Source organism: Eptesicus fuscus, chromosome 12 (genome assembly GCF_027574615.1).
Source record: "Eptesicus fuscus isolate TK198812 chromosome 12, DD_ASM_mEF_20220401, whole genome shotgun sequence".
NCBI lineage: Eukaryota > Metazoa > Chordata > Mammalia > Chiroptera > Vespertilionidae > Eptesicus > Eptesicus fuscus.
The window spans coordinates 33,089,379-33,150,326 of record NC_072484.1 but is presented as its reverse complement, the minus strand read 5'-3'; the positions used below and the strand labels follow the sequence as shown (position 1 = coordinate 33,150,326).

Genomic DNA, 60,948 nt, shown 5'->3' with positions numbered 1-60,948 from the left:
CCTCCTGTGTGTCAGGCTGTGTTCTACACAACGCCGGAGGACTAGCCACCCCGGGGTCATTTTAGGGATAGTGAAACGGGGGTTCAGCAAGGCCGAGCTGCGCCCGGGGAGGGGGGGTCCCCCAGCGGGAGAGCCGGTAGGGAATCCCTTGTCTGACCGCTGGTTCCTCAGGGACATCCACGGGCGCAGCGGCCACCCAGGCGCCCCGCCCCCGGGGTCTGCGCGTGTCCGCGGGGGCGCCCCGCCCCACGCCCCGCAGTCCGCGCGTGTCCGGGGGAGGAGCGAGGCGGCGGGGGCCGTGGCGAAAGTGCGGCTGCGGAAGCGCGGCGAGGAGGCAGCGGGCGAGGAGGAAGCGGGGGGAGGCGGCGGGAGCTGCGAGTCCGCGGGCCGGGAGGACGCCATGGGCCGCCTGCACTGCACGCAGGGCCCGGTGCCGGAGGCTGTGGGCGGCGACATGCAGCAGCTGAACCAGCTGGGCGCGCAGGTGGGCCCGGCGGGCGGGCGGGCGGGGGCCTGCGGGGCGGCCCGAGGGGGCGCCGGCAGGGCTGAGGGCCGCCTGGCGTCGAGGAGCGTTTGGGGGAACCAGACCGAGCCGCGTCCGGTGTGCGTTGTGGCGACTCCGGGAGGGGCTGAGCGGAATGGGGGTCTGCGGCGCGCTCGGGGGGCCGAGGGTTGTCGGGAGGCCTGAGGGCCCGCCGAGGGGCTCGGGTGGAGGTGGGGTCGGGCACTTCCGGGACGAGCTGAGCGTGAGGGGTCCCAGAAGAGGGACTGAGGGGCGCCCTGACGAGGCTGACGGGAGTTTGGGGAAGGAAGGACTAGACCGAGGGCGCTGGGAGGCGGAGGGGCTCCGGGGAGCGGAGGGGTCCCAGCTTCCCGAGGGGAGGGGGCGGGGAGCGGGAGGCTGGGCTCGGACGTGGCGGCCGGAGTAGCCGGCGGCCTGGGCTGCGGGCCTGAGGGCTGCGGGCGGGGCCGGGCCGGGCCGGGCCGAGGCTGGTGAGGACGGGCACCGCCCGCCCCCCCAGCTGAGGAGCCGCCCGGGGGTCCCGAAGGGAGAACCCGCGTACTGTCCCTCCACAGCGCGGGGCCCGGCCCGGGAGGGTGGAGCTGGCACAGCCGTCTGTCCCTGCCCGGCCTCGGGTGCCAGCCCGCCCGCCTTGGAGGCTTCCGGTGCCTGTGCCGGCCGGGATGATGCCCCTTTGATGCCACCAAGGCGGCTAAGTGAAAAGGTTAAGTGACACCTCTCACCACCACTGCAGAGGGACAGCTCTCCCTCACCTGGCCCCTCTTTCATCTCCGCACCCCCACACAACTCACTATTTTCTCATAAAGTAATGCTGAGTAATTATAATGCCAGGCATGTTCTCAGGCGGTGGTGTCTGATAGAAATAAATGGCAAGCCCGGCCGGTGTGGCCCAGTGGTTGGCCGTTGACCTATGAACCAGGGGGTCACAATTCGAGTCTGGGGTCAGGGCACATGCCGGGTGGTAGGCTCCATCCCCAGTGGGGGTTGTGCAGGAGGCTTCTGGCCTGTGGTTCTCTCATCATTCGTGTGTCTCTCTCTCCCTCTCCCTCCTCTCTGAAATAAAAAAAATATATACATTTTTTTAATAAAAAGAAATAAATTGCAAGCCACATGTCTAATTTTACATTTTCTAACAGCCACATTTAAAAATTAAAAAGAAACAGGGAATTAATCTTCATGTTTTTTTTTTTAAATCCACTATGTCAAAATATTATTTCAACGTGTAATCCTCATAAAAATATCAATCAGATATTTTACTTTTTGGTACTGAGTTTTCTGATTCTGGTATGTATTTCCATTTATAGCATGTCTCAAATTAGACCAGCCCTTTTAAGTCCTTTATAGCTATATGTGGCTTGTGGTTACTGTACTGCACAGCATAGGACTAAGTGCTTTTATGTATATTAACTCATCGAGTCCTTGCAACCACCCTCTCAGGTAGCTACTATTATAAATCCCATTTTACAGATGAGGAAGCAGAGCCACGGAACAGTTAAAATACCTGTCATTGACTGAGCCAAGCACCGTTTCAGGTGCTTTATGTCTTAACCGTAAAAGTCAGTTACTAGCTTTATTCCAGTTTTACAGATAAGAAAAATGGTTCAGGGAAATAAAGGGACCAGTTTTTATTTGTGTGTTTTGTAATATTTTTTTTTCTTTTTGTTTTTTATTGATTTGTAGAGAGAGAGGAAAGTAGAGAGAGCAAGAAACATCCATCAGTTGCCTCCCACATGCACACACCCTTAACGAGGATGGAGCCCAAAACCTAGGCATGTGCCCTGACCTTGGGGTGCACTGGAAGACACTCAACCAACTGAGCCACATCCGGCAGGGCTAAAATGACCAGTTTAAAGTCAGGCAGCTCGGAAGTGATGGAGTCAGTAATTCAGGACCAGACATCTGATTTAAGATCCTGGGGAATTAAACACACTGGAACAGAGCTTTGTAGATGAACTCCCAAACTAAGTAACTTAGCTGTTATTTATATGTAGGTGTTTTCTGGAAGACTTCCATTTGGAGAATAAAATAGATTCTGCATCCAAAAAACTTTAAGCATCCACCTGAAGCTAATATAATATTGTGTACCAACTGTACTTTAATAAAAAAAACACCCACAAAACTTTAAGCTACTGGATTATATGATCCCTAAGGTCACCTCCAACTTGGCAGTTATGGAAAATACAAACCATTTCCTTTAAGACCAGGGCTTGACACATTCTCTAACTTTGAAACATACTCTACACCTTTACCTTCGTTTTTAATACAGAAAGCTTTTTCCTGATAAGCAACTTACCAACTTTGGGCCATTTTTTCTTCTTTTGTTGAGTGATCAGACATTTTCTAGTACCCACTCTATTATCTGAATTTGTTTTGAAGTCCATGGCCTAGGGCTAAAGGAGAAAAGGAATCATTTTATTAATATTGGCATCACCATTTATTGTTCATTCAGTGGATATTGATCTGAACGCTTACTGCATACCAGCTAGCCACTAAACCCAGTGAGGTTTACAAAGGCTTAGTGGATGCAACCTATTGTGCTGGGGCAGTTGTGATCTGAGAGAGCAGCTCAAAAATGGAGATGCAATATAGTACTAAGTGTATCTGCATGTGCTCTCTAATGCCTATAATCAGTTCTGGGTAATGTGGAGCCTTGAAAGTAGGTGGGATTAAAAAAAATACTCATTTTTAGAGTGGTTATGAGAGAGGAAATTTAGAAAAATATAAAGAAGAAAATAAATGGCCTGCAAGCCTCTCACCTACCTATAAACGAAAGCAATACACACACATTAGAAAATTCAAACAGTATCTGAAGGTATAAAATAAAAAACAAAACACCTATTTATCTTGTCCCCAGAAATAGTCATTTTAATAGTTTCTTGTGTACCTATGGAGGAAAAATGTCTGCATCTGTCACCACATGTAGGTATCCTTAAAAAAATTTTTTTTTGGTATTAAAGGGATTGTGTGATATTCCTTTAAATGGATCTACCATAATTTATTTAGCCTGTCCCCTATTTGACACTTACGTTGTTTTCAGTTTTTATGAACAATGCTGTCAAAGAACTGCTTTGTGTAAATGTGTCTGGGATTACTTTTTGAACATATCTGAAGGATGTACTTACAATGAAATTACTAGGTCAAGGGGCATGGTCATTTAAAAATTAGATGCAGCCCTAGCTAGGTAGCTCCACTGGTTAAGAATTTTGTCCTGCCGAGACCGGTTTGGCTCAGTGGATAGAGCGTCGGCCTGCGGACTGAAGGGTCCCGGGTTCGATTCCGGTCAGGGGCATGTGCATTGGTTGCGGGCACATCCCCGGTGGGGGGTGTGCAGGAGGCAGCTGGTCGATGTTTCTCTCTCATCGATGTTTCTGGCTCTCTGTCCCTCTCCCTTCCTCTCTGTGAAAAATCAATAAAATATATTTTTTAAAAAAAGAATTTTGTCCTGGCCCTAGCTGGTTTGGCTCAATGGATAGAGCTTCAGCCTGCGGAATGAAGGGTCCTGGATTCGATTCCGGCCAAGGGCACATGCCTGGGTTACGGGCTTGATACCCATTAGGGGGCATGCAGGAGGCAGCCAATCAATGATTCTCTCTCATCATTGATGTTTCTCTCTCTCTCTCCCTCTCTCTTCCTCTCTAAAAATCAATAAAATATATTTTTTTTAAAAAGAGAATTTTGTCCTGATATGCCAAGATTGTAGGTTCGATCCAGTCAGGGCACATGCAAAAATCAACCAATTAATTCATAAATAAGTGGAACAACAAATTGATATCTCTTTCCTTCCCTCCCATTTCTCATAAATAAATAAATAAATAAATAAATAAACTTTAAAAATTAGATGCAGATTGCCAAATTGCCCTCCAGAAATGTTGCTCTATCTTATCCTCTCATCAGCAGTGTGTGAACATGTGTATTTCCTTGCACTTCGACCAGAACTGATGTCATCAAACTTTTATTATTTTTAACTTTTATTTTTGAAGATCTCATAAGTGAAAACAACAATCATATTTCCATGTTTTACTAATTTGCATTTCTTTAATCTGGAATGATCTTGAGCATCTTTTCATATGTTTACTGGTGAGAATAGTTAAGATATTGATTTAGTGAATAGTCACAGGCAGGTGAGCATTCCAGGGAGAGGTAGCTATGCAGGTACAAAGGCAAAGAATGGGGGAAAGTATTCAAAGATTTATTCTATAAATACTCACTGTGCCCTTACAATGGTTAAGGTGCTGTGACCATACAAAGCCATACAAGGAATCTCTGGAAGACTTGTTCTTGTTCCTTATCTGGATTGAAAATTCTAAGTTCCCCCAGGTAAAGTTCCAAGGGGGAGCCTCAGAGATTAAGAATCTGGATAGGTCCCTTTCTTATTGGGAGTGTCCTGGTATCTTGTCCTAGGTTTTGAAGGACAAAGAGGGTTTGGGCAAATAAAGATAGGGATGGGGGTCTGTAACAACTGACAGACCAGATTAGCTTGAGGCCCCTCTTGAGAAGTGGGGGATGAGACCTCACAAGGGGATTGAGCCTGACTGCTAGGCTGAGGCCTGGAAATGGAAAAGCAGTTGGAGGGCTTCTCAGCTGCCCTATTTTTTGTTTATTTTTAAGGCCCTGGGTATCAGGAAATACAGTTGGCCAAAGATCTGATAGTTCCACAGATTTGCAGCACAAATGTAAAGAAATAAAAACTCATGAATAGTTTGAGGACACATTCTCCAGCCCATCCTGTTGTGTTTACTTTATAGAATCAGCAGTTAAGCAAGGCTACTACCCAATATCATAAATACTAGAGAAAGACAATGCCTGGATCAATATTGGTTAACATGTTTCCAGGGTATATTAAAATTTCAAGACAATAGACACTTCCAGGAGTGTAAATCTGTACAACTTCTTTGCAAAGCAGTTTGGCAAAATTTTCTCAGAATTTAAAAAATGCATATATCCTCTGACCTAGGATATGTTTTAAGAATTTATCTATATACTCTATAATAAAAGAGTAATATGCAAATAGACTGAACGGCAGAACAACCGAACAACCAATCACAGCGTAATATCCTAATGATATGCTAAGGCTGCTCAACCGCTTGCTGTGATGTGCACTGACCACCAGGGGCAGATGCTCTAACCAGTAGGTTACTTGCTGCTAGGGTCCGGCCGATCGGGACTGAGCAAGACGAGCTGGACATGCCCTGGAGCCCTCCCATGATCCCTCCCTGGCTGGCCAACCTCCCGTGTCCCTCCCCGGCCCCAAATGTGCACTGGTGGGATCCCTCGGCCTGGCCTGTGCCCTCTCGCAATCCAGGCTGAGGGCCCCCCACACCCCAGTGCACAAATTTTGTGCACTGGGCCTCTAGTTGTTTAATAATACCAACAAGATACACACATACACACACACACACACACACACACACACACACACACACTAATGTGCCTCTTTAGGAAGCTAACTTATGTTGAATGCCATGCAGTTGTTAAAAGAGTTGGGTACATTTATATCTGCTGACATGATTGATCTCAATGATAAAATTGAGTGAAAAAAGGCATGGTGCTGGGAGTCAGTTTGTATTTAAAATAAATGAAAATAAAACGATGGGAAAGCCACAGAGGTGTTAGCAGTAACTACTTGTGGGGAGTGGGACGGAGGTGTGGGCAGGGAGAAAGAGAAATGTTTATAATCTTTTATACTAGTTGGGTCTTTTCAAAACCTTGCACATATATTGGTCTTATATTTTCAAAAGGCTAGTGTGGTGGTTTTTTTTTTTTTTTTAAAAATATATTTTATTGATTTTTTACAGAGAGGAAGGGAGAGGGATAGAGAGTTAGAAACATCGATGAGAGAGAAACATCGACCAGCTGCCTCCTGCACACCCCCTACTGGGGATGTACCCGCAACCAAGGTACATGCCCTTGACCGGAATTGAACCTGGGACCTTTCAGTCCGCAGGCCGACGCTCTATCCACTGAGCCAAACCAGCTTTGGCGGTTTTTGTTTGTTTTTGATTAATTTAGAGAGAGAGAAAGAGAAAGAAAAACATTGATTTGTTGTTCCACTTATTTGTGCATTCTGACTGGGGGTCAACCCTAGAACCTTGGTATATTGGGACAATGCTTTAACTTAGCTACCTGGCCAGGGCCTCAAAGACTAGTTTTTAAACAGAATACATTTTAGAAGAAAATAATACAGAGCTATACCAGGGATTTGTGTGGAATTTAGTGGCTCATAGCAAAAGGGTTAGGTGCATTTGATAATCATATTACATGTACAGCTTTAGGGACTTTGAGCTGAAGTTTCTGCATATAATTTTGTTTAAGTTGTATTGCTTTAGGAAGGTGGATCAAGTGGTATAGTGACTCTAATTATCCTACCTAATAATAGACAAATATGCAAATTGACCATACCTCCGACACACCCACAAGCCACGCCCACCATCCAATCAGAGCAAGCATGCAAATTAACCGAAACCAAGATGGCTACAGCCACAGAGAGCAAGGTTTCCTAGGTAACAGAGGAAGCCAAGCTTTCCGCCTGCCGTTGCCAGGCCTAAGCTTCCACTCAAGCTACAAAGTTTCAATTATAGAAGGTAAACAAATTCAAACAAATGGCGGCAGAATGGAGCTTGAGAGAGCAGGCCAGGGTTGCCGCCGGCAACAGGGGAAGCAAAGCTTTCCGCACACCCTGGCCAGGCCCACCCGCTTAAGGCAACAAAGTTTCAATTATAACCCCAACAGAAATGGCTGCTGCCGTGGAGGGAGCCCCAGGCTTGGCTCCGCTCCAGGCTACAGTTTCAATTGTAGAAGGAAAATAAATTCCAGATACCAGGGCCTCCGCTTGGGTTGCCAGGGGGTGTGGCCGGCCTGCAAACCACCACAGGCCCCTCGCTCAGGCCGCCCCACGCCCCAAGGGAACCCCCACCTGATCTGGGACACCCTTCAGGGCAAACCAGCTGGCCCCCACCCCTGTACCAGGCCTCTATCCTATCTAATAAAAGAGTAATATACAGATTGATCATCACTGCAACACACAATATAGCTGCCCCCATGTGGTCAAAGATCCTGCCCTCATGTGGACACAAGATGGCCACCACAAGATGGCCAGCAGGAGAGGGCAGTTGGGAGGCACCCAGCCTGCAAGGGAGGGCAGTTGAGAGGGACCAGGCCTGCAAGGGAGGGCAGTTGGAGGTGATCAACCCTGCAGAAGAGGGCAGTTAGGGGTGACCAGGCCGGCAGAGGAGGGAAGTTGGGGGCAAACAGGCTGGCAGCAGAGTGGTTAGGGGGTGATCAGGCTGGCAGGCAGAAGCAGTTAGGGGCAATTCAGGAAGGCAGGCAGGCAAGCAGTTGGGAGCCAGCAGTCCTGGATTGTGAGAGGGATGTCCGACTGCCTGTTTAGGCCCGATCCCGCCTAAACGGGCAGTCGGACATCCCTTGAGGGGTCCCATATTGGAGAGGGTACAGGCTGGGCTGAGGGAACAACCCCCTCTGTGCACGAATTTCGTGCACCGGGCTTCTAGTGGCTATTATAATTGCTACTGTTTGTTTAGCCTCTAGCTTGGCACTGTGCTGGAGGCTTTGCATATGCCACTTTTAGTATGTTCTGGAAGCTATGTATTATTACCTTTGTTTTCCCTCTGGGGACTGAGACACAGAGAGGCTAAGTGACTTGCCCAGAAGCACATGGTGGGGTAAGTAGCAAAACACTGATTCACATCTGGGTCTTTTAAACTCTTTCCCACACTGTGCACACACTGTCCATTGGGAGAGAACATGGTAAAGTTATGGTAAATGTGTCAGTCTGCTTGGGCTGCTATAACAGAATACCGCAGACTGGATGGCTTTAACAACAGAAATTTATTTCTCACAGTTCTGGGGGATGTTAAATCCAAGATCAAGGTGCGAACAGATTTAGTTCCTGGTGAGAGCCCTCTTCCTGGCTTGCAGATGGCTGCCTTCTCATGTGTCTTAGAGAGAGCGAGCTCTGGTGTCTCTTCCTCTTCCAAGGAATTTAGGGCCCTACCTTTATGACCTCTTTTAACCTTCTTTACCTCTTCACAGGCTCTATCTCCAAATACAGTAATAAATTCATTATATGAATTTTGTGGGACACAAACATTCAGTCCTTAAAAGTACAATACCAATAAAGAGAAGATTTACATGCACAAAATAATAAGAGACTGGTCTAAGACAATGTAAAATAAAGTGTTAAACTTTACTGTTTTATTATATATATTACAAATAATATATATATCACACACACACACACACACACACACACACACACACACGATCTTTCTATGGGGTAAGCCCCCAGAAAGATAGATAGACAAAACAGAAGAAAATAAAAATTACTCCAAATCTCACCGCACAAAAGTAACTGCTTTTGAAAAGGTACAGAAAAAGTTTATAGGGTATATTATCTTTTTTTTTGGGGGGGGGGGAGAATTTGTATATTTGGGTTGGCTTATGTTTGAATAAGTATGTGTAAGTATAAACAAACAAACAGAAGTAACTGCTATTAATGTTCCAGTGAACTTTCCTTTTAGGCTGTGTGTGTGGGGGGTGGGGGAAGAGTGTTCATTTTTCGTATATTTGGGCCCTTGAGATGTATGTGTGCACCTGTGCACACACACTCACACTCTCTCAATATATACCTCCCAGGTATCCCAATAAAATATACAAGTTTTTCAGAGAATATAGTGACACATATATTGACACTGGTGGTGGATATTGTAAATATTTTTTAACTCGAAGATGATCAAAACCTGCATGTTATTCTTTCTCTCTTAATGGTCTATGGTTGGATGGAATGTGGGAACACTGACCAGGGGTAGAATTTTACTGATGTTCTGTGTTATTCTCTTCACAGCAGTTCTCAGCCCTGACAGAAGTGCTTTTTCACTTCCTAACTGAGCCTAAAGAGGTAAAGTATTTTGTGATAAGGGGAGTTTCTGGGTGTGGGTCTACAGTCCTGAGATGCTTAGAAAGTGACAGCCTCATTTGTGCCGTTCCCTTTCTGCAGGTGGAAAGGTTTCTGGCTCAGCTCTCTGAATTTGCCACCATCAATCAGATCAGTGTTGGCCCCCTCAGAAGCATCGTGAAAAGCTTCCTTCTGGTTCCAAATGGTGAGTAGCCTCTGTCAGCAGCTGAGGTCAGAGACATTACTTGAACATTCCTTCAGTCCACAGAGTAGGCAAGCGTGCTCTGGGCACTGAGCCAGAGCATTCAGTAGTAAACTAGACATGGGCGGGAATCACAGACACGGGAGGGAAGCCAGGTCGATAGATAACCCTGGTAGAGTATAATAGAGTTGCAGTTCAAAGTGTAGTCTGCATCCCGGCTTCAGTCCCCAAAATGTTATCTAGTCCTCTATACAGTAAACATTTAGAAACTTTTGAGAGTAAGCATTTAGAAACTTTTAAAGCAATTTGACAAAGTCTCTTAAGTCTAATACAGTTTTTTAAAATGGTGCTTGGTGGGTTTTTTTTAAATGTGGTAAAATATATGTAACAAACTTTATTATTTTAATCATATGGGGCTTGTATGTTTGCTTTCTTTCTTTTTTTAATCCTTACCAGAGGATATTTTTTCCATTGATTCTTTTTTTTTTTAAGTTTATTGGAGTACATTGGTCAGCATGATCATATAGGTTTAAGGTGTGGGTTTCTATGTCCATTGGTTCTTAGAGTGGGAAGGAGGGAAAGGCGGCGGGCCGGGGGAAAGGGGGGGAGTGCGGGGGGGGGGGAGAGAGAGAGAGAAAGAGAGAAACATCAATGTGAGAGACATATCGATTGGTTGCCTCCCCAACTCGCCTGACCAGGGCCGGGGATTGAACCAAAGCCCATGTATGTGCCCAGAACCCGAGGCCCTACTATCAAGGCCTGATGCTCTAATCACTTAGCCAAACTGGCAAGGGCTCATTTCCTATTTCTAGGAATTAATTTTTGTTGTATTTTACAAAAATATTGATCTGCGATAGATTGAAAACAAAAAAGGTGCAGGTAGTTTGATAAGCAAAGTTTGCCTAGGCCAGTCGGGAAGTTTCTAGCCAGGAGGGAGGAGTTGAGAAAGGTGTGGCTGCAGGGATGTCCATTGTAGCACTGTATATGATAGAGAGAAATTAGAAACCATTAAGTTGGCAACTGGAGATTGGTGTAAGGAGTTGTGGTCTATTTTTACCAGGGGACATTATGGTGGTCAAGAATTCACAGTTCTGAGTTAGATGGACCTGGGTGTGAATCCCAGCCCCTACCAACATTCCCCCCACCCCAAGCTAAGGCTTTTTTTTTTGGTGTGTATTGGGGGGTGGGGGGGTGGGCGGGGACGGGAGGCTTGCTTTGAAGATTGAGATCGTGTAAATAAAATACTTAGCACAGTACCTCAGTAAAAGTTGCTCTTATTTTTCAAATTATGTAGTAATTTAAAAAGATGCTCTTGAGGAAAATGTAATGATTTGGAAAACCTTTCACAATATACTGTTTAAAGTAGTAGTTTACAAAACTTTCTACCACAGTGGTATTTTTTGTAAAGGAAGGGAGGAAGGATGAAAGGAAGGAAGTGAATGTTAACTGTGGCTATATCTAGGCGGTAGGACTGTAGGTGGTTTTGTTTATTTTTGCCTATGTACTGTCTAAAAATTTGCTAGAATTAAATTGGTTATTTAAAGAGAGGTAACATTTGAGCCCAGTCTGAAAGAACCAATAAATGTTGACAAGACTGAAAGGAGTAAAACAGCATCCCTTGTTTGCGTTTGCACAGTTTAAAAATCATGAATAAACTGATCTTCCCAGGATTCAGCCAAATGGTGCGCTAAAAGTTGGGGGCTTAAATTTGTTTGTTCCTTTTGGGTGTCTTCCCGTATCTTAGTGCACATCCCTTTCCTTTGCCTGTCTTGTGCTCCAGAAGTTCTGGAGGCTTGAATCAAAACATCCCTGAGGTTTTCAACTGTGAGATTTTATGAACCTTTGTTTGTGTGATTCTTACATTCTTTTTTTATTTTTTTATTTTATCTTTATAAATGTTGAAAGTATTACAGATTTCTCCTTTTCCTCCCCAATACCCTCATGGAAGGTTAAAGGCTTGTGAACCACAAGGCTGGATGGGAACTTGCAGTCTTTTAAACACAGGACTAAATTTTCATTGCAAACTTAAAACAGTGCAGAGCTATGGAGAGTCAAAAGTGAAAATTCCCTTTTACTGTCATCCCACTCTTGTCTCTAGAAATAATCACAATATAATTTTGATGTATGTCCTTTTGTATTTTTACGTACACTGACAAACTTACATGCAGTGATGGTAGCAAACCATAGAATAGATATGCAGCTTGCATTTTTTTCATACCTATCATGGAGATATCTCCACATCAACTGCATTCTTCTGATAACTGTAATACCTTGGACTAAAAGTCTCATTTTTTAGTGAATCCATTTCCTATTGCTGGACTTTGAGTTGTTCTAACTTCTCACTCTTAGAAACAAGGCCAGTGAACGTTTGTGTGCTCACCGTGTGTGAGCATTTCTGTAGGGCAGGTGCCCAGAGTGCAGAACCAGCACTTTGCTGTCATTGTCAAGTCTATACCCATGGAAATGGGTTGGTCTGCAGGTGGAGACCTGTTTATACAGTAACTGTTATGGACACTGATTTTCTGGAGACCTCTGTCTGGTGTCCCTGCCTCCATTCTTTCCTGTCTTTTTTCTCATCTCTGCTCCCTACTCCACTCCATCCTGTCAAACTGCCTCCAGTCCTTCCCAGCCTCTGGGCTCCAGCCCCTGCACTGTCTCCTTCAGAAAGCCTTCCTCAGTCTGCAGTGACCTTTGTTCCGCTCAGCAACAGATCTGGGTGGTGTTGTTGTTTTCTTGCATCTCTCATTTTGAACATAATCATTTACTTTTCTATTGTTCATACTGCTTTGTATGTATTTGTCTCGTGGCTCTCGCAGATAGCTAATTCCTTGAAGTCGGGCTGATCTTGTACTACTTTCTGAACTCAGGGTTACAATTTAATGACATAGAACAAGTGCTTAGTACATGCTGGGTGAGTTGAACTGAATTTGAGATATCCTGTGGCTGGGTGTCTTTTAAGCAGGAATGATTATAGAAGGTCATTTTCTATAGATGTAGAGAACACTGAAGAACTCATAGCATGTCAGTCCAGACCTGGGCTTTGGAGGCTCACTGGATTTGACTGTTGTTCATATCACCTAATGCAATTATTTGACCTTGGACAAACCAGCCTCTTGGAGGCTCAGTTTCTTATCTGAAAAAATGAAGTAATAAGAGCAGATTATGGCAGTGGCATTAGGAATAAGTGGGTTAATATGTGTAAAGCACTTAATACAGTACTTGCTAAATTTTAGTTTTATTTGTTGATAGTTCAGTTAGTTTCAGCCCCATGCCTCAATATCAGGTTATGCAATAAAATTTTCCTTCACCTAATGGAGAGAACCTGAATTCCCTTCTTGTCTGTTGATGCTCCAAAGCTTTCAAGCTTTTTAAATTTTAGTACTGAAGTCTCAGGTTTGCTGTACTTCTCAGCTCTCAACAGATTTTTTTACTGTTCTTTTTGTTCCCATGCAATCTGACTTTTGTCTTCTTGCAGAGTTTTCCTACTTGAATTCTCCGTTTCTTCTAGAGTGACTCCTAATCATTTGCTATTGTAGCTTGTAAGTCTCTTGGCCTCTTCCTCAGATCTTGGTCTTGTGTGTCATTTTCTTTCCAGTCCCAGAGTCTGCCATCCCAGAGCAAGGTCTTGGCCCTTTGTACCTTATTGTGGCAGTAACAGCTTCACTTCCATTCTCCCATCCCAGATTCCAGTTTGCCCTGGAGCACGCTTATACCGTACAACTCGGAACATGCTGCTCCTCTCAACTATTTACTTTACATAATGAAGTCTGCAGTCCTTAATTTGGTATTCAAGGCCTTTTTAAATCTGAAATGTAAGACCCTCATCCTCTTCCACTTCCCTCATCCTCTTTCTGCCTGTGCAGTTAGACCTCACTGTAGAATCATAGCTTATTAGAGCTGAAGGGGCCTCAAGGACCCTCCAGATCAGTCTTCCCCAAATTTGTGTTTTCTTTTCTTTTCTTTGTTTTGTTAATCCTCAGCTGAGGATATTTTTTCCATTGATTTTTAGAGATAGTGGGAGGGAGGAAGAGAGAGAGAGAAATATCAATGTGAGAGAGAGAGAGAGAGAGATTTTTTTGAAATATATTTTTTTATTGATTTCAGAGAGGAAGGGAGAGGGAGAGAGAGATAGAAACATCAATATTGAGAGAGAGTTATTGATCGGCTGCCTCCTGCACGCCCCCTACTGGGGATCGAGTCTCAACCCAGGCATGTGCCCTTGACCGGAATTAAACCCTTGACCCTTCCGTCTGCAGATCGATGCTCTTTACTGATCCAAACCGGCCTGGGCGAGAGAGACACATTGATTGGTTTCCTCCCACACACGCTCTACCAGGGCCAGGGATCAAACCTGCAACCCAAGTACGTGCCCTTGACTGAAAATCAAACCTGCGACCCTTCAGTGCATGGGCCAATGCTCTAACCACTGTGAAACACTGGCCAGGGTCCAAAGTTTTTATTTTCATTCAGAAAAGGTTTCAGCAGCCAGACAGTCTGAAGATACTGTCTCTCCACCTCTGCAGCCTTGGGACCTGCTTAACCAGTATCTGTAAAACAGTTAATCATGGAACTCGTTTTTTGTTTTGTCAGGATGGGGGTCAAGTAAAAGCTTTATAAAGTGCTAATCTAGTCTAGTCTTGGTCTTGGATATAAAGAAACAGAGTCCTAACAGAAGGAAAGCAACTTGATTTAAGATCTTGTAGTGCAAAAACTGGAGCTAGAACCTCCCTTGATTGAGTTAAAGTCTAGTGGAATTTTTTAATGTTTATCTTACACTATTTAGTATGTAATTCTAAAAACCCTGACTTCAGTTACTCAACTCATGTCCAAATTGTTTCATCTGTATCCCACCCACTTCACCTGCTGCTCTATAAACTGGATTATTTTAAAGCAAATCTAAATCTCTCAGACATCATATCATGATGAATGAATTCCTAAATACCTAGTTTTGTATCTCTGAAAGGACTTTTTCAAACCCTTATCAACTACAATGCCATTATCATATCTAAAACTAGAGGCCTGGTGCATGAAATTCGTGCATGGGGTGCGGGGGAGAGGGGAGCTCAGCCAAGCCTGCTCCCTTTCACAGTTCGGGAGCCCTCAGGGGATGTCTGACTACATTTTTTAAAAATCACCCTGTACTTAATTTTCTTACTAACTCCCCTCACTCTCACATTCTGTTTCTTCTTTTTATTGAACTATTTTCCTGGCCTCACCCCATTTTAGTATCCTTCTCTTTCCTGCTTTCTTTCCCTCCCTCCCTTTGAACCTCCTGTGGCCCCTCTCTCCCTTCATTTTCCATGTCTGTCTCCTTCTTACTCCTCCCACCGTCCCCTTTCCATTCGCCTTTCCCTTGTGAGCCTGAACCCTGCCTCCTTTCCTCCTTCCCTATTGTGGGTACTCACTAACTGATTTTTTATATTTTGTTTTGTTTTGTTTTTTAAAGAAAAGGTGTTAACTCCCTTTTCCAACTCCCAAAGAAATTATTTCTCTGTGTGTGTTTGGGAGGAACAATCAGCATTGAAAAATAGCTACAAATAGTATTTAATCAACTGTTGAACAAAGTTCCCCAGGATTTCCATTTTTAAAAAATATATATTTTATTGATTTTTTACAGAGAGGAAGGGAGAGGGATAGAGAGTTAGAAACATCAATCAGTTGCCTCCTGCACACCCCACACTGGGGATGTGCCTGTAACCAAGGTACATGCCCTTGACCAGAATCGAACCTGGGACCATTCAGTCTGCAGGCAGACGCTCTATCCACTGAGCCAAACCAATTAGGGCAGGATTTCCATTCTTAACCTACTCTATTACTTTGCTCTGTGGCACTTTTCATCTTATACATGGCTTACTTATTTGTTATAGTTATGGTTTTCTCCTTCCAATAGAATGTAGACCTAATGAGGCCTAAGAGTTGTTGTCTGTTTGGTGCATTGATGTTTCCCAGTGTCCAGCACAGTGCTGGCAATAGCAGGTGCTCAGTAAATCCAGATACTGTTCCCTCACGAGCCTTGTAGGGGTGGATTCAGTTGGTCAACCTTCAGGGTCTATAATCACTGAATGAATACAGCTCACCATCCTCTCTCATATCCCTCCAGGAATTTTCACCAAGGCTTAGTTCTGTTCCTTGGGCTTTTCTTATTACACTGAATAAGCTTACATAGATTTTTTGGTTAGAAGAACAATGTTTGCTCATTTTCCAATTGTTCCCTGGCAAAACTGAAATTCTCACCCTCACATACATCTCTGTCTTGTCCACCATACTGTATAATGGCAATGAAATTTTGCCATTCCAGTGGAAATTTGTGTTCAAGGAATTTATAAACTATCCCAGATGGTTATCTGTGTTTAAAGGACATTCTTGCTCAGTGATTGACCATTGACCCATGATCCAGGAGATCTCAGTTCGATTCCTGGTCAGGGCACATGCCTGGGTTGTGGCCTTGATCCTCAGTAGGGGGATGCAGGAGGCAGTCGATCAATGATTCTCTCTCATCATTGATATTTCTATCTCTCTTTCCCTGTCCCTTCCTATCTGAAATCAGTAAAAATATATTCTAAAAAAAGGACATTCTCAATTTCCACCAATTAACATGTTCTGGTGATTCCAGCTCTGGAATTCACAGTTTTCTATCTGGTACAGGATCTAGGCTGCAGGCCTGTCTTGTGCTTAGGGCAAAGGAGTCACCAAAGGAAAAAGCTGAAAAGGAAGTTAAGAGTTATAGCCAACTATACTATATTATGAATTCTAAAATTGCTGAGAAACTAGATCTTAAATGTTCTCACCACAAAAATGAAATGATAATTATGTGACCTGATAGAAGTGTTGGCTGATGTTATAGTGGTAACCATATTGCAATATATAAGTGTGTCAAATTAACACCTTAAAATTACAATGCCATATGTCAATTAGATCTCACAAATGAAGGAATGGAAGGAAGAGATGGGTTAAGGGTTTAAGGCTAGCACGATGCAAATATATTTTTTAAGAAAGATGGAGGGAGGAACTGGAGGAGGAAAGAAATTAGTTAAGGACTTAGGCCTAGTGTGATGCATATATATTTGTGTTGTTAATCTCACCCAAGGATATTTTTTTCATTGATTTTTAGAGAGAGCACAAGGGAGGAAGAAAGAGAGAGAAATATCAATGTAAGGGAGAGACATCGATTGATTGCCTCCTGTATACACCCTGGAGGGGGCCAGGGATCAAACTTGCAACTCAGTCAATCAATTAAAAAAATGTCCTTGACAGGGAATTAAATCCACGACCCTTCAGTACAAGGGCCGACACTCTACCCACTGAGAAACTTTTTAAGTTTGCCTGGCAGAGGTAATACAGGATGGAAAACTAGCCCTTTGGTCCCTGCAGTTGGGAGCTTTCGTGGTCACTGTCAAGGTATTGCTTCACCGGGACAGCATCTCAGAATGACGATGTGGAAAGAGCCAAAAGCTAATTGTCTCTGCCATTTGCCAGCTGTTGTGGTCCTGGACAATTCATTTAATTGCTTTAAAAAAATTCTTTGGGGCTTCAGACCTCAGATGCCTCCACCTGGGCCGTGGGCCCGCAGGCGTAGGCTCGGAGCACATGAGGGCGCGGGCGCGTGATGTAGTAATGCGATGGCGCCAGGGGTCTGGAGCCGGCGCGGCCTGAGGCGGGAGCCATGGCCGGGGCGCGGGCGGGCGTGGCGGGCAGCGGCGCCCGCCGGCGGCGGATGCGGGCAAGAAGGCTTTGGCCGACCAAGTGTGTACCTTGCTGCAATTATAATCTTCCTTGAATTCTTTGCTTGGGTCCTGTTGGAAATTCCAATGCTAACTAGAGGAAGAGAGAAGGAGAAGAGATGGAAACATCAATGATGAGAGAGAATCATTGATCGGCTGCCTCCTGCATGCCCCCCCGATAGGGATGGAGCCCACAACCCGGGCAGGAAAAGCGCTATAGCAACATCAATGATAAGAGAGAATCATTGATTGGCTGCCTTCTGCAGGTCCCCTACAGGGGGTTGAGTCTGCAACCCAGGCATGTGCCCTTGACCGGAATCAAACCCGGGACCCTTCAGTCTGAAGGCCAACGCTCTATTCACTGAGCCAAACCGGCTAGGGCTGCCTACTTACTCTTAGATGGGGATATAATTAAAGCTATAAATAAGGGAGAGGGAGAGAGAGATAGAAACATTAATGGTGAGAGAGAGAATCATTGATCAGCTGCCTCCTGCAAGCCTACTGCTAGGGATTGAGCATGCAACCCGGGCATGTGCCCTTGACCAGAATCAAACCCGGGACCCTTCAGTACACAGGCCAACGCTCTATTCACTGAGCCAAGCCGGCTAGGGCCTCCGGATACTTTTGGAGTGAACCGGTTGGGTGAATTCTTGGCAGTGCAATTGTTGACTATGTACATTTTATAAATTTTCTCCCCCAAAAGCTTGCTATTTATGTTCCTGATAAAGGTTTCAATAATGCCCACTTCAGAGTATTTGGGATAATCAAGCGGAATGTGGGTTTTAACTGGATGAATATGAAGGAGTTGTACATGTGATAGTTTGAGTTCATTGGATTGGCTAGGAAGTGACCCCCTGCTTGGAAGGTCTTTATGGCCACAGTTTCCTCAGGTCTTGCCTTATTTTATTTCCCTGTGGCTTCCTTGCTCCGACTGATTTTGGAGATAAAAGATTTCCTCCCTTTGTTTACATGGTTTATTTTTCAGGCACAACAGCCTTTAGGATTGTTTTTCTGGAGTGAGATGAGGGTGGGGTGGGGACTTGGTGTTAGGGAATTACTTCAGAGCCCTCCTTATTCTTTATTCATCTTCTGGAAGACTAAGAAGTGGAAATTTTTAGACCGGTTGCCAAATTGTGACTCTAGGCTGTAGCCTGCAGGTTAAACATTGAGACATTCAGATTGCTGGCAATACTTAGTTTTCAGGAATTGGAGCTTGTGGGCAGAAAGAACAAAGCAGCCCCCACTGGGGAGTGTTCCAGAATTTCTGAGGGGAAGGTTTGATACGCCTCTTGGAAGGGACTTGTGAATTCTAAAGGCCAAATATTGAGCCCATCTGGGTGTACTTCCTGAAAGCTGGTTTTCTAGGGCAGTACTGTCCAATAGAACTTTGTTTTGTTTGTGTGTGTTTTAATATTTTTATTGATTTCAGAGAGGAAGGGAGAGGGAGAGAGAGATGGAAACATCAATGATGAGAGAGAATCATTGATCAGCTGCCTCCTGCGCACCCCACACTGGGGATTGAACCCGCAACCCCGGCATGTGTCTTGACCAGAATCAAACTGCGACCTCCTGGTTCATAGGTCAAAGCTCAACTACTGAGCCACGCTGGCCAGGCTAGAACTTTGTTTATAGATGGAAATGGTCTGTAATCTGCACTTTCCAGTATGTATTATGGCCACTGGAGCCATATGGCTATTAAGCATTTGAAATAGCTAGTGGGGCCAAGGAACAGAATTTAAAATTTTATTTAATTTTAATAAAAATTTTCAATGTATTTTATTGATTTTTTACAGAGAGAAAGGGAGAGGGATAGAGAGTTAGAAACATTGATGTGAGAGAAACATCGATCAGCTGCCTCCTGCACACTCTCTACTGAAGATGTGCCTGCAACCAAGGTACATGCCCTTGACCGGAATCGAACCTGGGACGTTTCAGTCCGCAGGCTGACGCTCTATCCACTGAGCCAACCCGGTTAGGGCTAATTTTAATAAATTTAACCACACGTGTTTAGTGGTTATGTACGGCACAGTACAGTTCTAGGTTGTTGCCCCTGTACCCAGCCCAGCATTGAGCTTCCTCCACTTTGCTCCAGGAATCTGTGGCCTTCTTCTTTCCTCAGATCAGATACCCTACCCCTAAGTTCACAAAACCCTTTCTTCTGTCTCTAATGTCTTCTATACTTTCGGGGAAGGTGGGAGGTAAACACTTGTGTTGTACAATAAACAAAATAGTCTGTCTTGTTCTCCACTTGTCTCAATGTGACTTTTTTCCCCAGTTGAATTGAGATCTTCATGGAGCAACTGAGTTTTGCCTATTCCTTGTGTCATCTGTGTTGTATAAGTTGTGCCCAATAAATACTATTAACTGATTAATTGATTTGTCCTTTGTAACTGATTTCTCCCCTTTTTTCCAGGTGCCTTGAAGAAGAGTCTCACAGCTGAGCAGGTCCGGGCTGATTTCATAACTCTGGGTAGGTCATTACCAAGGTTCCTCAGAGTGATAGGCCTTGCAACTCTTTCATATATTAATGTCTCCCTATGTTCTCTCATAGGTCTTAGTGAAGAGAAAGCCACTTACTTTTCTGAAAAGGTATCATAATTCCTCTTAATCAAGGTTAATTAAGATCACTTGCTTTTATTTCATGAAAAGAAACAAATGGAAAATGCCAACTAAGGAAAAGTCATCAATCATTATGTGTCATTTCCCCAGCTTAATGTTTTTTATTTGGTTTCATGCAAATGACATACATCCAGCTTTTAAATTGCACTATTTAACACATTTGTATTTTTTGTGCATTTTTTAGTGCACCCCATTGATCTGATTAAATATTAATGTCATACTGTTGTTCCAACATAGATTAAATCTGAGAATGAAAGAAAAAATTTATATTAACTTCTGCGCCCTCTACACTCCCCCACCACCCAGATCTGTGTATATAGACCAGCCCTTGGTTCTGCTTTCTTCTCACTGTCAGTATAAATAACTAAACATTGCTGTGGGGGGTGGAATGAAGAGGGAGAATTTTTCCCATTGTTATGACTTTGGCTTTTTGTTTTTGTTTCAGTGGAAGCAGAATGCCCCCACCCTTGCTCGATGGGCCATAGGTCAGACTCTGATGATTAACCAGCTTATAGATATGGAGTGGAAATTTGGAGGTAACTAGTTAGAGCCAGTCTCGGGTCCTTTGGGTGATGTAGGGTTGGGTTGCAGAAGCTTTTAGATCAGGCGTCCTCAAACTACGGCCCGCGGGCCACATGTGGGTGTTTTTGCCGTTTTGTTTTTTTACTTCAAAATAAGATAGTGCAGTGTGCATAGGAATTTGTTCATAGTTTTTTTTTAAACTATAGTCCGGCCCTCCAATGGTCTGAGGGACAGTGAACTGGCCCCCTGTTTAAAAAGTTTGAGGACCCCTGATTTAGATAGCTTCTATGGGGAAGAGGTGCCCTCCATCCTCAAACACCGTTGGGGCCAGCACCTGCCTCTCGGTATTGCCGTCCATATTCAGCAGCTGTTTCTACCCACGGCTGTTGATATGTTGACTTCCTGAAAAACACATTTTGCTGTCCTCATACTCACCCCCATGTGGCTTCTGCTGCACAACCTGCAGGATGGGGGTCTTCAGAGTGGGTCCTCAACCAGCCGCTTACTAGTTTTTTCTTTGTATCATAGTGACTTCTGGGAGCAGTGAACTGGAAAAAGTGGGAAGTATTTTTTTACAAGTAAGTCTTCTCTTGATTGTTGAAAATGGGTAGATTTTTGACCTGGTTAAAAATTATTAAACCTACATTGGATTTCTTTAAATATCCAGTTAAATGGATGTTCCACTGAAGTGCCTCAGAGCAATGTGGTCAGCCAAAGACATGGTCATCAACATGTTTACTTTCAGATTAATAGGATCCAGGTATTATTTTTAAAAGCTTGATTGCTCCTGTAATCATGGGACTTTTTAGAAGTTTTGGTGGACAATCCAGACTGCTCTTGTAAGCCCTCAAGTTAGAAACTGGATGCTTTGATGTTTAAGTGAAAGTTCAGGTTTCAAAAATTTCTTTGCCCAGTTGTCATTTTAATTTAAATTTTTATATTTCTTCTTTTTAATCAGTTAAAGTTGGTGCTTAAGAAAGGAAATCAGACTGAAAATTTATATATAGGTGAGTTCAAATTCCCATTTGAACCTTTCCCCTTTTTCTCTGTTCTCTTCACTCAATGGGCTCATGTAGAAAAAGTCATTACTAAGTTGTATTATAACCACTGCCTTTCCTCTCATAAAAGATGGTACAAAGATACTTAATAAGCCGCCGGCAAGTTGGAGACCCCAGAGTTGAAGAACCTTTCTGCAAAAGGGGGGAAGGAATGGCAAAGATCGAAGAGCAAGAGGCTCTTCTAGTAGAAGTCATTGTACATCCTACTAATGCCCTTTCATCTCTATGCCCTGGAGTTGGGCCTTTTTAAACCTCCTTCCTTTTTTAATGGGGCTGAGAACTTCCCTATATTCAAGGCTCTCAGTTTTTTATTATGATCAATTACCCATCAAAAGCTGCCTGGTTGTACTAAGCCAAAAAAGAAAAAAATTTTTCTCTGGGGGGAAATTAATTTTCTTGGATGATTCTGTGGAGTTGGAAACATTTACCTGAAGCTGACTTTTCTTCCCCCAGAGTTAACCTTGCCTCAGTTCTACAGCTTCCTGCATGAGATGGAGCGAGTCAGAACCAGCATGGAGTGTTTCAGCTGATTTCTGTCCCCCTGCATCTCCACCTTTGCCCTCCCCTGCTGCCTCTGCTTCTGTGGGTGACTGCTCTGAGAAGCACCTCACTCACAGGCTGGTGGGGCACTGATTTGGCCCTCCTTGCTTCTTGGGAGCCCAGGTGCAAAGGCTTCTGAAAAACAACAGGATTAAGTACTTAAAGAGCCCTACACAATTGTTCTGTAAACTCTTTGTTAAGGGAACCTCCACCACCTATCACCCAGGACACTTGTTTGATATTCAAACAGGCTAGCATCTCAGATTCAGGGAGGAAATAAGTGAGTTCCCTCCCCATCAAAGTTCCAGAGTAAACAAATGGTGCCATCACTGAAGATACAGGCTGATCATCCTGTATTTCTATTCTTTCTCCCTAAAAAAGCAAGGGCTTGTTTATAGCTGAGGAAGAGGCTGGCTCTGAGAATGACACGTTAGGAATCCCCAACAGGATTTTTACACACTGTGGTTTTGGTGATGGTGCACTGCTAATCCGTTTTTTGGTGTGTTTTTTTCTTTATTGTTGGAAGTATTACATATGTTGCTAATCAGTTTTAATAGGGCAACTATGTACAGATACATGTTTGGCCTACTCTGAAAAGAACGGAGGCTAGACTGTCTTCATTTCTGGTTTTGCCCTATTGTGTTGTAATGAAGCAGGCCTTTTTTGAGGCTGTTACAGCTGACCACTTTTGGTTCAAGCTGACCACCTTTGTTGGTTAGATGATTAATAAAAAAGGTTCCAAAGAAAGAGTCTGCATCCAGTTGTCTTTGTGTGTGGAGTAAAGAGTCCTCTGCCTTGCAGAGAGTTACTGATCTGATCTTCAAAAATTACTTCCCTGGTTTTGGTGAAGGCCCTGGGTCTTCAGTGAAATTAGCTGTGGTTCGAGGTTGGAATTTGTAAGAGCAGTTCAGGGGAAACTTGGGTTAAAAACATGAAAAGCGGAGCATATCACTGCTTTGTGTTGAGATGACCTTAGCCACCACTCTAGCATGTGACTTCCTCCTACCTCTCCCCTCAGAAATTAAAAAAAAAATTTTTTTTAATTTTATTTATTTATTGATTTTTAAAAAATATATTTTATTGATTTTTTACAGAGAGGAAGGGAGAGGGATAGAGAGTTAGAAACATCGATCAGCTGCCTCCTGCACACCCCCTACTGGGGATGTGCCCGCAACCAAGGTACATGCCCTTTGACCGGAATCGAACCCGGGACCTCTCAGTCCGAAGGCTGACGCTCTATCCACGGAGCCAAACCGGTTTCGGCGTTACTGATTGAATTTAGGAGAGAGAGGAACAATCAATTTATTGTTCTACTTATTCATGCATTAATTGGTTGATTCTTGTATGTGCCCTAACCAGGTATTGAACCCACAGCCTTGGCATAGCAGAATGACACTCTAATCAACTGAGCTACCCTGCCAGGCCAACATTTTTTGAATAGATAATATATACCCATGACTCAAGAGATACAGTGTAAAGTAATTCCTTCTTACCCTCATTTCCCAGTTACCTAGTTCCCCTCCCCAGCGGCAACTACTGTTATTAGTTTATTCTGTGTATTTCTGTAATGTCATGCATTTGCAAAAATATATGCATAGAGTTTGACTTTTCCTCCCACACAAATGATATTGTACTATATGCATACCTTGCTTTTTTCCACTTAACTTGGAAATCATTCCACATCAGAACAGAGAGAGCAGCCTCATTCCTTATAACAAATGTACCATGTTTCTTCAAATGAATGGTTTATTTAACCAGTTTCCTACTGATGGGTGTTAAAGTTATTTCTATTCTTTTTCTCTTATAAGCAATGCTGCAACTGAATATTTTTGTATATGTATCATTTTGCATGTGTGGAAGTACATTTATAAGATAAATATGTGAATGTGGAATTGCTGAGCCAAAGAATACATGCGCCTTTTTATTTTATTTTTTAGAGAGGAAGGGGAGCGGGGGGGGGGGTTGGGTGGGGGGGGGGAAGTGCGGGGAGAGAGAGACATCAATGTGAGAAACATCTATCAGTTTTGCCTCCTGCACCCGACCTGACCAGGGATTGAACTCACAACCTGGACATGTGCCCTTACTGGGAATTGAACATGCCATCTTTCGGTGTACAGGACAACACTTCAACCAACTGAGCCACATTGGGCTAAGCTAAATATGTGTTTATCAAAGAGTTTTAAAAGGAGTAAAGCAAAAAGGTCTCCCTTCCTTGTTTCCCATTTACTGGGCTCCCCTACTGCCCTCCAACAGGTAACCCTGCTATTAGTTTCTTAGGTGCCCTTCTACAGGGTTTTCCCCCACATATAAGCAGTAGGAATTTAAATTTTACTCTTTTTTGTTACTGTTTACACAGATGATTGTATACTATACATACTATTTTTTAAAATACTTTTTTAAAAAAAATTGTTTTTATTGATTTCAGAGAGAAAGGGAGAGGGAGAGAGAGAGATAGAAACATCAGTGATGGCCCAGCCAGCGTGGCTCAGTGGTTGAGTGTCGACCTATGAACCAGGAGGTCATGGTTCAATTTTCAGTTAGGGCACATGCCTGGGTTGTGGCCTCAATCCCCGGTGGGGGGCATGCAGGAGTCTCAGCTGATCAATGATTCTCTCTTACCACTGATGTTTCTATCTCTTTCCCTCTCCCTTTCCTCTCTCTTAAATCAATAAAAATATGTAAAAAAAAAAAAAAAAAAAAGGAAATACCAATGATGGAAGAGAATCATTGATCAGGTGCTTCCTGCACACCCCCCACCGGGGATCAAGCCCACAGCTTGAGCATGTGCCCTGACAGGGAATCAAACTGGCATCCTTTTGATTTGTGGGTCGATGTTCAATCACTGAGCCATACCAGCCGGGCTATTCACACTATTTTTAATACGTTTTGGAGATCTTTCCTTCAGTACATCGAGTCTACACCCTTTTCTGTGGTTGCAGCATATTCTCATATGTGAATGGGTCATAACTAGCACTTGCAATTTTGCTAAATAGAGCCAGTATTAGGGCTCTCTAGAGAACAGAGCCAACAGTGTGTGTGTGTGTGTGTGTGTGTGTGTGTGTGTGTGTGTGTGTGTAGAGAGAGAGAGATTTATCTTTTAATTTATTGATTGATTTTAGAGAGAGGGGAGAGAGAAACATCGATCTCTTGAGAGAGCCATCCATCTGTGGTTCCACTTATTTATGCATTCATTCGTTGAGTCTTTTTGTTTGTCTTGTTAATCCTCACCCAAGGATATTTTTCCATTGATTTTTAGAGATAGTGGAAGGAAGGGGGAAAGACACAGAGTGAGAAACATTGATGTGAGAGAGACACATCCATTGGTTGCTTCCTGCACCCACCCTTACCAGGGCTGGGGATGGAGCCTGCAACCGAGCTTTGTGCCCTTGGCCGGAATCAAACCCAGGACCCTTCAGTTTGCAGGCCAATGCTCTACGCTCTATCCACTGAGCCAAACTAGCTATGGCTCATTGGTTGATTCTTATATGTGCCCTCACCTGGGATGGAACCCACAACCTTGGTGCATCAGGATGACACTCCAACCAACTGAGCTGCCCGGCCAGTGCAAGGTTTATTTATTTTAAAGTATTGGTTCACATGCTTTTGGAGGCTTCAGAAGTCCAAAATCTGCAGGAAGGCTGGCCAACTAACGACCCAGGGAAGTGTTACAGATCCAGTCCAAAGCAGTCAGCTGGCAGAATTCCTTCTTGCTGTGGAAGACGGAACGGTTAGTATTTGTTTTAGTAAGACCTTCAACTGATTAGAGGAGGCCCACCCCACTATGAAGGGGAATTTGCTTTACTCTGATTGAAAAGTCTACCAATTTAAATGTTAATCTCATCCACAAAGTACCAGGACTGACCTGCAGACCCTGAGCTATGGATGAATGGATTACTCTGACACGTTTCTGTGAAAGAGAGAGCTAAGGGACTGCTTGGCTATAGCAACCAAAACAGCCCCGTTTGCCTACCTCCTTAGACTTTTATTGTAACAACAGCTTGAACTAGTATTAACTATTAGATACTATCAGCAGGGTAAGCATCCTTGAGAAAACAAATGTATCTGTAGTGTCTTTAAAACAAGGACATTTTGAAGTCTAAATATAAAGATTCTAGTGAAACACCCAAGGGCTTAGACTTGTTTGGAAAAGTCAAGGCAGGCTCTGCTGCCTTTGGCAAGGTTCACCTAGAGGCCCCCGACCTTTTGGAGATTCCTCCTTACAGACTTTCCAACCAAGTCCCATGCTTCCTCCCCACAACAGAGCACTTTCACAGAAACATCCAGAATAATATTTGACCAAACATCTGGGTATAGTAGCCTGCCCAAGTTAATACACAAAATTAACCATCCCAATGCCAAACTGACCTCTACAGAGATTATTCCAATTTATGTAAGATTCCTGTCCACAAGTACCAAAGAAGAACAAATTGGTGTCTTTAGACAGAGTATCCCAAGAATGCCCATGAGGTTTCTGAGGGTCTCATGTGCCTGAGATCACTAGAATCTACTGTAAAAAGAATTCATAGAATGTCAGGACAGGAAGGCACCTAAAATACAATCTAGTTAAATTCACTCATATTATAGACTAGAGGCCCGATGCATGAAATTTGTGCAAGAGTTGGTCTTCCTCCCCCAGCTGCCAGCACCGGCTTCCCTCTGGCACCTGGGACCCGGGCTTCCCTTGCAGCCCTGGCTTCATCTGGAAGGTTGTCAGGAAGGATGGCTGGTCTAATTAGCATATTATGCTTTTATTATTATAGATGGGGAACCGTAATGCGGTCGCTGGCCAATGCTCAGTGTGCCCATGACCTGTGGGGTCCTGCTTGGTTCGGAAATGGGACCCTGAATGCCCTGGCGGGGACTCAGCCTGGCAAACATCAGGCTCCCATCAGGGTTCTCTGTAAGAGCTGCACCTAGTTGGCCACTGGACAGATTCTGACCAAGGAGCTCCTTGTGCTGCTCAGTTCAGGTCCTCCCGCCCTGTCTGCCTTCCCGTGCTCTTCAGTCTTCGGCCTCACAGCCTCTACAATCTGGCTTACTTCCTGCATGAGCATTCTTACGGAAAAATTTCATGTCAGCTGTCATTCAAACGCTCATGACTGCATTATGTCCAGGGTAAAATCCAAACTCAGTACACCAAGTCCCACTGTGTGGCCCTGCCTACATCTTCGACCACTGCCATTTCCACTGCCTCCTAACAGGTGTCCTGTGCTAGAATATCCAGTCTACCAGATGCTGACAACCAGCACGCCATGAAGCCATATGCCTCTTCTACCCTTGGGCCTACAGTGCTTCCCCACACTGCAAGTGTCCAGGGCACTTCTGAGGCCCACCTGATAGTTCTGCGCCATAACAAATTTCAAGGGTCTCCTCCAGACCTCTGCCGCAGGGGCCAGGCGTGGAGGCTCTAGAGTCAGACTGCTTGGGTTCCAGTTCTGGGCCCTGTGCTACCAACCCTGTGACCTCGGGCAAACTCCTAACCTCTCAGAACTTCAGTTTCCCCTTTTGTAAACCAGGTATAGTTCTTGTCTTACATGGTTATTGGGCAGCTGTTCAACCAAAGCTGAACTCATCATTATCAGATTTTTGTAATTCTTTTTTTCAAGATTCTTTTTTTTTTTAAATATATTTTATTGATTTTTCACAGAGAGGAAGAGAGAGGGATAGAGAGTTAGAAACATCAATGATAGAGAAACATCGATCAGCTGCCCCTTGCACAACCCCCACTGGGGATGCGCCCGCAACCAAGGTACATGCCCTTGACCGGAATCGAACCCGGGACCTTTCAGTCCGCAGGCCGACGCTCTATCCACTGAGCCAAACCGGTTTCGGCTCAAGATTCTTTTTTCCACAGCTCAGGAACCCCAACACTTAGCATCAGTCAGTTCCACTCCTCCCCACCCCCACCTGGTAATAGACCCTATTGTTAGTTGAAATGAAATGAGGCTGTGGGTAGACCCGCCATGGCAGGACTATTAACAAGCAAACCTGCCTGGCTTTAGAAGAATAAGTCTGGGGAAGTTGGTTTGATGGTTGCTCTGTTTTAACATAGATCATAGATGAGTCTTTAGTGTAAGGCAGCCAGGCTGGGAACCCATCTTCCAAAGGACACCTTCCAAGAGCAATGGAACACCTGCTACCTGACTCAAACATTCTTGGAGCACCTACTTTGGGCAGGGCTCTATTGGGCCCTGGGAGTAGGGTGATAAGCTGAGGACAGAGATAACCAACAGTTTGATTTTTATCAAGAGGAGATTATATCCTTACTCCCATTTGCTATATAGTTCAGATCCCATTATGAACTCCGGGAACTATTCCAGCCCCTTTGTTGTATTGGAATGTCGTCACAGTTATAACCTATTGAATAAGGAGCATTGATCAGGGCCCAAGAGTGTTAGGCAAGGATTTTGCTGCAATGCTGGGGGATTTGAGGTAGGTTCCTTCTTACCATTAGCACTTTGTCTTTGCATCAATTCACTCTTGCTACTATTTTGCTTAGAAATCTGTCTGTTAATCTGGTCTTTAGCTGTAGGTTATTATTTTATATTTTACTTACTTTTGGAGCATAGTGTTCCTTAAGATGGCAGTGGTCAGGCCAAGAGAGGATATTCTCTCCCTGGAGGAAAAAGGACTGTCTGGCTGGGGTTGGGGAAAATGTTCAGTTCTGATACTGTTGTTTCTGTTTACTCTGGTGATTATTTTTAAATGTAGGTTATGACAAGGAAATTCTAATAGTCCAAATGGCCAGTTGATCCCAAAGGGGACCTAATACATGAACATTTGCTGGACTGTAGAAATGGACTTTTCAAACACAGATAACCCAACAACAAATACTTTCCTAAGCATATTTGGTCTCTTTTAGATTGTATTTTTTTATTTTTTGTAAATACCTCACACCAGGTCTATGCAGCACTGGAAAGAGCAGTGACTTGTGAGCCATACTCTGTACTCATCATTTTCTTTCTTTTTTTTAAAATATATTTTTATTGACTTCAGAGAGGAAGGGAGACGGAGAGATAGACACATCAATGGTGTAAGAGAATCACCGATCGGCTGCCTCCTGCATGCCCCCCACTGGGGATCGAGCCCACAACCCGGGCATGTGCCCCTGACTGGAATTGAACCTGGGACCCTTCAGTCTGCAGGCTGATGCTCTATCCATGGAACCAAACCAGCTAGGGCTGGATTGTATTTATTTTTGCAAATGTCATATTTCACAGAGGTATTTCAGAATTTCTATGAAAAGTGCTACTGATAATGTACCTTGTAATTTGGGCAGCACTATATTTTTATAGTGAGTCATGTTTATTGAAGCATATTTTACATAGAGCAAAATTCACCCTTTTTAAGTATACAGTTCAATGAGTTTTGATAAATGAGTAGTTATATACTACTATCACAATTTATATATATAAAAGGCTAATATGCAGTGTCCCCACAGGAGTTCGACCGGGAGACTGGGAGTGCTATCGCTCGCTATGATGTGCGCTGACCACCAGGGGGTGGCACAGGACGAAGGAAGGCCCCAGCTGGCAGCCGGAAGGCCCCAATTGGCCCTGATCGCCAGCCAGGCCTAGGGACCCTACACATGCATTCATTTCGTGCACCGGGCCTCTAGTCAAGATATATAATATCCACCCTAACCAGTTTGGCTCAGTGGCTAGAGCGTCGGCCTGTGGACTGAAGGGTCTCAGGTTTGATTCCAGTCAAGGGCATGTACCTTGGTTGCGGGCACATCCCCAGTAGGGGGTGTGCAGGAGACAGCTGATCAATATTTCTCTCTCATCAATGTTTCTCTCTATTCCTCTCCCATCCTCTCTGTAAAAAAATCAATAAAATATATTTTTTTAAAAAGATATAAAATATCCATCACCCCAAAAAAGATCCCTCATAAGACTTTAGAGTTAGCTCCTTCCCCTCGTCCCCAGTCGTAGCAACCACTGACCTGATTTCTAGTCCCACAATTGGCCTTTTCAGAATGTTGTATAAATGGAATAATTCATCATGTAGTCTTGTGTGCTTAGCTTCTGCCACAAAGCATATTGTTTTTTGGTGTGGTTTTTTTTTTTTTTTGCTTTAATCCTCACCTGAGGACATGTTTATTGATTTTTAGAGAGAGGGTAGGGACTGGGAAGAGAGAAAGAGAAACATGAATGTGAGAGAGAAACATTGATCGATTGCACCATTCGGGAATCAAACCATGACCTTTCAGTGTACGGGACAACACTCCAACCAACTGAGCCACACTGACCAGGGCAGCATAATGTTTTTTAGATCCATCTATGTTATTGACATATCAGTAGTTTGTGTTTTTTTTTTTTTTTTTCCTTTTTAAGCCTGGCTTGTATTTCATAGAATGGCTACATCCCAGTTTTGTTTTTTTGTTTATTTACCTGTGACCAGTGGACTGGGTTGTTTCTTGCTTTGGTGATTATGAATAAAAAACAACTAGTTTCCGGCATTTGTTTCATCATATACATAATTTTTTTCCAAATATGTTTTTATTGATTTTAGAGAGGGAAAAAGGGAGAGGTGGGGAGGGAGAGAGAAAAAAAGAAACTTCTATGTGAGTAACATTGATTGGCTGCCTCCTGCATGCCCCCTACTAGGGACTGAGCCAACAAGCCAGGCATGTGCCTTGACCGAGAATCTAACCTGCAACAATTTGGTGCATGGTACGATGCTCAACCAATTTAGTCACACTGGCTGGGCCATGTACATAATCTTGTTTGAAGATCAGGACCCCCTGAGAGTTGGTGTCTGAGAAAAAGGACACACAGGGCGTTACACTTATGTGAGGTCACATGACAGTAATGGGAATTTTGGTCTTCTAACTCCCAATTGGAAAGGATATTGTTTGTTTTTTTACTTAGATGTAATCCACATTCCATAAAATTCCAATTGGAAAGGTTTTAACAGAATTTACATAAATTCAGAAGTATTACAAAATCAAACCCCCACTGAAACATCCCCAAGAATATTTTATTTCTCACCTGGTGGGATCAGGCCTAAACGGGCAGTCGGACATCCCTCTTAAAGCAGGAGGAATCTTAAAATATCATCTCTTGATTCAAATGGGGCTCTTTTGAACCATGGGTAACCCTATAATGAATCAAATGCACTAGTCCATAATAAACTAAAATTTATATTAGCAAACAATTGAAAACAATATCAGGCAATGGAGGTTTAGTTATATACTTTATGGTGTAGGTATATAATGGAATAGCATGTAGCCATTGAAACTAATATTGAAGAAAACAGTATTAGGAAAAGGATCATGATCATAATGTGAGGCTAAAAAAAACAGTAAGAACAAGGTAAACCTACTCTTATAAAAAAAATGTTTACATAGAAATAACTAAATGGATAGAGTGGATATAAAGGAAAACATTATCGGTAGCTATTTCTGTGCCATGGAATTACAGGTTTTTAATATTTCTTTTTGCTAATCTGTAGTTTCCAACTTGTTCAACATAAGCAAAAATCAGTGTGTTCTGTTTATAGAGATAATACCTGAAAGGTGCACAATAAAACATTCAAACTGAACTGAAAAAAAGATAAAAAGTTAAAAAACTCTTCCCTGCCCCTCAAATTGCTAAGAACATCTATTATTTTTGTAAAAGAATTTTTTTTCCGAACAAAGCAACTGAACTTCCTCCATACCAACCACCTGAATGCCTTGTTTCTAGGGCTGATCTGGGCCCACACCTGGGAGTCTTCAGTGTCCCACTTCTCAAGGTCCCTCTGGAACCAGCTCATTACCATTTCTTTTCATTGTCTCTCCCATCTTGACAGTCAACACTAGGTACAGAAAAGCTTTAGTCATATCACTACTTTCATAAAATCCAGAAGTAAGGAAAAGAGGCAGAGGAGAAAGAAAGGGAAAGGAAGGGGAGGGGAAGAGAGGATGGAAGGAAAGGAAAAAAGAAAGGGAGAGAAGGAGGGAAGAAGAAAGGGTGACCCAGGGAAGGAGGGTGGGAGGAAGGAAGGAAGGAAGGAAGGAAGGAAGGAAGGAAGGAAGGAAGGAAGGAAGGAAGATGGGAAGGAGGGAGGAGGAAGAAAGGAAGGAGGAAAGGAAGGAAGAAGGGAAGGAGGGTGGGAGGAAGGGAAGGAAGGAGGGAAGAAAGAAGGAAGGAAGGAAGGAAGGAAGAAGGAAGGAAGGAAGAAGGGAAGGAAGGAAGGAAGGAAGAAGGGAAGGAAGGAAGGGAAGGAAGGAAGGAAGGAAGGAAGGAAGGAAGGAAGGAAGGAGCTTTAATTCTTTCCTTCCCAGAACTTAGCTTCCTGCTAAGGTAGAATGAGTTGAGCTTTAAAGTCAGACTCTAGTTCAAATCTACCTCTTACCATCCGTGCTCACGAATGTACTCATTCATTGAGAGTATTGGCCACCCACTGTGTACCCGCTCCAGAGCTAAGCTGTGTGTACCTTGAGGTTTGCTTCACTTCTCTGCACTTTTGAGGTTCATCTATAAAATGCAGAAAGTATCCATCTCACAGGATAATTGTGAAGATTGAATGATGTGGTCTCTGTAAGGCACCAAGCCCAGTGCCTACTTCAGAGTGGTGCACCATCAACACTATCACCTATCTTTGGGTCATTAGTTTTAAACCACAGTATTTGGAGAAAAAGTAAAATGAAACATAATGAAATTTTCACCTCAGGACTAAATGAATGGCTAGACCAGTGGTTTTCAAAGTGTGGTCTCTACACCAAGCATGTCAAACTCAAAGGCTAGCAAGGTTTAAGTTTATGTGGGCTGCAAAAAAAACAAAAGCTTCAATTTTTATAAAAATGTAGGTTTAGCCCTAACCGGTTTGGCTTAGTGGATAGAGCGTTGGCCTGCGGACTGAGAGGTCCCAGGTTCGATTTCGGTCAAGGGCATGTACCTTGGTTGCGGGCACATCCCCAGTAGGAGGTGTGCAGGAGGCAGCTGATCGATGTTTCTCTCTCATCGATGTTTCTAGCTCTCTATCCCTCTCCCTTCCTCTCTGTAAAAGTCAATAAAATATATTTAAAAAATGTAGGTTTATTTCGATAGAGATGCTGAATACAAAGGGCTGAAATATGTAATAATTAACAAAGGAATAGAACATTTTAATAAAAATTAATATTGTTCTTGAACATTAACTTACCAGACACTGAATAACTGAACAAATTAATAAGCGTAACGCAAATCTATTTTTCTTGTTCTCCGAAAGTGAAATATTTCCTGTTGCGCACACCAAACAAGTCAGTCCAAGACTAATGACGTGGCAATCAGCTGCTAAAATATTTGCTGCTAGTATTAGTGGAGAGAAATGGTGCGCCTGCACGTAAGGCGCGTAAGGGAAATGAATGCAACACGATTATAGTAATCAGTCATTAGCGAACTAATTATTAATAATTATGTATAACAGGATATTGTAAAAATTAAGTTATGAAATTTTTATTAAATTGTTTCTTACATACAGTTATATTGGCTGGGCTACAAACATATTTGTTGTAGGCAGCGAGTTTGACATGCTTGCTCTAGACCAGTGGTCGGCAAACCGTGGCTCGCGAGCCACATGCGGCTCTTTGGCCCCTTGAGTGTGGCTCTTCCACAAAATACCACGTGCGGGCGCGCACGTACAGTGCGATTGAAACTTCGTGGCCCATGCGCAGAAGTCGGTTTTCGGCCTGGGCGAGTCTATTTTGAAGAAGTAGTTCTAACGCCGAGCCACACTCAAGGGGCCAAAGAGCTGCATGTGGCTCGAGAGCCTCGGTTTGTCGACCACTGCTCTAGACCAACAACATCAGATTACCTGGGAACTTGTTAGAAATGGAAATTCTTGGGCCCCACTCTAGATCTGAGTCAGACACTCTGGATGACACCCAGTGATCCGTGTTTTTAACTAACCCTTAAAGGATGATTCTGATGCATACTCCAATTTGAGAACCACTCAACTATACACTCCATTTCCTGCCTTAGACCCCTGAATAGGTCTTTAATAAATACAGACTATGACCAGCCTACTGGGAACCCTGCCAAGATTCTACCTCTAACCGATGCCGCTGGATCGTGGGTTGTGCTGCCTTGAAATCAACCCAAAGTTGGGGACATCCCTGAAAACACCCTGCTTTCCCCAGGAGCTTGTTATGACTCAAGTCACACTTGAATTTAGTCAAGAGTTTTATTTACTCTTTTGAATTGGGGGTTCTTCACTTTTTTCATCATCTTGCTTAATAAACGGCACATTTGAGACTTCCTGGGGTGCTTTGTCAGGGTAGCAGAGGGAAGGGGAGATTCTTCCCTTTACGCCTGGTACATTCAATTCAACCAGTAGTGCTATGAGCCGCTCACAACTAGTGTACGGCAGCCCAATTTCAAATATTTTGCGCCCTTGTCCCTTTGAGAACCCTTATACTGGTTAGATCTTTTTCATGGGTTTTTGATTTGGAAATAATGGTCCCTGTAACTTTGTGCAAGGCATGGTGTCAGGGTTGTGGGGGCCCAGTGCATTCGGAGACTTGGTCTCATCCTTGAGGAACTTGAAGTCAACTTCGAGAAACTCAAGCAACACACAGGAAATCGTAAATCCCTGTGGACAGGCTGTAAATGGCTGACGAGGAGGACTCCGGGTTATGGTGCCTGGTGAGGAGAGGGAGTGAGTGGTTGGGGAGACCTCACTGCAGGCCCTGACAGGCCCGAAGAGGGGGTGTCTTAGGGCGCACTTCCCTTTCACGTGGCCCATGTGTTGAGGGAGATCAAGAAGCTGTCTCTGGCCTCTTCTGAGAGGCCCGTTTACCCACTGTTGACTAAATAGAGGCTTAGAGAGGCTTATGGAATAAGGCGGCTTTCACATCAAAGGACTCTTACAAAGCAGCCTGGTGATGAGTTAAGTACAAATGAATCAGAAACAGATGGGCTCAATTTCCTAGAAAATACCCCTGGGCTTCCACAAGAAGAGGGAAAGTGCTCAGCCAAAGGCATTGTGGGTTTTTGCTGATCCTAAAATATGCTCAGCGATTTTGCCTGAAACAGAGCTGAGATGTTGGGACTCCACGTCATTAGAAACTCCAGGCTGGAATCCTGCCAGCCCATCACCTGACTCCTGGCAGCCCCTCACCAGCTCTCAGTGGCCCTGCTTTGGGTTTCCAAGCCTGGACAGAAGTGCCAGTGAGACCTGCCTATGTTCTGCGTTGGTTCCCTGGCTATAAAATCCAGGAGTAATTTAATGGTTTCTTAAGGCCTTTTCAGCACAGGTGTTTCATAAGTAATAATAATTGCCGACATTTACTGAGTGATTCCCTATGCTAGGCACTGTTTTAAGTGCTTTATGTACATTAGCTTGCTTTACTGCCTTTAGCAACTCTGAGTTAAAACTATACTTATCGCTGTTATACAGATGAGGAAACTGAGGTGCAGATAAGTTAAATACCTTGCCTAAAGGCCCACATCTGGTGTACAGTAGATTTTAACCAAGTGATAAGGCATCCCTTGGTAATTTCTAGCCTGTCAATTCCTGGATTTGCATTCTGTGGCAACTTTCTAGTCCTTGGGTTGGTACCAAACTCTGACTGCCCTGCTTGAGGTTCTTGTTCTCTAAAAAAATCTTTTCTTAAAATTGATGTTACAGAGAGAGGAAGGGAGAGAGAGAGAAACATTGATTTGTTGTTCCACTTATTTATGTAATCATTAGGGGCCCAGTGCACAAATTCGTGCACCTTGAAAGGAATTGTGGGCCGCAAGACTGCGGTGGGCACAGGGGCAGGTCTCGGCCCCTCCCGCCACCGTCTTCATCCCCTGTCTGCCTGCAACCCCGCTACTGCTGCCACTGCTCCCACACACTGACAGCACCAGCTCAGCTTGCACCCGCTGAAGGCACAGAGCTATTGGGGCCGGCGCCATCAGCAGGTGCGAGCAGTGGCTGCTGCCCCGATCACCCCTCAGGAGCAGGGGGAGGTGGAGAAACCCTCAGGGGCACCTGCTGATGGCACCGAGCATTCGGGCCCAGCACCGGGTGCTGGCAGCGGGTGTAAGCAGTGTCTCTAGCACTGGCAGCAGGTGCAAGTGCCTGGCGGGACTGCAGCACATGGGAGCAAAGAATTTTCAGTAACCACCAGAGGCTCGCCCCAATGACAGCAACCAGTGCTCTACCCTGGCCTGGCGCCCCCGCTCACCTGTTCCACCATCCCACCATGGCCACGGCAGATGCCCGGCTTGTTCCGCGCTCTGCCACCTGCTGCCAACGCCCGCTATGTTCCGCATACGCCCCCTGGGTGGTCAGCGCATGTCACAGCGACCGATTGGTTGGTTGGTTGGTTGTTTTGCTGTTCAGTCTATTTGCATATTAAGGTTTGGTTTTATATATATAGATTGGTTGCTTCTTGTATGTGCCCTGATTGGGAATCAAACCCCAAACTTTGGCGTATTGAGACAATGCTCTAACAAACTGAGCTACCCAGCCAGGGGCCTAAAGTATTTTGCACCTGGCCAAAATTACTTGAAAGCACAACTTACCCTTGCTTACCCTCTGCTCCCCCAGATTCCTATGTGCCTGTGTATATGCCTATGTTTAGATGCTGGGAACACACAGCCTTGCCCTCAGGGAGGTGGACGTCAACTCCAAGGCAGTGTGACAGATGCCCACTGGAGGAGGTGTGTGGCACACAACCTAGGAGCCCAGAAGGAACGTGTCTGATTGACTGGGGCAAGGCACCAGCATGAGTGAGGCAAGCAGGCAAGATGGGTGATGGTGCTGCTATGGGGGAAAGTGTTGCCTTGTAGGGAGGTGGGAAGGGGCATGGCGCTTATGAAAGAACTAGACATAGATTAAGATGACACAGGCTGCCTGGGGTGAGTGTTGAGGAAAATGCCAGGAGAAGAGTCCAGGGAGACAGTCGGGGGCCAGAATGTGCCAGGCGAGCCTTAGGACTTGGCCCTAAAAGGAACCATGGACAGGCATTAAGCAGAAGAGTAACAGAACACCCGTGTCCTGCCCTCTGGTCTTGCCTTCTCCTAGCTGTCTCCCAGCTGCAGTGGAAGTGAAGGCATTAAGGGCAGGGGGTGTGCCCAGCACAGCCATAAGAAGAGTTCAGGCAGGGTTCACTAACAGTGCTGGCAGTGGCAGTCAGGTGGCCTTGACCCTAAACATCCACCTCCCACAAGATGACCCAGGTCCTCTGACTTGGGGCAACTAGAATAGTCTAGAAAGCAAGGATCTGGCACAGGATCTCTGGTAGAAGAGGGGCCTGGCATCCGTGTTTTCAGAAGCTCCTCAGGTAGTTCCAGTGCATGGCCAAGGTTTAGAATCACTGACAACATTTGCTGTGTGTCAGGGTCTTCCTGGTCATTTGCCTTACCCCAGCTCAGACCTATGAACTCAGCATGGAGTGAAATGGGAGGGATCAGGGCAGCTGTGTTTTTAACATGCTCCCCAGGTGATTTTAGTGTACATACACAATTGAGAACCCTTTAGTCCTATCATCTATACTAATAAAAGGGTAATATGCTAATTAGACCAGGAGACCTTCCTGGAGACCTTCCGGACGTCCTTCCAGACAAAGCCATGGTGGTGGGGCCAAAGCAGAGGCCATTAGGGGCGAGCAGGCCAGCAGCGGGGGCTGTTGGGGGCGAGCAGGCTGGTGAAAGGGGCAGTTGGGGGCGAGCAGGCTGGTGAAAGGGGCAGTTGGGGGTGAGCAGGCTGGTGGGGGGGGGGCAGTTGGGAGTGATCAGGCCATCAGGTAGAGTAGTTAGGGCTGATCAGGACGGCAGGCAGGTGAGTCGTTAGGAGCCAGCAGTCCCAGATTGTGAGAGGGATGTCTGAGGGGTCCCAGATTGGAAAGGTTGCAGGCTGGGCTGAGGGACACCCCGCTCCCCTGTACACGAATTTTGTGCACCAGGCCACTAGTTTGAGAATATTTGCCTTGGCTTCTAATGTAGTCCTGGTGGGTACTTGGTAAATGCTGATTAGAGATAGATCAGAAGGGTGACCCAGACGCAACTTGAAACCCTTCTCATGAAGCAGCAAGTGTTTGATGACTCTGCTACTACTGGTGGTGCAGAGAATAGAAACACTGACACTGTGTGGCGTGTCTTACAGAATGCTCTCACACACCATCCACTGTCCGATGCTTACCTGGGCTCCCTCCAGTGCTCTTCTGAGCCTCTCTCTCGTGAACATCAGCTAAGAACGATGAATGAAGAGGATGAGTTTGCTCATTTAACTGGTTGACTTGGTGGTATGGTGAGAAGATAGAAGGACTTGACTGCCATCTTGAGGGGTTCTGATCATATACAATGAGAAGTTATTCAGGTGTTGTTGTTTTTAAATTGATTTTAGAAAGGGAGGAAGGGATATATATATATATAAATATAGATAGAGAGAGAGAGAGAGGAGAGAGAGAGAGAGAGAGAGAGAGAGAGAGAGAGAGAGAAAGAGAGAGAAACATCCATGTGAGAGAGATACATTGATTGGCTGCCTCTTGCGCTCCCTAACTGGGGATCAAACCCACAACCTAGGTATGTGCCCCAACCGGGAATTGAACCCGCGACCTTCTGGTGCATGAGATGATGCTCAGTCAACTGAGCCACACAAGTCAGGAGTTGGTTTTCATATAACAAATATTTACCAAGGGTCTGCTTGGCACTAGGCATGTGCTAGGCCTTGGGGGTACCACGTGAGCAAAACCAACCTCACAGGCTTACTCTACATGTGGAGACAGACAGTAGGTAGGCAAAGAAGTACACTGGCTATGGGTTAGGATAGGAACTGTTTTCAAGGAGTGAACCGAGGAGCTGCGTTTTTAACATGCTCCCAAGGATAGGGAATGTGTGAGGGGGGCTTCTTATGGTGGTCAAGGAAGGTCTCTCTGAGGAGGTGACAAGGAACCTAGTCCTGCAGGATGATGAGGAGTCTGACCTGTAATGAATGAAAGAGAACAGGGGTGACATGTGCAGTGACCCTGAGGCATGCTTCCCATGTTTGAGAAACAAGGAGGCCAGACTGGCTGGAGAAGGTGAGTAGGGGAAGTGTAATGAGGTTGGAGGTTAGCAAGGTCCAGGCATTCAGTTCTTCAGCAAGAGAGCAACCTGCGGTTTATCTCCCCGGTAAGGGCATCAGGGTTGGAGTGATGGAGAGTGAAAAGAACAAAATGGAGTATCATTTACATTTCAAGGACGTGGGCTTCAAGTGTGAACTCACATGTGGCCTGGGACAGGTCACTTCTCCTCTGTGGGCCTCAGTCTTCCATTGGCTCAGAGACCTATGTCTAGCAAGGTCCTGAAAGCCTCTAGTTATCTGTACATAAACTGGAGATAAAGAAGTGCCACCTCCGGAGTGGCCATGACCGTGAAAACCTTTTGCCAGTCCTGTTGCTGACATTTGTTCATAATTGAGTGAAGTCGTTGCTCTTCTTGACTCTGTTGTTGTCCCCAGGGCAGGCCAGTAAATACTGATTTACTGAGGCCAAGTTGGCCTTATTTCGGGGTGGTCTCATTCTTCTTTATCCCAGGAGAAAAGTGTCAAGTGGCTGGGGGAAAGGTGGGAGGGAGGGAGCTGCAGGCAATGTGCTGTGTAGCTGGCTGGGGACCGTGGTTGGGGTGAGGCTGGGAGTTGGGAACGTGTCATATGTTATGAATGATTTCCTGACAGGTAAAGAGGCTGACTCAGCTGGCAGCCTCCCGTGGGCTGGTGTGTGGGGCCTGCTTTTCCGGAGCCGAATACTAATCTGCCTGGGGCAGCTGGCTCAGGGAAGGAAGGGCCTCCAGCTCAGTGGGGAGGACAACTGTGCATCCTTGGCGGTTTTTCTCGCCCAGAGCTTTTCTTAGCTTGTCTGGGGTGGGCTGTGGGGGAGGGAGCAGGACCCACCTGGCCTCTCTCCTCCTCCTCTTTCTCTTCCTTCTCCCTGCTCCTCCCCACCACGCTCCTCAGAGGCCTCCTGTCAGCAGCTTTCAGCTCCATTGCACCTCATATGGCATTGCCTTCAGCAGACGTGTGTCCGTGGGAGGGGGGTGAAGGCTGCTCCCCAGGAACCCCTCTGCCCTGCTAGCCTCTGTACCCAGGAGGCTTTTCCTGAGGTTGGATGAGCTCTCAGGAATCAGGACAGCAGGGTGAGAAGGGATTCTGCCTTCTCCATCCATTCACCAGCCCCTGAGAGCTCTCTCCCCAGAGAATTCCCTCGCTGGCTGTGTCAACTCCCTCAGGTCAGAGAAACCATTCCAGAGAAGCCCAGTGCTTGTGGCCAGGGTGGGAGGATTTTTAAGCCTGTCTCAAAGCCTCGGAAGAAGGTGTGTGTCTCTGAGCTTGGGTGTATTTGCCATCCGAGAGGGAAGAGAATCAGTGGGATGGATGTCTGACCACCCAGTAGGTATTAGCAAGACCTGTCATCTCCTGCCAGGGTTCCAGGAAGAACTTGCCATTCTGTAAGGTTATTTCATTAAGTTCTTACCACAACTTAAAGAAGCGGTTATTATTTCTCCCATTTTACATACGAAGAAACAATTCAGAGAAGGGGATTCATTTGCCCGAAGTTACACAGCAACTAAGTGGGAGAGTGAGACTTCAGACCCCGCCCCCAGGCTTCACTCCCTGCCCGCTGAAGGGAGAGCCCATGAAGAAGGTGAATTTGGAGGAAGAGCCCCTCTTATCATTGCCAGAGGAGGAGTGCAGGGTGGGAGCCTGAGTCTAACCTGCTGCGTGGCCTTGGGCAGACTGTGCCCTTTCTCTGCTCTTCTGTTACCCCATCCATACCAGCAGAGCTTTCAACTAGGTGCTCTTGAGATTCCTGCTAGTGCTAACATCTTCCTTCTGAGATCACCTCACCAAGGCCCAGACTTTGACGGGGGCTGACGCTAGCTTGTCTGAGAGTCCTGACCGGCTGTGGCTACCAGGACAGCTTCCTGTGAGTCTTCCACTTGCCCTCCAAGGCTCGCTCGGCTCAGGAAAGGAGACGTGCTGCTGGTAAATGGGAGCTGAGCCCTAACCCCAGCTTTACCTGGAAGGGTCTGCATGACCTTGGGAAAGCCAGTGGCCTGTTCAGGACTCAGAGAAAGGGATCCATGACCCATGCCCTGCCTCCCCTCTGTCCCAAGGGCTCAGGGGAGATAAGGACGCCAAGCCCCTGGGACACCCAGTTCCCTCCCTCTCAGGTGTTGATTAGATTGGGCCTGCTGTAATTATCAACACTTGGAAGCAATTTGCAGGCGACTGCAGGCAGCGGGAGCAGAGGGGAGGAGGCCGCCTCTGGGGGGGCCTAGAAAATCTAGTTGCTGAGGAGCATCTGGGTCAAGGTCTTCTCCCAGGATTGTCTGCAGGCAGAGTCAGGCCTGCCCCCTCATCCTGGTCTTTGTGCCTCACCACTGGGAAGAGGCCCCACCCTGCTTGTGGAGAGGGGCCAGAAGTAGCAAGGGTGGCTGGTGATGATGGAAATAAGAGGGAACAAGTTGGCAAGTTTACACACACTGGGTCCCTGGAAGCTCTTGTCAATGTTACCTGGGATCCAGCATGTGGCTTTTCCTTTTTCCAGACCTATCCTTACTGCCTGAGGGCCCGTGGGCAAGTTGCTCACCTCTGTGCCTCGGTTTCCCCATCTCTGAAATGGGAGCAATGCCAACTCTGGGGCTGTTGGAGGAATACATGAAGCCAGTATGTGTTCTTGGCGCCTACATGAGCCACTCAGTGACAGGGTGGCTTTATTGTCATTGGCATCACTCCTCGCCTGGCCCACCTCCTGCATTGTTTTGGACACTGTCCTTGGATGGACGACCTCCTTTGTCTGCCAACAGTACCCTGATGGGACTTCCATCTGAGCGCCTGAACTGTGCTTGCTTCCTTATGCATGTCTCCCAACTAGGCTGTGAAGCCCTAGAATTCTCGGGCTGGGCACCCTCCCCCCCCGCAGACACTGTTATTGGATGGATGTTCTGACAGTTTCAGCAGGTGGAGGAGGGGAAGCAGGGCTTCTCCTTTTGCCTTGTCTTGCCAGCCTCTCCATCGTTTCCTCTGCTGCTCTGGCTTCCTGTGGCCTCCCAGGCTAACTCCTCCTTCACCAAGTCTCAGCACAGGTGCCATCTCCTCCAAGAGGCCGCCCCTCCCATTCCTCATTGTTCTTTATGACACTTGACATCAGGTGCAACAGTATGTTTATGTGTTACCCCTTTTATTGTCTTTCTCTCCTTAGCCCAGAGCTTGGCACTGAATAAATGATTGTTGAATGAATGAGTGAATACTTCACTTGGATGAATACAAACTGGAGGTAAAACCCAAGCGAGGAGCCAAATCCCATGTGGCCTTGCTCACCACACCAAGTGCTGTTCCTGGAGGGTGAGAAGCCAACAGGATCTTAATGAGGCAACAATACCACCACCAGGATTGTGTTGTTAAAAGGTTTCCTGTCACCTCCTGAGGGGTGGGGAGAGAGGAAGGCAGGAGCCCAGACTTGAGCCTGCCCCAGTCTCTTCCTTCTCTCCCTCCTTCCTTCCTAGGTCTCACCCTTTCTGGAATGGCACTTTGTCAGCTCAGAGCCCAGTTCTTCAAGAACTGTCATTGTAAATGTCCCGGGGGCAGGAGATTCTTTTTAATTCTTTTCTCCTCCTTGAAAGACTAGCTAAATGAAAAGCTGCTGCACTGGGGATAGAGGAGGAAGAAGTGCAGCACCTGAGCTGAGCGGAGCCTGTGGATCTTCTAGACTGGGAACCCAGACTGAGAATCCAGGCCCAGAGAGAGGCATCCTAGGGCCGAGCAGCCCTGCCCCTCAGCGGGGTGGGGTGGGGGTGGGGGTGAGGGTGGAGGTGGGGGGTGCTGCTGCACAGTGTGATTGAAAAGTGAACGGAGTGTGTGTCTGGCCGAACTGGAAGGGCAGGTGCTGCAGGAAGCACGCCAGGCTAGCGGGAAAGCCTAGAAATTCAGGACTGTCCTGTGGGAGATTGGGTCCTGTGAGGGAGCATCCTCACTGCCTATGGCTGGGTGGGCGTTGGACCGATTCCCTGGGCAAGTGGTGGGTCCTGCTGTTAACTAGCTTTAGGCAAGCCCCTGCTCTGCTCTCAGCCTCAGTGTCCCGGCCACATGGGTAGGCCTTTAGCAGAGGATGTAGGGCAGTGATGGGCAACCTTTGAGCTTGGTGTGTCAAACTTCGCCAGAAAACTGAGCATAACTCGGGTGGTGTGTCACTTTGAGGAAAAGACATTATTTCGCAAATGTTTCATCTTCAGGAGCAGCAAATGTTTCATCCTCGGCATGCGACCGCCTCAGCGGCCGCGTGTCATCAGAAATGGCTACACGTGTCAGTGCGGACACGTGTGTCATAGGTTCGCCATCACTGATGTAGGGGGTGGGAAGGAACCTCCAATGGAGGTGAAGAACCCTTGCCTGGACTCCTTGAGGTGGAGACACAGTAGTGTGTGTGTGTGTGTGTGTGTGTGTGTGTGTGTGTGTTTCGGGGGAGCGGGGAGGAGCAGGAGAGGCAGGCGGGGATGAAGAGTGGCCGACCATGAGGGCCCTAAACCTGAGGAAGCCAGAGGATACAGAGACAGGGGCCAAGGAAAAGGATAAGTGGTAGACTCACAGGAGATGGGAAGGAAAGATTGCATTTAGAGACATGAAAATGGGCGAAAATGCAGAGAGCAGAGGAGGCAGCAGGAGCCCACGGTCAGCACTTAATTCATTTACTTTAGGTTACTCTGGGCCCCTGGATCTGCCATTGTCTATTTTTTGGCCTTGACTGTGCAGGGCATCAGTTTCCTCATCTGTTTGTAGGAATAATAATATTTATACCATCAGTTTGTCATGAAGCCCACAAAAGACACTGTACAAGTCAATTTTCAAATTCTAACAAACTGAATTCTGACAGGGGAGGTTTGAGAGATGAACTGGAGAGAAATAAGGCCAGCAGAACAATATAAGAATTTAGGAGTTAGAATTGCCTTTTTTTGGTAAAGGGTATTGTGAGGAAGGGCAACAAGGATGTAAAACATGTAGATAATTGTCTATAACAAAAACTTTGAGGGTGAGATGATGTCCTTTGAGAAGGGCTGGGTATTGGCATTTGTTTTTGTCTTTTAAACCCAGGCTTGCTAGGCTAACCTGACCAATCCCCTGGCCTAAAGGCGCCCCCTACTGGTTAGTTCTAAAAATACTGAATACTTTTTAGCTTGCTTTTTCTCCCGTATTAAAACAATACATTGTACTTTTTTTCCTGAGCACCAAACCAATAAATCCAAATACAACATTTCTTCTGTAGGGAAAATTCCTAGAAGAATAGGGCTGGATTTGTGGACATGAGCACTTTAAACATAGGTAGGTTACATTTAAGCCTCTTTTCAAAAAAAAAGTTTGCACCAATTGGCATTCCTTTTTTGGCTTATTTAAATATAAATACCAAGCCCAGCCAGCATGGCTCAGTGGTTGAGTGTTGACCTATGAATCAGGAGGTTATGGTTCAATTCCCAGTCAGGTCACATGCCCAGGTTACAGGCTCAATCCCCAGTGTGGGGCGTGCAGGAGGCAGATGATCAATAATTTTCTCTCATCATTGATGTTTCTAGCTCTCTCTCCCATTCCCTTCCTCTCTGAAATCAATTGAAAATATATCAAAATAAATAAATGTAAATACCAACTTGGGACTGGATGGATCACTTCCCCTCAGTGTCCTGTCCATAAAATGAAAGGACTGGATTTAAAAAAAAAATGTAAAAAAAAAAAAGAAGAAGAAGAAAATGTTAGGGAACCAATCTTCTCTAAAGAACATGGGCCCTGCCCTAGCCGGTTTGGCTCAGTGGATAGATTTCAGCCCACAGACTGAAGGGTCTCGGGTTCGATTCCGGTCAAGGGCATGTACCTCGGTTGCAGGCTTGATCCCCGGCCTCTTGGAGGCAAACAATCGATTTGTCTTTCTTACATGGATGCTTCTCTCTCTCTCTCTCTCTCTCTCTCTCTCTCCTCCTCCACCTCCTTCCACTCTCTCTAAAAATAAATGGAAAAATATCCTCGAATGAGGATAACAACAACAACAACAACAAAAAGAACATGGATCCTGCTTTGCACTTTACAGCTGAGCCGGTTAAAGTTGGGGGAGATAGCTGTGGGGAGAGGCTTGCCAGGCAGTGACCTGCCCAAGGTCATGAAGTTAGTGGGTTTCATCTGGCTTTGCTTCCCAAGCCTCCCATCTCCAAACTCTTTGCTGCCCACCCCCCTCCCATTCCCAGCTTCTTTATTCATTCCACCAACAAACAGCTCTGAGTGGCTCCTACTGTAGCCAGGCTCTCTTCTTCATGTTGGGGACGCCATGGTGAGCAGAAGCGATGTGTCCCTGTGCACCCGAAGAATCTCACAGATAAACGTATGATTGCAAACAAAGCCAAATGGTCGGAGCAAGAGTACAGATGAGTGCAGGTGAGGGGAGTCTGCATTGCCAGGCACAGCCCCTGTCTATCCTCAGAGCATGGGGTGACCATGAGGACGTTTAAGCAGTGGGGGTGACTGAGTGAAAGACTGAGCGGGAAGATCAGTGTGTGCTTTTGAAGCTGCTAAGGCTCCCTGTCCCTCTCAGGCCCCACCTGGGCCTCCTGGCCCACAGGACCTGCTGTGGCTGGGGTTCCCCAGCTGTGGGGAGCATGTGGTCTTTGAGCCCACCTCCAGCAGCTAGGGCTGAAGCACCGGCCACTTCCTCCCTTTGCTCTCCTTGTGGTTGGCTCTTTGGGCTGAGACATCTCAGGCCAGTGTTGAGGAGAGTGGAAGGGGGTAGCTGGACTGTCCTAGGAGGCACCACAGACCTCCTAACTTCCAGTTTGTTAGTTGAAGAGGCCCACCTCAGCCTCTTCCTACCATTTGTCCCAGCCCTGATCTTATCGGGAGAGACTATTTCCAGAACCTCTCACACCCTCCCCACTTCCTCTCCCTATCCTCCTCATCCTCCCCACGGACTGTGAGGTGGGACAGAGAGGTGCCTGGCCCTCACTGCAGAGGGGTCTTGCAGCTGGGGGGAGGCATGGGGAGGAGGCCTGGGTGTGTGTGCCCTTCTTACGGACATTCCTTTTCAGCCCTGTTGTTTTGCTGGTTTCTGTTCTTTCCCTTCTCAAGTCTTTCTGAGTCTCCCAGGTCTGATGCATGTCTCAGTCAGAATCTATTTTTCACCTAACAATATTCACGAGGCTCCTACCCAGCCTTCTGAAGCTTACAGCCCAGTGGAAAGACAGCAGAGCTGGCCAAGTCAGAGAGAAGCATCTCTCTGGAACTGTGTACCAAGTGCCTTGGACTTGGGGAAGATGTGGAAGGAGAGGTAGTCAGAGAAGAGTCCATGGCTTCCTCCTCTAGACTCCAAAAGACAAGGCCTAGTGCAATGAGAAATTAGGGAGAGGGAAAGAGAAGGGGAGCAAGAGCTAGAGAAACACCCACTATGGCTAGTATTCCCTCACAAAACAAAGCTATTTAATTGGAAGGACTATTCTTTATTCTGAGATGATGTGCTTCCTAACTGTTGGTGGTTTTTTCATTTTTAAGTATTTTTAAATATGTTTTTATTGATTTGAGAGAGAGAGAGAGAGAGAAGAGAGAGAGGAAGGGAGAGGAAGACAGAGAGACAGCCATCAACTGGCCCCCTCCCCTGCATAACCCCACCAGGGATGGAGCCCAAAACCCAGGCAGGTTCCTGACTGGGAATCAAACCAGTAACCTCTTGGTGCACGTGGCAACGCCCAACCCACCAACTGACCAGGCCAGGCTGCACCAGCCTATTTTGATTGCCCTGTTCTCAGCCTGTGGCCCAGAGTGGTTGAAAAGTGGTTCGAATCCAGCTTAGTGGGGCTTGTACCATTTTAGTTTCTTCCCAAGCTGCCGGCTTGGTAATGCATGAAGGAAGGGATAGCCAGCAATTTCAACTGAGAGGTTGTACCATGTAAATAAGAGCTAGAAATTAAATTTAGATTCTGCTTCCTGTTGCGCCTCAGGTTTGCTGAGTGACATTGGACAAGTCCCTTCTTGAACCCAGGCTTTAGCTATCTCATCTGTTAATAAAAACAGCAATAATGGATAGCGTGTAATGAGTGCCTCCTCTGTGTCAGGCACTGCTCGCACTTAAGCACTTTTATAGGTATAAATCCATGTGCTCCTCCCAGCCACTCCCAGATATAGAGATTATTAATGCCTCATCTGAGGAAACAGAAGCCAGGGGACTTAAGTATCTTGTCACACAGCTAGTTAGAGGGGCATCAGAGATTCAAACTCAGGCAGGCTGCCCCAGAGATCACCTAATGACTATATGATACTGAGCATCTAGAAGATTTATTTTTCTTGCTCAGAAATGCAATGATTCTATGAGATACAGAAAGTGGCAGCCGTTTCAATTCTTGGCCTTTGGCGAAATGATTCTGGTTGAGTTCCTTAGGCTTTGTTAAATAGCAACCATGCGGATCTCTCCCTAGAAGGAAGGCAACTGTTGGGACGGGTTACTTGGGAAGGAATTCTGGCAGAGGGGAGGAAAAAGGCAGGAAAAAAAGAGGCAAAGCCTGTCTCACTGCCTCTCCATGGCTATGTCAGTGTTCCCTGCAGGCCACCATGGCCATCCTCAATACAAGGTCCAGGCAGGCCACTTTGGCCCTCTCCTGGGCGTCTTTCTAGGCAGCCAATCTCATCTGCTCCGAAGCATTCCAAGTGGTGCTGGAGTCGAGCTCTAAAGAGAGCAATCACAGCTCTGGCCTAGTGGTCAGTTGGCTAGAGCCGTGGTCGGCAAACTCTAGCTCGGGAGCCACATGCGGCTCTTTGGCCCCTTCAGTGTGGCTCTTCCACAAAATACCATGGCCTGGGCGAGTCTATTTTGAAGAAGTGGCGTTAGAAGAAGTTTAAGTTTAAAAAATTTGGCTCTCTCTCTCTCCGCCGAAACCGGTTTGGCTCAGTGGATAGAACGTCGGTCTGCGGACTGAAGGGTCCCAGGTTCGATTCTGGTCAAGGGCATGTACCTTGGTTGCGGGCACATCCCCAGTAGGGGATGTGCAGGAGGCAGCTGGTCGATGTTTCTCTCTCATCGATGTTTCTAGCTCTCTATCCCTCTCCCTCTCTGTAAAAAATCAATAAAATATATATAAAAAATATCTTAAAAAATTTGGCTCTCAAAAGAAATTTCAATCGTTGTACTGTTGATATTTGGCTCTGTTGACTAATGAGTTTGCCGACCACTGGGTTAAAGCATTGTCCTGATATCCCCATGTTGTAGGTTTGATCCCCAGGTGTCTCTCTCTCTCTCTCTCTCTCTGTCTTTCTTCCACAAATAAAAATTTAATTAAAAAAAAAACAGAGGAACCATCAACAAAATAACAAGAGAGCCCACTGCATGGGAGAACATATTTGCCAATGTTATTTTTGATAGGGGTTTAATCTCCAAAATTTACAGGGAACTCATTCAACTTAATAAAAGGAAGATAAACAATCCAATAAAAAACTGGGCAAAGGATGTAAATAGACACTTTTCGAAAGATGACATACAGAAGGCCAAGAGACATATGAAAACATGCTCAAAGTCACTAATCATCCAAGAGATGCAAATCAAAATGACAATGAGGTACCATCTCACACCTGTCAGAATGGCTATCATCAACAAATCAACAAACGACAAGTGCTGGCGAGGATGCGGAGAAAAAGGAACCCTCCTGCACTACCGGTGGGAATTCAGACTGGTGCAGCCACTGTGGAGAACAGTATGGAGTTTCCTCAAAAAACTAAAAATGGAGCTCCCATTTAACCCACTAATCCCACTTCTAAGAATATATCCCAAGAAACTAGAAACACCAATCAGAAAGGATATGTTCATAGCGGCACAATTTACCATAGCTAAGATTTGGAAACAGCCTAAGTGCCCATCAGCAGATGAGTGGATTAAAAAACTGTGGTACATCTACACAATGGAATACTACTGCTGCTGTAAAAAAGAAGGAACTCTTACCATTCGAAACAGCATGGATGGACCTGGAGAGCATTGTGCTAAGCAAAATAAGCCAGTCGGAGAAAGATAAATATCACATGATCTCACTAATTTGCGGAATATAATGAACAACATAAACTGATGAACAAAAATAGATCCAGAGACAGAGAAGCATTGAACAGACTGTCCAACCTCAGAGGGAAGGCAGGGGAGGGGGAGTGTAAGAGATCAATCAAAGGACTTGTATGCATGCATATAAGCATAACCCATGGACACAGCATATGCTGGGGGCTGGGAATGGCTGGGAAGAGGTCAATGGGGGAAAAAGGAGACATGTGTAATTCTTTAAATAATAAAGAATTTAAATAAAAAACAAACAAAAACAAACCATAGAGCCCAGCGAGGTGTGGCTCAGCAGTTGAGCATCGACCCAGGAACGAAGAGGTCACCGGTTCAATTCTTACAGTCAGAGCCTTTGCCTGTGTTGCAGGCCTCAACCCCCACTGGGGAGTATGGAGGAGGCAACCAACCGATGATTCTCTATCATCGTTGATGTTTCTATCTCTCTCTCCCTCTGCCTTCCTCTCTGGAATCAGTAATCAAAGCACATCACTCCTCTGCTTAAGGCCCTCCCATGGCTTCTTGGCATAAAACCCAAGGTGACCCCAGCCCACCTCTCTGAGCTCATCTCATGCCTCCTAGGCTGTGCAGTCCCAACCAGTGGCCACTAGCTGTCTGGGGCTGCTGAGCACTTGAAATAAGGCCAGTCCGAAGTGAGATGTGCTTGTCCATGTAAAATACACACCGGATGTCAAGGCCATAGTACCAGAACAAGAGGAAGTAAAATACCTCAACAATTTTTATATTGATTGTATGTTGAAATATAATGTTTTAGATATATTGGTTAAATAAAATATATTATTAAAATTAATCTCACCTGTATCTTTTTGCTTCTTTATTATGGCTACTAGAAAATTGTAAATTCCATGTGTGGCTTGCATTCTGTTCCCATTGAACGGCGCTGTTCCAGGTGCACTGGCTTCCCTTCAGTTCCTGGACCACCGGGCTCTTCCAGCCTCAGCCAGGGCTTTGCATCCCTCTTCCCACAGCTCTTCTCACCATCCCCTTTCAGTTGCCTCCCCTCCCCATCGGCTTCTCCATAGCCCCTTCAGGGAAAATTTTACCTACCCTTTGCATGTTTATTGTCTTTTTCCCCCCATAGAGTGGAGCCCCCACCTCCACCCCTCCCAGCAGTCACTCTGCTCTTGGCTCAGCACCTGGCTCTAGGCTGACAGTCAGAGGCCCCAGGGGAAGGAAGGATGGTAACTGGCCCGAATTTCTCAGCCTGGGTCCGTGGGAAGGGGTCTTCAGCCAGAGGGCTCTTCCTACTGCTGCCGGCCAGGGTTTAGCTGAAGCAGGAACAGTGATCAATGGCTCTAAGCGAAACACATGGGCTGTAAGAAAGGGGCTTTGGGCTTTGCTGTGTCTTGTGCCCCAGTACAGCCAAGGTGAACTTAGACTTTGCTGAGGCGCCCCAGATTCCATCCCAGCCCTGCTGCTCACCACAGGGTGACCTTAGTATGTCATTCAGCTCCACTCTAAATGAGGATCGGCTCCCTGCCGAGGGCCGGTGAGGACCAGAGGGAGGGCTGTGTCCAGCACCAAGGACACAGCATGAGGCAGAGCATGGGGACACATAGGTGCTCAGGTCATTCCCAATATCCTCGTGAACAGCACCCTCCCCTCCGTCAGCCACCTCTGCAGGACACTGGCCACAGTGGGGACCGAAGGAATGCATGGCCTTGGTTCCTGAGCAAAGGGTCCCTGCTACAGGAGGACCCAAGTCACCTCCTCATTCCCTGTTTTCACCCTGTGGACCCCAACTCTCGCAGGATCTGGAGGAGGAGGAAGAGATACCACCATTTCTGTGAAAAAGGCCTGTGGGTTTTAGTTGACCGTAAGCTTCGCTTGAGCCAGCAGGTGAGTTGATTACAAAGCCAGTCCAGGAGGAGAGCAGAAGCTGCCAGGACCAGGAGACGGCGTCCAGGATCAACCCTGGAAGGAGGTGAGGGCACCGTTCTTGGAACTCGCCTAACATGGTGGCTGCCTCTGAGGATCACGGAGCGTCTTTTCTGCTGTGGAGAGACCCTGAGAGTGAGGACAGGATGGGCAGGAGGAGGCGCCCGCCAGAGGCAGGGCTGGATCCTTCCCTGAGTGTAGCAACTCGGGAGGGCAAACACTGGGTTCTGTCCTTTTCCAAACACTGATCTTGAATGGACCCAGACAGCTTTTCTAAGACCGGGGGCAGCACCCCTGGGCCTTCACCTCTCAGGTTAGAAGAAACCCAGGACGTTGGGGCTGGAAGGGCCAGGGAGACCAGATGGACCTGGTGCTCCTGTCCCACGTCAGGAAGCTGAGAGTCTGCCCGAGGCCCACGGGAGAGGGTGACAGAGCCCAGCTCTCCTCCAGGCCTCCTGCTGCACTCGGGGAACTCAGAAGACGGCTTCTCTCATACAGTTGATAAGGAATGTTCTGATCTCAGCCTTCAGAGGACACTTACAGGCTGCAGTGGACTCTTCCAGAGGGCCTGGGAAGAGCCTGGCTCCGAGAGGGCAGTGCCCCCTTGCTGGTTCCTCCATGGGCAGAGGTGGCTGGGAAGTGCTCTCAGCGGGGGTCCTGCAGCTCTGGCTGGGCCTGCACCCGCCACTGGGCCCAGCGACCTCCCAGCTCAGCGTGGAGGGAGGTTGGGGGATGAGCTCAAGCAAGGGCAGCCCCCTACTCTGTTTTTTTGTTAAAGTCCAGTTATGAAAGCAATCCATACTCATGGTAAAATTTGGAAACTACAGAAATGTAGAAAGGAAAGAATTAAAACCATCTGTCTTCCCACTGCCCAGAGATAACTGTGGTTGCTATTTTGTCTATTTTTCTATAAGGATCATACATCTATATCTATATATCTATATCTATATCTATATCTATATCTATATCTATATCTATATATCTATATATCTATATATCTATATATCTATATCTATATCTACATCTATATGTGTGTGTGTGTATTTTAATTATAATCATACTCTATAACTGGCTTTTTATCCCCCAAATTACATTATATTGTGAACATTTTCTCACAGCATTAAAATTTTCTTTAAAGTTATTTAATGGCTATAACATATCTACTAATAATTTATTTAGCCAATTTTTCTCATTCTCTTATTTTAAAAAATGTTTTTATTGATTTTAGTGAGAGGGGAGGGACAGGGAGAGAGAGATAGGAACATCAATGATGGGAGAGAATCATTGATCGGCTGCCTCCTGCACACTCCCTGCATGCCAGTAACCTGAGCATGTGCCCTGACTTGGAATTGAACCATTGACCGCTTGGTTCATAGGTCAGTGCTCAACCACTGAGCTGCCCTGGCTGGGCTCATTCTCTTATTTTGACTCTCTTTTTTTACCAAGGGAATTTGGCAGTTTAAACATTTTCACTTAACAATATAAGTCCAACTTTTTGGCTGCAAAGATGGGGCAGTTCAGGGGTGCCCTGTTTACCATTCACACTGAGAGGGACCCCTCAGTTTAACATCTGAGTGCAAAGGTTGAACATTTGGAAAAACCAAAATATAAAACCCACCCTCACTAGGGAGGTGTAAGGTTAGCATGTGCCTGCAGCTCATGCGAGGCCCTGGTTGGAGTGCTGTCCAGCATCACCACCGTTCCGTCCTCCTGGGTGGCACCCTGCATTCACATTTTGCCTGTGCCACGAGTCCACAGTGTGATCTCAGGCAAGTCCTTTCACTGCTCCGCTGTGTCATTTCCTAGGCTGTGGCTGGAATCGAGTGCCATAATCTGCCGCTGAGCCAGTCTTCTGTCGTGAGGAGCAAGGGAACGGAGGCATGGTGGCGCTTGGTGTAAGAGCCATGGAGCCCCGCCCGGCTCTGAGATTCTCTGATGTGTCCCCTGCCCCTTGGGTCTGTGGCTGCACTCTGAGTGGCTGGTCCTTGTTGGCCTTCCGTTGTTCAGGTTTCAAACCCCTTTGAATAGCTCTATTCTCCCAGGGCCCTGATTTAGTCCCTAAGGAAGGCACCAGTCAGGTTCCCCTCCTTCTAGATCCCTGCTCCGTAGCTTGGAACCAGGCCTGAGTGTGACTCATGGAGGACCCCTAGGTCTGCGGTGTCCCCCGACCCTTCTAGAGAAGTTCCCCATTGTATTCCGGGCTCAAGGTCATGCAAGCAGGGTTTCTGGAGGCTCAGGGCTGAACACAGATGGAACATATGCTTCAGGAGGGCAGGAGCCTTGTGTTCCTCATTTCCGTGGCACCCTCAGTGCCCAGCACTGGGCTGGCCTACAGCAGACCCTCAGTAAATACTGGCAGACCCAGGCAAGTGGTGGCCTCTGCCTGCCTCCCTTTCCCTTCCCATTCTGCCTTGCAGTGAGCTCTGTGAAAGCAGAGGTGAGCCTGATTTACCTGAGTCCTCAATGCCCAGAAAGGAGACAGGCATGTAGAAGGAGTCCATGAATGTGTAAATGAACAGAGAACTGATAGATTGAAGAGCAAGTCATGTCCCAAGAGAGAACGCACAATGCAGGCCCTCCCTCCCCCACCTCCTCTCCACAAGGGTTTTGGATGGTCCTTTCCCCTGCCCCTCCTTGGTTGAAACTGGCCACCAGGAACCTCTGAGGCTTCCTGGCTGTGTGACTTTGGAAAAGTCACTCGACCTCTCGGAGCCTCCGTTGCCTCTTCAGTAAAACGGGGCTGATATGACTCATTGAAAGGATTTTTGTGAGGTTTGATGCTGGATTGCTGGGCACAGTCTGTGCCTGGCAAGTAGTGGGCACTTGTGCAGAAGCAGCCCCACTTGTTGGCAGTGATTGGGCTTCTGTCCCTGGTGTGAGCTCTCTGATGATCTGGTTGACCGATTGCCGACTGACTGATGGAGGGACACGGATGATCGTGGGCTGGGAGAGGAGGCAGTGGGGGGTTATGGTTCCCCTGAGGCCCTGGCAGCTGTCCCTGGCACCTTGCCCTTGGCTCTGTCATTCAGTGTTCTTTCTCCTGCGGGGAAGGCACAAACGGTAGCTGGGGGCGTGGCTCCTCTGAGAGCAGCTCGCCTGTCTCCTCTGCAACGGGGAGCCTCTTAGAGCTCTCACACCAGGCTGCCCCCGCACAGGGCAGGGATAGCAGCTGCATAATGGAGGCCCAGGCCCTCTTAACCTGTCACTCAATTCTCTGGGCCTCCAGACTTTAAAATGGAGGAAATACAGCCAGACTGAAGATTTACAGGTCTGATGAGAGGAGCAAATGAGATGGTGTATATGAAAGCACTTTGGCCACTGTCAGGCATGCTCCTGAAGTTATAATACAGTAACTCTATTAACATCTCTAGGAGCTAGCCCACAGGGTGGGGGACCTGCCCATGGCTCCCCGCAGGGGGTCGGGGGGAGGCTGCCTGGCCCTGACACATGGTTGCTGCGGGATGTGCACAAGTGACTTTCCTCTCTCGGCCTCAGTTCTCACCTGCAAAATGTGGGCAGCCACCCTTTTGGGTGCCACTGAGGCCACAGGAAGGGTGTGGCCAAGTCCAGCCTCAGAGACAGTGACTGCTCCAGGCACCCTGTTTTCAGGACCTCAGTTTGCCCATCTGTAATATGCAGATGATGATCCCACCCATCGCTCAGGTCGTTGGAAGGACTCAAGAGATCAAACCACATAACCCACCTAGCAAGAGTGCCCGGATTGTAGAAATTGCTCATTCAGCTATTATTATGGGGATTTTTTTGCTGGTTGTTGCAAAGCCAGCCAGGATGAGAACTTGCTCCCACCTCTACTCACTCTCTACCTAAGAAGTCTCCTCCTTGCTCACGACAGAAACCTGTACAGATGGGAGCAGAGTGATCTCCATCAAGCTCACAGGCCAGAACTGCATTTCCAGCGTCTGGTGGGTGGGACCGCTCTGAGCAGCTGCCACCAACAACCTGCAGGGGGCAGAATCTCCTGGAAGCCGAGGTGGGGACTGGGCTTTGGGGGTCGTAGCCAGGCCCTGGGGGGCTGAGCAGGCAGTGAACCTTGGTCTTCTCCTGTGCCATCTGCAGCTGCTCACCATCCACCTTTCTGCTCACACAATGTCAGACCTCCAAAGAAACCCTCTAAACACAGCAAATAGCTTTATCTTTTTTCCTAGCTATAAAAGTAATTCTTGTTCATTGTTGAAAAATAATGTGAACATTCAGAAAAATATACATTAAGAGCACCCCAAATCCCAGACTTCCAGGTGTTTCTGTGTCTATACACATAGATATGTGATTCTATTTAACCTTTGGATGAACTGGACTTTTCACACAAGAATGGAATCTGCCCTGACCAGGTGGCTCAATTGATTGGAGCGTCATCCCCATACACCAAAAGCTTGCGGGTTCAATTCTCAGGGGACATACCTAGGTTTAGGGTTTCATCTCTGGTCGGGGTGTGTAGGGGAGGTGACCCATCAATGATTCATATTCTCTCTCTCTCTCTCTCTCTCTCTCTCTCTCTCTCTCTCTCTTTCTCTCTCTCTCTCTCTCTCTCTCTCTCTCTCTCTCTCTCTCTCTATATATATATATATATATATATATATATCTCCAAAACATATCCTTGGGTGAGAATTAAAAAAAAAAGAATCTTATAATACTTAGTTTTTAAAAAATTGTAATGAATATACTTTATTTTTAACTTTTTTATTATAAAATATGACATACAAAAAGACCACATACAATAAGAATTCAGTTGGTAAGTTATTATAAGACAAACACTCTTGTAACCACTGCCCCAGGGAAGAACTCTGACAGCCACCCGAAGCCCGCAGCGTGCCCCATTCCCCTACCTCTTCCCAGAATGTTACTCCCGTTATCCTGACTAAAGGTAATCACTTTCTTGCTTATCAACCAGGTGTGCATCCCTAGATGCTATAATTTTGTCTTCTTTTAAGAAATCTTTTTAAAAAAATTAAATTGAATTTTAGAGTGCGAGAACAAGGGAGAGAGAGAGAAACATCGATTTGTTGTTCCACTTAATTGATACCTTCATTGGTTGATTCTTGTATGTCCCCTGATGGGGCTCGAACCCACCATCTCGGCATATTGGGGCAGCGCTCTAACTGAGCTACTCTGCCAGGGCTAAAAAAATCCTTTAAGTCCTTTTTAATCTACGGGTTTATTTATGTATTTATTTTTGTTAATCCTCACCTGAAGATATTTTTTTCCATTGATTTTTAAAGAGAGTAGAAGGGAGGGTGGGGGAGGGAGAGAGTAAACATCGATGTGATGCGAGAGAGATACATTGATTGGTTGCCTCACACACATTCGAAACTGCAACCCAGGTATGTGCCCTTGACCGGGAATCAAACCTGAGAACCTTCAGTGCATGGGCTGATGCTCTAACCATTGAGCCACTGGCCAGGGCTCTACCGGTTTATTTTGTTAACATTCTTTAAAATTTGACGGTACGTCTTAGACCTTGTCCATATGAGTAAATGTGACTCTCATTTGTAATTTTTTCTAATGACCCCACTGTTCCATCCCAGGGTTGAACATAACTGACCTGGTCCATTGATGGGCAGTTGGATTATTCTCACACTTTTATGTTAAGACAATACTGTGGTGGAAATCTTCATGTATATGTCCTTGTGCATGTGAGTGGTTTTCCTAGACAAAATTTCTAAAAGTGGAGCCATGGGTCCAAGAATAGGTTCTTTTTTTTTTTTTTAAATATATTTTATTGATTGTTTTACAGAGAAGAAGGGAGAGGGATAGAGAGCTAGAAACATCAATGAGAGAGAAACATTGATCAGCTGCCTCTTGCACATCTCCTACTGGGCTGTGCCTGCAACCAAGGTACATGCCCTTGACTAGAATCGAACCTGGGACCCTTCAGTCCGCAGGCTGACGCTCTATCCACTGAGCCAAACCAGTTAGGGAGGATAGGTTCTTTTAAAAAAATATATAGTTTTATTGAGATATGATTCACATGCCTTACGATTCACCCATGTAAAGCACACAATTGGTAAGTTTTTTCTATATTCAGAGTCATGCAACAATCAATTTTAGAACATTTTTATCATCCTATAAAGAACCCCTTACCCATTTCTCCCCAATCCCAGCCTTAGGCAACCACTGTTAGGAAAAAAATCTGTTTTTAGTCTCTATAGATTTGCCTATTTGGATATACTATATAATAAAGAGGTAATATGCAAATTGACCTCATGCCGTAATGCACAAGATGGCAGTGCACACAGCAGAGGCTGGGTTCCCGTAACACAAGATGACTGCGCCCACAGTGGAGGCGGGGTTTCCACAAGGAGCCGTATTGAGTGATCAGCAGGGACCTGAGGCTGCATGGTGCCGGGCCAGGCCGAGGGACCCGAGACCGTGCCCCCACCAGGTGGGGCTTCATGGGGGACCTCAGGCCACGCCCTCCCATCCTGGGCCAGAGGACCTGAGGCCTCGTCCCCTGCCCGGCACCAGGCGGGGGGACCTGAGGTTGTGCCCCCCACCAGGCAGGACTTGATGGGGGTGGGGCTGGCCAGGTCTGGATCTCACTCAATGGGGTTGGGGCCAGCTGGATCTGGGTCTTGCGCAATTTCGAGGTACATGCGGGTGGGTGGGGACTTGACTCTGGTCCCGCGGTGTGCCCCAGACTCTGACAGGAGGAAGATTTTCATATACATTTTACTAATTTTCTTTCATCTCTGACACTTCTATTATAGAGAAAGGGCAAATAACTATATTAAAATATTTCCTCTAATTAATTCCCTTTTAATGTGCACGAATTTTGTGCACCAGACCACTAGTTTCATATAAACGAAATCATACAATGTGTGATCTTTTGTGACTGACTTCTTTCATTTAGCATGAAAGGATTATCCATGTCATAGTATTTTGGTAGTTAATTTCTTTTTTTTTTATATGCTTTTATTGATTTTTTTTACAGAGAGAGGAAGGGAGAAGGATAGAGAGATAGAAACATCGATGAGAGAGAAACATCATCAATCAGCTGCTTCCTGCACGCCCACTACTGGGGATTGAGCCCGAAACCCGGGCATGTGCCCTGACCGGGAATCAAACTGACCACCTGGTTCATAGGTTGATGCTCAACCACTGAGCCACTCCGGCAGGGTGGTAGTTAATTTCTTGTTATTACCGAATGATATTCCATTGTACAGTTAGACCACATTTAATTTATCCATTCATCAGTTGATGGACATTTGGGTTGTTTCTACTTTTTGGCTATTATCCTATATAATAAAAGCCTAATATGCAAATTGTCCCCGCGGACAGTTGTTTGACCGGGAGTTCAACCAGGAGACCGGGAGTTCGACCGCTCACTATGATGTACGCTGACCACCAGGGGGCGTCATGGAACATGGTGGGCATCAGCAATGCAGTGCTGGCAGCGGGCAGCAGTGGAGGCACTGCCGGCCCCAATGGACCCTGACGAAAGTGGGACCGTGGCGGGATGGTGGAGCAGGTGAGTGGGTGGCACCAGACCAAGGCAGGTGCGAGCTGGGGTCCTGATCACCCCGCTGATCACCCACCGATTGCTCCACAGACAGAGACCAGCAGTGGCAGCAGGGGGCAAGGCCACTGCCCAGCTCCCAGGCCCTGATTGATCATCCTGCAGGCAGGATGGTTGAGCAGGTGAGGGGGTGGCATCAGGTCACAAGGTGGGGTGCCAGGTGGGGCTGCAGGGCTGCGAGGCTGGGGGCACAAGCTGGGGCCCAATCTCTGCAGGCCACCCTGAGGGACCCCACCAGTGCACAAATTTGTGCACTGGGCCTCTAGTGAATAATACTTTTGTGAACATTCCTTTAAGTTTTTGTGTGAATCAATGTTTTCATTTCTCTTTAATATATGCCTCCTAAGTGTGGAATTGATTGTCATATGTAATTCTGGTTAACCTTTTGAGGAACTTCCAGACTGTTATCCAAGGTGGCTGCAACATTTTACATTCCTACCAGTAATATGGGAGGTTTCTGATTTCTCTGCATCCTTGCCAACACTTGTTATTATCTGTCTCTTATAGCTATCCTAGTGGGTGCAAAGTAGTGTCTTGTGGTTTTGACTTGCATTTCCCCAATGACTAATGATTTTCAACATCTTTTCATGAACCTATTGGCCATTTGTATACCTGTCTACCTACCTATCTATATCTTTTATATGTATATGTCTATTCAGATAATTTGCTCATTTTTAAATTGGGTTGTCTTTTATTATCGAGTTGTGAGAATTCTTTATGTATTCTGGTTAAAATTTCTTAACAGATATATGATTTGCAATTATTTTCTCTCATTCTCTGGGTTATCTTTTTTTCTAATTTTAAAAAATGTATTTATTGATTTCAGAGAGAGGAAGGGAGAGGGAGAGAGGGATAGAAACATCAATATTGAAAGAGAATCATTGATTGGCTGCCTCCTTCACAAACACACACACACACACACACACACACACACACACACACACACACACACCCATGAATCGAGTCTGCAATCTGGGCATATGCCCTGATCAGGAATCAGATCTTGACCTCCTGGTTCATGGGTCGACGCTTAACCACTGAATCACATGGGCTGGGTGGGTTATCTTTTTCTTAATGACGCTCTTTAGCAGCACAAAAGTTTTTTATTTTGATGATGTCTAATTTATCATTTTTCTTTCATTGCTGTGCTTTTGGTGTGATATTTAAAAAATGAATTCTAATGCTGACTCTTAGGTCATTTCTTCTAAGAACTTTGTAGTTTTAACTGTTACATTTGGTCTGTCATCCATTTTGAGTTAATTCTGTGTACGGTGTAAGTCCAGCTTCCTTCTTTTGCATGTGTATGACCAGTTGTTCCTACATCTTTTGTTGAAAAGACTTTTCTTTCCCCATTGACTTGTCTTGACACCCTTTTTGAAAAGCATTGACTGTAAGTCTCTCATGGTTTATTTTTGGACTCTCAATTTTATTCCATTGATTTATAGGTTTACCCTTATGTCAGTACCACACTGTTCTGATTACTGTAGCTTTGTAGAATGTTTTGAAATCAGAAATGTGGATCTTCCAACATTGTTCTCTTTTTTTTTTTTAAGTACAATTTCCATTTATTTTCCCCCCAGAGAACTTTTCTTCACTCTTTAAAGACTTAGCTCCTTACATGGGCTTTGGTGGAGGTCGTGGGGCAGCACCCGCAGGCCTAAATCGGGGTGGGGGTGTTCGGTCCTTCCGGGCTTCACGAGATCGATTCCTGACTACCTTGCTGTGAATGGCACAGCTCACACAGTAGTGCAGCTTCACATACAGCTTGGGAAGCACATAGGCGTCGAAGACACACTCGCTTCGGAGATGTCCCTGACGGCCACGGCCTCTACTATGTTTCGAATGACAAACTTCTTAATGGCCTTGTCTTTGGGCGCAGTTGGTGCAACGAATAGGCTGCACGTGGCCTCGGCCTTTTTTGGCACGACCGTTATTCCTTCTTTTCTTGGTCATCTTGGAAACGAGGACCCGAGAGAGGCATTGTTCTTTTTTCAATATTGTTTTGGCTGTTGGGAGTCACTGAATTTCCATATGAGTTTTATGATCAGCTTGTCAATTTCTGCAAAGAAGCAGGTTGGAATTTTGATGGGGCTTGTGTTGAATCTGAAGATCAATTTGGGGAGTCTTGTCATTTAAACAATATTAAGGTCTTTGCACCCATGACCACGGAATGTTTCCCCACTTATTTAGGTTTTCTTTAATTCCTTTCAACAATATTTTGTAGTTTTTAGAGCATAAGTTTTGTAGTTCCTTGTTAAAGTAATCCCTAAGCATTCTTCTTGATGCTAGTGTAAATGGAATTATTTTATTAATTACATTTTGAAATGTTCATTGCAAGTGGATAGACATACAATTGACTGGTCTATTCATCTTGTACCTTGCAACCTTGCTGAACTCATTTATTAGTATATATAAACACTAATATATATA

The 60,948-nt window shown here is 45.9% G+C and overlaps 1 protein-coding gene and 1 pseudogene across 1 annotated transcript; one reads left to right on the top strand and one right to left on the bottom strand.

Moving 5' to 3' along the window:
* The first annotated feature begins 321 nt into the window (after positions 1-321).
* Positions 322-23,856, top strand: COMMD7 (COMM domain containing 7). The gene is made up of 9 exons (XM_008140948.3): positions 322-484; positions 9,384-9,437; positions 9,537-9,639; positions 19,771-19,827; positions 19,909-19,946; positions 20,422-20,512; positions 21,027-21,076; positions 21,457-21,505; positions 22,010-23,856. The coding sequence occupies exons 1-9, from the start codon at positions 401-403 to the stop codon at positions 22,084-22,086; spliced, it is 603 nt and encodes a 200-aa protein (XP_008139170.1). The 5' UTR covers positions 322-400; the 3' UTR covers positions 22,087-23,856.
* A 36,206-nt stretch (positions 23,857-60,062) lies between these two features.
* LOC103285569 (40S ribosomal protein S26-like) lies at positions 60,063-60,485 on the bottom strand (annotated as a pseudogene).
* Positions 60,486-60,948: the final 463 nt, after the last annotated feature.

Coding starts and splice junctions, on each gene's coding strand:
- COMMD7 (XM_008140948.3), top strand. CDS start 401: ATGGGCCGCCTGCACTGCACGCAGGGCCCGGTGCCGGAGGCTGTGGGC. Junction 9,438..9,536: donor TCCTAACTGAGCCTAAAGAG/GTAAAGTATTTT, acceptor CCCTTTCTGCAG/GTGGAAAGGTTTCTGGCTCA. Junction 20,513..21,026: donor TATGGAGTGGAAATTTGGAG/GTAACTAGTTAG, acceptor TTTGTATCATAG/TGACTTCTGGGAGCAGTGAA.